This window comes from Bombina bombina, chromosome 4 (genome assembly GCF_027579735.1).
Source record: "Bombina bombina isolate aBomBom1 chromosome 4, aBomBom1.pri, whole genome shotgun sequence".
NCBI classification, from domain to species: domain Eukaryota; kingdom Metazoa; phylum Chordata; class Amphibia; order Anura; family Bombinatoridae; genus Bombina; species Bombina bombina.
The window spans coordinates 887243484-887315572 of NC_069502.1; positions in this window are offsets into that span (position 1 = coordinate 887243484).

A 72089-nucleotide genomic window follows, 5' to 3' on the forward strand; every position below is an offset into this window, starting at 1 on the left:
GGCAGTGTGTCTGTGTGTGAATCAGTGTGTCTGTGTGTGAATCAGCGTGAATATGGCAGTGTGTCTGTGTGTGAATTAGTGTGGGTATGGCAGTGTGTCTGTGTGTGAATCAGCGTGGGTTTGGCAGTGTGTCTGTGTGTGAATCAGTGTGTGTATGGCAGTGTGTCTGTGTGTGAATCAGTGTGTGTATGACAGTGTGTATGTGTGTGAATCAGCGTGAATATAGCAGTGTGTCTGTGTGTGAATCCGTGTGTGTGTGGCAGTGGGTCTGTGTGTGAATCAGTGTGGGTATGGCAGTGTGTCTGTGTGTGAATCAGCGTGGGTATGGCAGTGTGTCTGTGTGTGAATCAACGTGGGTTTAGCAGTGTGTCTGTGTGAATCAACGTGGGTTTAGCAGTGTGTCTGTGTGAATCAACGGGGGTTTGGCAGTGTGTCTGTGTGAATCAACATGGGTTTGGCAGTGTCTGTGTGTGAATCAGCGTGGGTATAGCAGTGTGTCTGTGTGTGAATCAGTGGGGGTTTAGCAGTGTGTCTGTGTATGAATCAGCGTGGGTTTGGCAGTGTGTCTGAGTGTGAATCAGCGTGGGTATAGCAGTGTGTCTGTGTGTGTCAGTGTGGGTATGACAGTGCGTCCGTGTGTGAATCAGCGTGGGTTTGGCAATGTGTCTGTGTGGGTATAGCAGTGTGTCTGTGTGTGAATCAGTGTGGTTATGGCAGAGTGCCTGTGTTAATGAGCGTGGGTATGGCAGTGTGTTTGTGTGTGAATCATTGTGGGTATGGCAGTGTGTCTGTGTGTGAATCAGTGTGGGTTTGGCAGTGTGATTGTGTGTGAATCCGCATGGGTTTGGCAGTGTGTCTGTGTGTGAATCAGCGTGGGTTTAGCAGTGTGTCTGTGTGTGAGTCGGTGTGGGTATGGCAGTGTGTCTGTGTGTGAATAAGTGTGGGTATGGCAGTGTGTCTGTGTGTGAATCAGTGTGGGTATGACCGTGTGTCTGTGTCACTTGTTAATTTACAATATATAGTTCTTATTAAAAAATATTAAAGGAAAAAATGGTCTTTTAATACGGCAATTAAAAACATGGTAGAGGAGGGGTATATGAGGTGGGCGGGGCAATGGAGATGGGCGGATACTGGGATGGGAGGGGCAATAGGAGGTAGGTAGGTGGAGCAAAGAGGAGATGGGGAGCCCTGCCACACTTTTGCCCAGATGCCCTGGTTGGTCTCAGTCCGCCCCTGGATAAACTCTCCCTGCAAGCTCAGCCAATTCAATTAGGTTGAGGTTTTACGTAGCAGAGGAAGCTATTTCATATGCAAAATATATATAAAGGAGCCATTTCCCATAGATTTTAAAATCTGCAGCGGGTATAACCAGTGGTAAATGTAAACACATCAAGGAGACCAATTGAACAGCACAATGCCCTTTAGGTATATTTAAAATGGCATAAAAATGTTCTTTGTACAAAGTTTTGAAAAAGTGTGAAAATAAAACCTAAGAAACCAGTTTTGTGGTTTATGAAGTCCTGTATGATCTGTCACAATGACTTTCCCAGAGCTTTTAACTTTGATTAATATTTCCAGCGTTAATGTTGATATCATTTGAGTACAAGGGTTAACCATGGACCTGTAACTGACATGTAATACGAGCGTGAGTTTTCACTTTATGTTTGCTTTTCACACTTGACTTGTAATATAGGTTCTAGGTGTCTGTGTGTGAATCAGCGTGAATATGGCAGTGTGTCTGTGTGTGAATCAGTGTATGTATGGCAGTGTGTCTGTGTGTGAATCAGTGTGGGTATGGCAGTGTATCTGTGTGTGAATCAGTGTGTGTATGATAGTGTGTCTGTGTGTGAATCAGCGTGAATATGGCAGTGTGTCTGTGTGTGAATCAGTGTGTGTATAACAGTGTGTCTGTGTGTGAATCAGCGTCAATATGGCAGTGTGTCTGTGTGTGAATCAGTGTGTGTGTGGCAGTGTGTCTGTGTGTGAATCAGTGTGAATATGGCAGTGTGTCTGTGTGTGAATCAGTGTGGGTATGGCAGTGTGTCTGTGTGTGAATCAGCGTGAATATGGCAGTGTGTCTGTGTGTGAATCAGTGTGTGTATGGCAGTGTGTCTGTGTGTGAATCAGTGTGGGTATGGCAGTGTGTCTGTGTGTGAATCAGCGTGAATATGGCAGTGTGTCTGTGTGTGAATTAGTGTGGGTATGGCAGTGTGTCTGTGTGTGAATCAGCGTGGGTTTGGCAGTGTGTCTGTGTGTGAATCAGTTTGTGTATGGCAGTGTGTCTGTGTGTGAATCAGCGTGAATATGGCAGTGTGTCTGTGTGTGAATCAGTGTGTGTATGGCAGTGTGTCTGTGTGTGAATCAGTGTGGGTATGGCAGTGTGTCTGTGTGTGAATCAGCGTGAATATGGCAGTGTGTCTGTGTGTGAATTAGTGTGGGTATGGCAGTGTGTCTGTGTGTGAATCAGCGTGGGTTTGGCAGTGTGTCTGTGTGTGAATCAGTTTGTGTATGGCAGTGTGTCTGTGTGTGAATCAGTGTGTGTATGACAGTGTGTATGTGTGTGAATCAGCGTGAATATAGCAGTGTGTCTGTGTGTGAATCCGTGTGTGTGTGGCAGTGGGTCTGTGTGTGAATCAGTGTGGGTATGGCAGTGTGTCTGTGTGTGAATCAGCGTGGGTATGACAGTGTGTCTGTGTGAATCAGCGTGGGTTTGGCAGTGTGTCTGTGTGAATCAACGTGGGTTTGGCAGTGTGTCTGTGTGAATCAACGTGGGCTTGGCAGTGTGTCTGTGTGTGAATCAGCGTGGGTATGGCAGTGTGTCTGTGTGTGAATCAGCGTGGGTTTGGCAGTGTGTCTGAGTGTGAATCAGCGTGGGTATAGCAGTGTGTCTGTGTGTGTCAGTGTGGGTATGACAGTGCGTCCGTGTGTGAATCAGCGTGGGTTTGGCAGTGTGTCTGTGTGGGTATAGCAGTGTGTCTGTGTGTGAATCAGTGTGGTTATGGCAGTGTGCCTGTGTTAATGAGCGTGGGTATGGCAGTGTGTTTGTGTGTGAATCATCGTGGGTATGGCAGTGTGTCTGTGTGTGAATCAGTGTGGGTTTGGCAGTGTGATTGTGTGTGAATCCGCGTGGGTTTGGCAGTGTGTCTGTGTGTGAGTCAGTGTGGGTATGGCAGTGTGTTTGTGTGTGAATCAGCGTGGGTATGGCAGTGTGATTGTGTGTGAATCAGCGTGGGTTTAGCAGTGTGTCTGTGTCACTTGTTAATTTACAATATATAGTTCTTATTAAAAAATATTAAAGGAAAAAATGGTCTTTTAATATGGCAATTAAAAACATGGTAGAGGAGGGGTATATGAGGTGGGTGGGACAATGGAGATGGGCGGATACAGGGAGGGGAGGGGCAATAGGAGGTAGGTAGGTGGAGCAAAGAGGAGATGGGGAGCCCTGCCACACTTTTGCCCAGATGCCCTGGTTGGTCTCAGTCTGCCCCTGGATAAACTCTCCCTGCAAGCTCAGCCAATTCAATTAGGTTGAGGTTTTACGTAGCAGAGGAAGCTATTTCATATGCAAAATATATATAAAGGAGCCATTTCCCATAGATTTTAAAATCTGCAGCAGGTATAACCAGTGGTAAATGTAAACACATCAAGGAGACCAATTTAACAGCACAATGCCCTTTAAGTATATTTAAAATGGCATAAAAATGTTCTTTGTACAAAGTTTTGAAAAAGTGTGAAAATAAAACCTAAGAAACCAGTTTTGTAGTTTATGAAGTCCTGTAAGATCCGTCACAATGACTTTCACAGAGCTTTTAACTTTGATTAATATATCCAGCGTTAATGTTGATATCATTTGAGTACAAGGGTTAACCATGGACCTGTAACTGACCTGTAATGCGAGCGTGAGTTTTCACTTTATGTTTGTTAGTGAAAGTATAGGGAACGTTTGTTATCGCAAGTTCACAATGATTCTTTTTCACACTTGACTTGTAATATAGGTTCTAGCATTAAAAATTTTGCAATTTGCAACCTAGCGATCACATTTGTGTTTCTCACGGTAACGATTGCGCTCCAGTTGTAATCTAAGCCATATATCTACATCCATTTATAATCTTATTTTCCACAAACCAAGAGCACTATGCCGTAGTCAAAAACAGCTCAGTCTTTTGTAAATCTTACAGGAAGAACACAGATCCCAGACCCTAAATATTTGGGGGTCGATCCGATAAAAATCGTCGCCCGCAAAAGCCGGCGACGCCAATATTTGCGCGGGTTTGGTATCCTATATACGGCGTAACCTAGAAGTTACGCGCGTATATTTCTGCCGTCGCCCGTAGTTTTTTGGGCTATAGGCAGGTATACCAAACCCGCGCAGTTTGGTATCCAATATGCAGCGTAAGGACTTACGTGGCGAAAATGGAGAAAACTTACTCCATTTTCACCTCGCCACAAAAAGCAGCCGTAAGAAGCCTTACGCTGACTATTGGAGCCCCGTAACTCCCTAAACTGGCTGCTAAAATAAACCTAACGCATGCGCAATGTCTATCTACCTGTCAACCGCGACCCCCCCCGAAATCCCTAATAAAGTTATTAACCCCTAAACCGCCGCTCACGGACCCCGCCGCCATCTACATAAACTAACCCCCTACTGTGAGCCCCTAAAACCGCCGCCATCTACCTTATCTATCCCCTAATCTGACCCCTTACACCGCCGCCACCTATATAAAAATTATTAACCCCTAACCTAATCCCCCTATACCGCCGCCAGCTATATTAATATTATTAACCCCTAATGTAAGCCCCTTACACCGCCGCCATCTCTATTAAAATGATTAACCCCTAATTTAATCTACCTACCCCGCCGCCAGCTATATTATCTATATTAACCCTAAGTATATTATAGTTAATATAGGTATTACATTATATATATTAACTATATTAACCCTAATTATATTAAACTAAAATATTCCTATTTAAATCTAAATACTTACCTATAACATAAACCCTAAGATAGCTACAATATAATTAATAATTACATTGTAGCTATGTTAGGGTTAATATTTATTTTACAGGTAAATTGTTAATTATTTTAACTAGGTATAATAGCTATTAAATAGTTATTAACTATTTAATATCTACCTAGTTAAAATAATTACCCAATTACCTGTAAAATAAATCCTAACCTAAGTTACAAATACACCTACACTATCAATAAATTAAATAAACTACAAACATCTATCTAAAAATACAATTAAATTAACTAAACTAAATTACAAAAAAAAACAAACACTAAATTACAAAAAATAAAAAAAGATTACAAGATTTTTAAGCTAATTACACCTATTCTAAGCCCCCTAATAAAATAATAAACCCCCAAAATAAAAAAAATTCCCTGCCCTATTCTAAATTAAACAAATTTCAAAGCTCTTTACCTTACCAGCCCTTAAAAGGACCTTTTGTGGGGCATGCCCCAAATAATTCAGCTCTTTTGCATACAAATACAATACCCCCCCCCATTACAACCCACCACCCACATACCCCTATTCTAAAACCACCCAAACCCCCCTTAAAAAAGCCTAACACTACCCCCCTGAAGATCTCCCTACCTTGTCTTCACCACACCGGGCCGAACTCCTGATCCGATCCGGGCGATGTCTTCCTCCAAGCGGCAAAGAAGAATTCTTCCTCCGGCGATGTCTTCCTCCAAGCGGCAAAGAAGAATTCTTCCTCCGGCGACGTCTTCCTCCAAGCGGCAGCAAAGTCTTCATTCTTCCGGTGGCATCTTCAATCTTCTTTCTTCGCTCCGCCGCTGCGGAGCATCCATCCCGGCCGACTACTGAACTTGGAATGAGGTACCTTTAAATGACGTCATCCAAGATGGCGTCCGCCGAATTCCGATTGGCTGATAGGATTCTATCAGCCAATCGGAATTAAGTTAAAAAAAACAGCCAATAGAATGCGAGCTCAATCTGATTGGCTGATTGGATCAGCCAATCGGATTGAACTTGAATCTGATTGGCTGATTCAATCAGCCAATCAGATTTTTTTAACTTAATTCCGATTGGCTGATAGAATCCTATCAGCCAATCGGAATTCGGCGGACGCCATCTTGGATGACGTCATTTAAAGGTACCTCATTCCAAGTTCAGTAGTCGGCCGGGATGGATGCTCCGCGGCGGCGGAGCGAAGAAAGAAGATTGAAGATGCCACCGGAAGAATGAAGACTTTGCTGCCGCTTGGAGGAAGACGTCGCCGGAGGAAGAATTCTTCTTTGCCGCTTGGAGGAAGACATCGCCGGAGGAAGAATTCTTCTTTGCCGCTTGGAGGAAGACATCGCCCGGATCGGATCAGGAGTTCGGCCCGGTGTGGTGAAGACAAGGTAGGGAGATCTTCAGGGGGGTAGTGTTAGGCTTTTTTAAGGGGGGTTTGGGTGGTTTTAGAATAGGGGTATGTGGGTGGTGGGTTGTAATGGGGGGGGTATTGTATTTGTATGCAAAAGAGCTGAATTCTTTGGGGCATGCCCCACAAAAGGCCCTTTTAAGGGCTGGTAAGGTAAAGAGCTTTGAAATTTGTTTAATTTAGAATAGGGCAGGGAATTTTTTTTATTTTGGGGGTTTATTATTTTATTAGGGGGCTTAGAATAGGTGTAATTAGCTTAAAAATCTTGTAATCTTTTTTTATTTTTTGTAATTTAGTGGGGGGGTTTTTTTGTAATTTAGTTTAGTTAATTTAATTGTATTTTTAGATAGATGTTTGTAGTTTATTTAATTTATTGATAGTGTAGGTGTATTTGTAACTTAGGTTAGGATTTATTTTACAGGTAATTGGGTAATTATTTTAACTAGGTAGATATTAAATAGTTAATAACTATTTAATAGCTATTATACCTAGTTAAAATAATTAACAATTTACCTGTAAAATAAATATTAACCCTAACATAGCTACAATGTAATTATTAATTATATTGTAGCTATCTTAGGGTTTATGTTATAGGTAAGTATTTAGATTTAAATAGGAATATTTTAGTTTATAAATGAATTAGATTAATTTAATATAAATTTAGTTAGGGGTGTTAGGGTTAGATAGAGTTAATATAGTTAATATAAATACTATAGTAACTATATTAACTATATTAACCCTAATATAATTAGGGTTAATATAGTAAATATATATAATGTAATACCTATATTAACTATAATATACTTAGGGTTAACATAGATAATATAGCTGGCGGCGGGGTAGGTAGATTAAATTAGGGGTTAATCATTTTAATAGAGATGGCGGCGGTGTAAGGGGCTTACATTGGGGGTTAATAATTTTAATATAGATGGCGGCGGTGTTAGGGGCTCACTTTAGGGGGTTATAGATATAATATAGCTGGCGGCGGGGTACGGGAGCGGCGGTTTATGGGTTAATAACTTTATTAGGTTGCGGCGGGGTACGGGAGCGGCGGTTTAGGGGTTAATAGCTTTTTTATTGTTAGGATAGTGAGGGGGGATAGCGGATAGAGGGATAGACGTGTCGGGCTATGTTAGGGAGGCGTTTTAGACGTGTCGGGCTATGTTAGGGAGGCGTGTTAGACAGTGCGGGTGTTTTAGACTTTAGTCAGGTTTTATAGGCGCCGGCAGTTTCTAACGTGGCGCAAGTCACTGGCGACGCCAGAAATTTGTAATTACGCAGATTTCTGGACATCGCTGGTTTGTCAGACTTACGGCACGTTAGCATCTGACGGCGACTTATATGGGATAGCTCGAGTTGCGAGCTAAAACTGCGGGCGACGCCGGTTCCCTCGCTTGCGCCGCAAACTGCGATCTATATCGGATCGCGCCCTTGATGTATTAGTAACATTATATAGAAAGTGCGTTATTTTGAAGGAACAGGGGCCCAATCTTCTGCAGACTGCATTGTTAAAACAGTCCTAATATACATAAATCAAATGACCAAAGAAGCAGGATATTTAAAGGGGCAGGAAACACCAACATTTTATTTTGTGGTTTAAATAAAACATACAATTTTAAACAACTTTCTAATTTACTTCTATTATCGAATTTGCTTCATCCCCTCGTTATCCTTTGCTGAAGGAACAGCCTTGCACTACTGGCACTTAGATGAGCACATCTAGTTAGCCAATCACAAGAGACAAACTTGTGCAGGCACCAATCAGCAGCTAGCTCCCACTAGTGTAGGATATGTGCATATTCTTTTTCAACAAGGGATACCAAGAGAACGAAGCAAATTTGAAAATAGAAGTGAATTTAAAAGTGTCTTTAAAATGACATGCTCTATCTGAATCATGCAAGTTTAAGTTTGACTTTCCTGTCCCTTTAAAAATAAAATCAAAGCAGTAATTGGACATAACTAACTCAAATCAAATTCATTTCATCCTTTAACATAATTAAAATTCCAGTACTGTGATGAAAAATCCATCGCTCCTTCACTTGAAAAGTTTTAGTTAAAATACCATAATTTCAGACAAAGGCTCTCATCAATGTCTGTTGTTAGAACTGACAATCCTGTCACAAGATGGCAGAAAACGGTCCAATGCTCTATTACAGTGATTGCAATTTTCATGACATCTGCCTGATTTATTTTCAAATACATAAAAATACACAATGACATCTAAAGCCAGAATCTTCATAGCAGAAACCTTATGATGGTCTAGAAGCAAATGCTTTCTATTTAAAATATCTTTTCTTCTGTTCTTTATTTTTTTTCTCCATATTTGAAATGGTATCATTTCATTTTATTTTTCTACCGTGAACTGTGAAATAATGGTAGAGATTGTTATTAAGATGTATATTAAATATATACATATGAATTCAGAATATCTTATATTCATTAGTCATAGTTTAAGTTAAACAATCTGTAGAATTCAGAGATGCATTTCTCTGGCTGCAGGCAATGACTCTAAGAATAAAATCATTGCCTGTCCAAAATTTCCTTCACAGTCTTTTTGTTGATTATTTGCTTCATTGGTCCTACCCCATCAGATGGGATCTGTCAAAATTTCAATCCTCCTCCGAGTTTTAGATGCAAGTATGTTCTTTGTGCATTAGGTTTTTGGAAGATATCTAAAAATACACTATCAGGCTGCCAGGTAGATTACTTCTGAATAATCATATAGACATCACAATTCATTTTCATTGTTTTACATCAGATTTTAGTACTATGCATATCTTTCTAAAATTGTATTCTGAAGGTCAACAATATGAGCATTGTATGTGTCCAATTCATGATTTACATTAGCGGCCCTCCTAGGCAAAGATTATTTTAGGTTCCATGAAGATTATTTATAGTGCTTAGTTATCATATTTACTAGCATTTTAAATCATTCCTAATCCACAAACGTATCAATGCTTAATAAATTATATGGTATGGTTTAAAGGGACAGTCAAGTCCAAAATAAACTTTCATGATTCAAAGAGGGCGTGTAATTTTAAACAACTTTTCGCTTTACTTTTATCACCAATTTTGCTTTGTTCTCTTAGTATTCTTAGTTGAAAGCTAAACCTAGGTAGGATCATATGCTAATTTCTTAGACCTTGAAGGACACCTTTTTATCTGAATGCATTTTGACAGTTTTTCACCACTAGAGGACGTTAGTTCATGTGTGTCATATAGATAACATTGAGCTCACGCATGTGTAGTTACCTAGGAGTCAGCACTGATTGGCTAAAATGCAAGTCTGTCAAAAGAACTGAAATAAGGGGGCAGTTTGCAGAGTCTTAGATACAAGGTAATCACAGAGGTAAAAAGTGTATTAATACAACTAAGTTGGGTATGCAAAACTGGGGAATGGGTAATAAAGGGATTATCTATATTTTAAAACAACAAAAATTCTGGTGTTGAATGTCCCTTTAAGATTAGACGATCATAAAATTCTAGAGAATGGAATTTAGAATAAAAAAATTTACCGCTTGATCTATCGAAAATACTACACAGAGATAGAAGGCACTCCCTAGGCCAGTGACAGCTAACCTTGGCACCCTTGATGTTTTGGAACTACATATCCCATGATGCTCAACAAGACTGCAGAGTGCCTAAGCATCATGGGAAATGTAGTTTAAAAACATTTGGGGCATTTGCTTACTGTACTTAATAATAAATACATTTACATACATATTAGGCAACTATATGAAAACAATCACTTTTGTCATAGATTAAATAATCATTAAATTGGAAGAAAATATTGGTTTCATCTCCCTCTTAATGGAAACATGAAACTTAAAGGGACAAGTTTCTTTCATTATTCAGATAGAGAATAGAATTTACTCATATAATCAAATGAGCTTTGTTCTCATGTTATTCTTTGTTGAGGATATACCTAGGTAGGTAGCGTGCACATGCTTGAAACAATACATTACAGGAAATAGTGCTGCCATCTAGTGCTCTTGCTAATGTATAACATTGCAAAACTGCTGCTATATAGTGCTGCAGACACGTCCACACTGCAGTGCTCACATCCTTGCTTATCAAAAAAGGATAACAAGAAAATGAGGAAAATTTGATAAGTACATTGCAAAGTTGTTTAAAATTGTATGCTCTATCTGAATCACGAGAGAAACATTTTGGGTATTATGTCCCTTTAAATTTTGTATTCTCTCCCAATATGAAAGTGCCCTTTATTTGTTTCAACAGTCAACCCTAGCGTTTCAAAAACGTTATGGTTGACTTTCACTTTAATGGTTTAATGACAATGGAAAGATATTAAAATGAATAAAACATTTTATAAAATGTAAGTTCTAATTGCATCATCTGTGAAGAGTGTGAGGAACTCAGAATGCTTTACTGAATAATACGTAAAAGAACAGTTGGTAGTTTAAATTGAAGAACACAGAAACAGCAAGTTTGAACATAGGACCAAGGCTGAATACTAAAGTCTTATTCAAGTTACAGAATACTTTAGTAGGTTACAGTAGCCAAGTCCAGTGGGTACTGATACTTGAATTGGGCATAAAAAAAAACAATGGTATAGAGGGTGAGACTATTGCAGGGTACCAGGTAGGTACAGTAGGCACAGCTGGTTTAAGGAAAGCTGTCACTGGTATAGTAGACACAGGATACTTAGCAGGCACAGGATACACAATGGCTACTGTTGGTGAGACTGTCACAAGATACCAGGTACAGCTTTAAGAACAAGATGAGCATGTGCAGGTACTGTGAGGTTAGGGAAATTCCAGAATCAGACCCAAATGCTAGAATGAACTTAAGTAACACACTAGCACACTGAGTATAAACCAGGACCTGACCCCACGACAGCTTCAGAGGAAAGTAAAGTTAATTCAATAGAAACTGGAGTTACTCACAGGTTTCAAGGATGGTACTTGTAAGTATTATAGCAGGCATAGCAGGGTCAGGAATTGGCAAAGTCAGACAGGCAGAGATTGGCAACTGAAATCAGGCAGGCAAGGGTTAACCAAAAGAGTAGTCAAGCAGGCAAGGTTTGGCAATGAATATTCAGGCAGGTAGGGGTTAACCAATAGAGTAATCAAGCAGGCAAGGTCTGGCAACGTATATTCAGGCAGGTAGGGGTTATCCAATAGAGTAGTCAAGCAAGCAAGGTCTGGCAACGTGTATTCAGGCAGGTAGGGGTTATCCAATAGAGTAGTCAAGCAAGCAAGGTCTGGCAACGTATATTCAGGCAGTTAGGGGTTAACCAATAGAGTAGTCAAGCAAGCAAGGTCTGGCAATGTATATTCAGGCAGGTAGGGGTTATCCAATAAAGTAGTCAAGCAAGCAAGGTCTGGCAACGCATTTTCAGGCAGTTAGGGGTTAACCAATAGAGTAATCAAGCAGGCAAGGTCTGGCAACGTGTATTCAAGCAGGTAGGGGTTAACCAATAGAGTAGTCACGCAGGCAAGGTCTGGCAACGTGTATTCAAGCAGGTAGGGGTTAACCAATAGAGTAGTCAAGCAGGCAAGGTCTGGCAATGTGTATTCAGGCAGGATTGATACTAGCAATAACTTAGCAGATGATAGGTAACAAGTATCAGGCAGAAAGTATTAAACTTATCTTCAGGCTTGGAGGGACTGAACAGAGACGTTGTCAGACAGGCAAAAGTTTGATAACAGGAAATCCAGAAAGAATGTACTCAACAGCCACAACAGGTAAAACAAACGGGCACCAGTGGAGAAGAGACGCCGGAATAAGAACCCGGCCTGACGTCAGCAGAGTGGGACGGCTTCAGTGAGGTAAGATGTTGCTAGGCAACGCAGCATAGTGCAACAGCGCAGAAGAAGACAGAGAACAGCTGAGCGAGTGTGATCAGCTGAGCGGATCGTGACAGGTACAAGGTAAGTATGCTTGGCTTACCTTGTAGACACAGGATACTTAGCAGGCACAGGATACACAGTGGCTACTGCTGGTGAGACTGTCACAGGATACTAGGTACAGATGAGCAAATGCAGGTACAAGGTAAGTTTGCTTGGCTTACAAGAACCAGGAGAGCATATGCAGATACAAGGTAGGTATGCTTGGTCTCTGCAACAAGGTGAGCATACACAGGTATCAGAGAAGTATTATTTGGCTTTCAGGAACCAGGAGAGCATATTCAGGTACAAAGTAGGTAAACAGGTTTCAGGATCAAGGTAAGCAACAATAACTCAGCCCAGAGTGATGGGCTGAGTTACCTTTTATAGGAACTCCCACTCTATTGGCTCCAGGTGGGAGTTCCGGTAATTAGGACTTAGCCTAATGTAGTCGATACAGGGTCTGAAGTTCTACAATATCAAAAGAAGACAAAAGAAGGCGCCACCATAGTGCAGAATCAGTGATATCAATAACAGCCCGCACTCAAATATAATGTACTTACAAGATGTAAGGCACTTGATAAGTGCTACAAATGCCTTCTGAGCTCTTATAGTCGCTCAGCAAACTATTCCTTGTACTCCCCAGACTCCTCTGTGTCCTGTGAACAGCGCTCACTATGTTCTGTTTGCTCAATACCACAGATGGGTCTCAAAGTAGGGAATTTAAACTGTTCGATTCAACAGTATATATATATAGGATGGTCACAATATAATCTAAATTTCAGATTAATATGAATGTAGAGATATAAAAATATAAATATAAAATTCTGTGGAAAGTCTATTATAAGTAAAAAGACTTTATTTAAAAGTAATAAACCAAAAGTGGTTTATTACTTTTAAATAAAGTATTTTTGCTTATAATAGACTTTCCACGGAATTTTATATTTTTAAATGACAGTTGTGCTGGAGAATGAATGACATTGAACTGCAACTGTTTGGTATGAAGGACTCCCACAGTCATGGTTAGGGGTACTGATTCGAAATGGATTAAACCTGAATCAATAAAGGCCTGAGTATGGACAGAATTCGGAAGAAAGGAGAGGGTAACAGGTACCAGGATTCGAGAAGATCGAGGGGATTTAGTAGTTACCACACTTAGAGGTACCCCAGTTTTATCCTCTAAGCATTGGCTTTTCCCGGCAGGATATCACAGTTCTTTAACTGGTGTGAGTTAGAACCACAGTAGAAACACAGTCTCAATCACCTTCTTCTCTGTCTTTCAGATTCTGTTGGTTTGAGGGAGGAGAGATCCATGGGTTCCTCTACTAAGGTAACTGGAGGTGCTGAAGGGGTAGAGGATGGTCTAGAGACTGGATGAGTAGGAGTACGAGAGGGAAGGATTCTACAAGTTCTTTATCTCTCAGCTTTTCTCTCCTGAAAGCGAGAATCCAGACTAATACAAAGTGCTATGAATTCGTCCAGGGAAGTAGGGTCATCACAAAAGGTAAGCTCATCCTTGATGCGTTCATGAAAACCTCTCCTAAAGGCCACCTTGAGAGTACTGCCATCCCAACTGGTCTCGAGTACCAAAGTGCGAAACTCGATGGCGTATTGTGCCACAGTTCTATTACCCTGGTGGAGATCCAAGAGAGAGTACTCTGCAGCAGCAGCGCGGCCGAAGGTCCCAAATACAGAAGATAATGCAGAAGTGAAGGCATCAGCATCGTTCAGGAGTTGAGTGCTCTGTTCCAAAAGAGGAGAGACTCAGGCTAGGGCCTTGTCTTTCAGCAAGGAAATGATAAAAGTGACCTTTGACTGATGAGACTGGAAGATGTGGGGGTCATTGCGAAAGTGCAGCCTGCACTGGTTGAGGAAAACCCTACAGTTGGTAGTACCATTATACTTGTCAGGTAATGGTATCCGGGGTATACTTCCAGAAGCAGGGGAAGGAGCTGCGGCACTAGCAGCGGGTACTGGCTGTGTAACAACAGGAGCAGCGTTCTTTTCTGCAACCAGTGAGGAGAGCGAAGCGGTTATAGCCTGTAGTTTTGAATCCACACTCTGCAAATGTGCGGTGTGTGTTCCCAGCGTCAGACCCTGATGAGTAACTGCATTTGCTACCTCATTTGGGTCCATGGCCCAAGTATAACGTAATGCTCATGGGATATTCCACTATCAGACCAAACTTGGCCACTAGTCTTCTTATCCCGGTGTCAAGTGGAATAATAGGAAATAACCCAAAGCAGAGAGAGAGTTTGTAAAATGAGGTAAGCAGTACTCACAGCAGGCAGGGCAGTACTCAGTGGCAACAGGAAAGTAATTCATAAGTATGGCAGTTCAGGGGTAAACCAATAGAAGGACCAGGAACAAGCAGGAGTCAGCAACAAAAGGATATCCAGCAGTATAGCAGTTCAGGGGTAAACCAATAGAATGGTCAGACTGGCAGAGTTCAGCAACAAAGTAGCAATTCAGTAGTTCAGGGGTTAAGCAAGCAGAGTAGTCAAACAAGCAGAGTTCAGTATCAGTATAGCAATCCAATAGTTCAGGGGTTAAGGCAAGCAGAATAGTCAAACAAGCAGAGTTCAGTATCAGTATAGCAATCCAGAAGTTCAGGGGTTAAAGCAAGCAGAGTAGTCAAACAAGCAGAGTTCAGTATCAGTATAGCAATCCAGTAGTTCAGAGGTTAAGGCAAGCAGAGTAGTCAAACAGGCAGAGTTATCAACAGTGTATCAATATAGCAATCCAGTAAACAGAAATACAGCACCCAGGAGAACACAAAGTAACACCTATACTTGGGCACAGGTGAGAGAGACTGAGGCACTTACATAGGGAAGACAGGGCAGGCAGTGATGATGACATCACCATGCTGCAGTTACACTGCTGCATCCCTAGCAACAGGAGGACTGCCTGCACCCGGAGCAGCGTGACATTACCCTCAGTGTTCACCAAGATCAGTAGTGGGGTCGGTGGTGAGCTCAGGGTCTTCAGGTAAGAACCTGACATCATCACATTTTTATTTCAATTACCCTGTCCTCTTAAGCACCACTGTTTAGAATTGTGGGTTTGAAAAGTGGACAAATTCATGCTTTATAGAGGTCAGAGGGGTGAGGGTATTAGAAGGTGCAATGAACATCCTGTTTTTAGTTTATGGCATCAGGAGGTGTAACATATAATGTTATTCTTTATATAGGCAACACTGAATGTTGGAAAATGGGTGGGCCATACTTAGGGAGGTGAATAAGGGTGTTGGGCTGAGAGACTCCACAAATTTGTCTTGCCCAGGGTCCTAAAAATGCTAAGGGTGGCCCTGACCTCCAGTCAGGAACCAACTCAGAATCAGAAAGCTTTATAGTCAAGTATGCTTGCACATGCAAGGATTGTTTGTTGGTGAATTAAGTTTTGTGTACACATATTACAATACAACAACAAGACACATAATGATACAAATAAAGAATAAAATTGTTATGTTTTATATGTCAAAATGATATGGAACATTCTAGAATTATAAGATCAACATGTCATGTTCATCAGTTCAGGACTGTCGATGCAAATCATGAACTTTTCTACTTTCGCGGTATTACGAGCCAATAAAGGACCAATGTTATTTCATACAATGTTCTTCATTCACAGCTGTAATGTGTTATTGTTATTTCTGGTGCATATTCCAATAAAACTAATTTAAAAAAAGAATAAAATATAAGTATATATAAAGACACATTTAGAATAAGATAGAATAAACATATTTAAAGAAATGCTAAGTACACCTGTGATGTGCAAAGCTTAATGCAATGTGCTGAAGAGGAATGATATGTATAGATAATGAATATATAGGAATTAATTTACATACAATATAAGATTATATTATTTTACACAGTGGGAATATTGTACTAAACAGTGGAAGTATTGCACTAAGAGAGACATTGTAAGGCAGTTTAATTGTATTTGAGGGAGATGGCCTGTGGGGAAAAAGCTGTTCCTGTGCCTAGATGTTCTGTTGCTTAGTGTTCTAAAGCTCCAACTGGAGGGCAACATTTCAAAGAAGTTGTGGTCAAGCCGTGTGGCGTCCATAATGAATGAACCTGACCTTTTCCTCATTCTGGAAGAATACAAGTCCTGCAGTCCGGACTGTCTGTTGTAGTCTTCTGATCTCCAATTTGGTAGCTGAACCAAACCAGACACTGAAGTGTACAGAACAGACTCAATGACGGCTGAGTAGAACTGGGTCAGCAGCTGCTGTAGTTGGTGAAGGAAGTACAATCTCTGCTTGGCTTTTTTTAACAATTGAGTCTATGTTGGTCTCCCTCTTCTGATCCTGTGTGAACGTAGAGCTCAGAAACCCGAAGGACTCCATGGTGGCTACAGTACTGTGTAGGATGGTGAGAGGGGAAGTGCTGGGGTGTGCCTCCTAAAGTCCACTATCATCTCCACTGTTTTGAGCAGTGTGTTTCTGTTATTTAGAAACTGTGTTCATCCCATCAAACTCATACATCCCATTAAAATAGTAAGTAGCTATTGGTGATATTAAACTTTTTTTTAATTCTTGCACATACATACTGTTACTTGTAAATACATTTTGTTATTATATAATTTATGTATGTGTCCATATCTCTTAAAACAAGTTAGTTTAACCTCCTGTTTACTAGTACAATTGAATTACTGAGTCGCGAAATTATGTGGGCTTAAAAAGTGTGTCACCAACATGAAAAGTTTGGAAAGCTCTGGTTTAGACAGTATGAGATCTGGGATGATGACGTTGAAAGCAGAACTGAAGTCCACAACCAAGATCCTTGCATGTGTCTCTGGTCTGTCAAGATGCTGCAGGATGAAATACTGTCTCGTGTTGACTGCATCATCCTCTGGCCTGTTTGCTCGATAAGCAAACTAAAGGGGGTCTAAAAGGGGTTCAGTGATAACCTTCAGGTAGGCCAACTCTCAAATGACTTAATGACCACAGACATCAAAGCAATAGGTCTGTAGTCATTCAGTCCTGTGATCTTAGGTTTCTTTGGGAAGGGGATGATGGTGGAGTGTTTGAAGCAGAATGAGACTTCACAACACTCCAGGGATCTGTTGAAGATTTGAGTGATGATGGGTGAAAGCTAGTTTGCACCTACATTCAGACAAGCGGGTGAGACATGGTCTAGTTTTCTTTAGCAGGGGGTTGCAGGAGGTGTAGATGGTTGTGTTGGGAGAAGGTCAGAGCAGGTGTGGGGTGTGAGAATAATCTTTAAAAATCTACAATAGAACTCATTAAGTTCATCAACCAGTTGTTGATTCCCAACAGGTTGAGTGGATGATGTCTTGTAGCTGGTGATGTCTTTTAAGGTCTTTCCAGGGTCAGGGTCGTTGGATGAAAAATGTTTTTCCAGTTTCCCAGCTTTTCAGATTAGTTTCTCTTAGCTACTCTTATCTCTTTTGTCAGTTTGTTTTTTTGCCTGATTATACAATATTTTGACCCCAGTTTCGTAAGCATCCTCTTTGGTCAGAAGAAGCTGTAAGGTGCTGTCTGTATTCAGGCAGTACATGGGTGAGGTTTGCTCTGTTAAAGTCCCTGAGAATAATAATATGTGAGTCTGGATGTTGTTGCTCTGTGTCTGTATTTCAATCTGCCAGCTGTTGTAGCGCCACACTCGTGCTGGCTTGAGGAGGGATGTAAACAGTCACCAGAATAAACTAGGAAAACTCTTGAGAATAGAAAGGCTTGCAGTTGATGAAGATCACTTCTACATTACGGCAGCACATCTTCTTCAATGTAGTTATATATATGCACCAACCTTTGTTGACCGTCACCCCTTGTTTTCCCTGATGACTTAGTGATGTGATCCGCTCTCAATGTCTGGAAACCAGGTAGATGTAACACGCTGTCCAAAATGGATTAATTAAGCCAGGTTTCCGTAAAGCATAAAGCAAAAAAGCTGAAAAAGTCCCTGTTTGTTTGAGTGAACAGATGAATTTCGTCTGTTTTGTTGGTGATGGAGTGGAGATTTGGCAGGTAAATACTAAGCAGTGGGGACCTAAAGCTGTAATGTTGGAGCTTGACGAGCTTGGACACCCACTTCCAGCATTTGCGTCTCTTGGATCATTTGTTCAAGACCTTCAACTAAAATGTCCATTAAAATGTCTGAATGGTGAAAAATTGGCAAAAGATTGACAGATATGCATTGCCTAATTTGACAGATATGCATTGCCTAATGTTCAGCAGTTCGTCCCAGGTAAAAGTTATTGGGAAAAAAGACAGGGCAAACAAACAATAATAACAATAACACAGGACAGCATCATCTTGTGGGGAAAAAAAATCTACAAACGAAAAACCAAAGAAGGAATAGCACTAAAACAGCATAAACTTTAAAAAGCAGGTTAATGTGAATATTATTAAAACAAACTAGCAACAAAGATAATTTTTTTTTTTTTTTTTACAAATTGACGTGTTTATTTTGACAAATTTTAGCACATTAAAAATATATATATAATTATAGGTACTATCTAAAAACCATCACTCATTGTACTTAATATCATAGGTCATTCAAACAGGCTGGTGCAACAAGAACAGCAGACATCCTTATTGTATATCTTGTATATGTATATATATATACAGTATATATATATATATATATATATATATATATACACACACAGTAAATATATATATATATATATATATATATATATAAGATCAAAACCTAGATAATTACATTTTTATACTACTGTTGGTTTCAATAAGCAAAGCTGGCTACTTCAATTTGCGGAAGTAAAGCTAAAGCCATTATTTCAAATATATCTAATACTCTGTGTCTGGTACAATAAATAATTGTGAACACTTTAATTGAAAAAATAAAAATTAAAATCTGTGCAGTTTTCCTTTATAGGCTTATTAGAAATGGGATCTGTAAACAAATAAATTAAAATTAAAAAAAATAAAAACAAGTTAAATGGTGCTCCGAATGTTAGTTTACACAAAATGTACTTAGCCGCAGAAGCCATTACAATTCATAATTTTAAAAGTACCGTCAGATAGAGAGGTAGTATATTTAAGGTAGGGAAATAATAATTTCAGGCAAATAGTTATTTTTGCTTTAAACAGTTTTGCACGTTTCTTTCAGGTTTTTTTAGCTTTCAAAGCCATTTGCCTAGGAAACAGGGGCCCAGGCAACCTGGGAAAGTGGCCCCTGCTCACCAATAACCACCCAGGCATTCCCTGAAAGTGGCCCTCCTCACTAATAGCTAGCTGCCTAGGAACCCTCAAGTAAAGTTGCCCCTGCTCACCAATAGCCGCCCAGGCATTCCCTGCAAGTAGCCCTGCTTACCAATAGATTGCTGCCTAGGAACCTTCAAGTAAAATGGCCCCTGCTCACCAATATGCGCTCACACACCCAGGGAAAATGGCCCCTGCTCACCAAAAGGTCCTCAGGTACTCCTGGTTGGTGGTCCCTGCTTGCTAATAGGCAGTCACAGTGGCTCCTGCTCACCAACAGACACCCAGGTACCCCAGGTAAGTGGCCCCTACTCACCAACAGACACCCAGGTACTCCAGGAAAATGGTCCCAGCTTGCCAATATGCACCTAGGTACCCCAGGAAAGTGGCTACTTCTCATCAATAGCTGCCCAGGCACCTAGAAAATGTGGTCCCTGCTTGCTAATAGGTAACCAGGCTCTCCAGGAAAGTGGCCCCAAGGAACCCTCAAGAAAAGTGACTACTGCTCACAAATACACGACCAGGCACTTCAGTAAAGTGGCTCCTGCTCACAATACACCTCCAGGCACTCTGATAAAGTGATCCCTGCTCACCAATGCATGCTCAGGCATCCTTGTAAAGTGGCCCCTGCTCGGCAATAGGAGCCTAAGCCCATATATATAACAAACTAAACAGTTCACCTTGTTCCAACCTAAACTAAATGTGTGCACACACTTTTTCCTCAGTCTAAAGTTCAACAATAATAGTTTTCTAAGATGTTGGATTTATTAATCATGGAATTGGGGTTTGTAATTATATTTGATATTATAAGATTGTCAAAATTTACACAATTGTAATAGAAATGAGTATTCTGCTATTAATAATTTGAACAGTTATTTTAAATATTACATATCACTTTTCAATGTCAAATTACCAAATGCTCTATAGCACAATGGTATGCAGAAGGGCTGCACATAGAGAATAATGACTTAAAGTGACAGTAAACCTCAAAAATAATATTATATAATTCTGCACATAGTGCACAATTATATAACATTATATTAGCGCAAACTTTATAAAACATAATATTCCCTTTGAATTTTTTAAAACAACGGCTGTTTTTCAGACCCGCTCTCTGTGCTCTTCTGAGCGGGTCTGTTTTTTTCACACAGCGCATCGGGCCAGCTGTACAGGGAGTGCAGAATTATTAGGCAAGTTGTATTTTTGAGGATTAATTTTATTATTGAACAACAACCATGTTCTCAATGAACCCAAAAAACTCATTAATATCAAAGCTGAATAGTTTTGGAAGTAGTTTTTAGTTTGTTTTTAGTTATAGCTATTTTAGGGGGATATCTGTGTGTGCAGGTGACTATTACTGTGCATAATTATTAGACAACTTAACAAAAAACAAATATATACCCATTTCAATTATTTATTTTTACCAGTGAAACCAATATAACATCTCAACATTCACAAATATACATTTCTGACATTCAATTACAAAACAAAAACAAATCAGTGACCAATATAGCCACCTTTCTTTGCAAGGACACTCAAAAGCCTGCCATCCATGGATTCTGTCAGTGTTTTGATCTGTTCACCATCAACATTGCGTGCAGCAGCAACCACAGCCTCCCAGACACTGTTCAGAGAGGTGTACTGTTTTCCCTCTTTGTAAATCTCACATTTGATGATGGGCCACAGGTTCTCAATGGGGTTCAGATCAGGTGAACAAGGAGGCCATGTAATTCGATTTTCTTCTTTTATACCCTTTCTTGCCAGCCACGCTGTGGAGTACTTGGATGCGTGTGATGGAGCATTGTTCTGCATGAAAATCATGTTTTTCTTGAAGGATGCAGACTTCTTCCTGTACCACTGCTTGAAGAAGGTGTTTTCCAGAAACTGGCAGTAGGACTGGGAGTTGAGCTTGACTCCATCCTCAACCCGAAAAGGCCCCACAAGCTCATCTTTGATGATACCAGCCCAAACCAGTACTCCACCTCCACCTTGTTGGCATCTGAGTCGGACTGGAGCTCTCTGCCCTTTACCAATCCAGCCACGGGCCCATCCATCTGGCCCATCAAGACTCACTCTCATTTCATCAGTCCATAAAACCTTAGAAAAATCAGTCTTGAGATATTTCTTGGCCCAGTCTTGACATTTCAGCTTGTGTGTCTTGTTCAGTGGTGGTCGTCTTTCAGCCTTTTTTACCTTGGCCATGTCTCTGAGTATTGCACAACTTGTGCTTTTGGGCACTCCAGTGATGTTGCAGCTCTGAAATATGGCCAAACTGGTGGCAAGTGGCATCTTGGCAGCTGCACACTTGACTTTTCTCAGTTCATGGGCAGTTATTTTGCGCCTTGGGTTTCCACACGCTTCTTGCGACCCTGTTGACTATTTTGAATGAAACGCTTGATTGTTCGATGATCACGCTTCAGAAGCTTTGCAATTTTAAGAGTGCTGCATCCCTCTGCAAGATATCTCACTATTTTTGACTTTTCTGAGCCTGTCAAGTCCTTCTTTTGACCCATTTTGCCAAAGGAAAGGAAGTTGCCTAATAATTATGCACACCTGATATAGGTTGTTGATGTCATTAGACCACACCCCTTCTCATTACAGAGATGCACATCACCTAATATGCTTAATTGGTAGTAGGCTTTCGAGCCTATACAGCTTGGAGTAAGACAACATGCATAAAGAGGATGATGTGGTCAAAATACTCATTTGCCTAATAATTCTGCACTCCCTGTATAGTCACAGCCCGGCCCGACAGCGCCATAACACTAAGTGCAGCTCGCTCCTGCTCTGTCTGACAGCAGGAGCGAGCTGCACTTAGTGTTATGGCGCAGTCGGGCCGGGCTGTGACTATACAGCTGGCCCGATGCGCTGTGTGAAAAAAACAGACCCGCTAAGAAGAGCACAGAGAGCGGGTCTGAAAAACAGCCATTGTTTTAAAAAATTCAAAGGGAATATTATGTTTTATAAAGTTTGCGTTAATATAATGTTATATAATTCTGCACTATGTGCAGAATTATATAACATTATTTTTCAGGTTTACTGACACTTTGGGGCATATGTGTCAAGCTCCGTATGGAGCTTGATGCCCCGTGTTTCTCGCCAGAAACAGCAGTTATGAAGCAGCGGTCACAAAGAGCGCTGCTCCATAACCTGTCCGCCTGCTCTGAGCAGGCGGACAGACATCACAACAATACAACCCGATCGAGTACGATCGGGTTGATTGACACCCCCCTGCTGGCGGCCTATTGGCCGCGAGTCTGCATGGGGCGGCATTGCACCAGCAGCTCTTGTGAGCTGCTGGTGCAATGATGAATACGTCGAGCGTATTGCTCGCCGTATTCAGCGAAGTCTGGTGGACCTGATACGCACTGGCGGATCAGGTCCGCCAGACTTTCATAACTAGAGGCCTTTAAATCAACAGTTTGGAACACACATTGTAGTTTTGGTTTTTATGATAGTAGCTTGTATTGTTATCTAAAATTCATATTTTCATATGGTAACGAGGATAATGTTATACTTTTGTATTTTGAAATATTACTAAGAATGTATGTATATATATTGCCTATTTGATTTGTCATACCTTTTTATATATGTTCACCCTATATGTAAGATTATTGAATAACTCCAAAATGATTAGATAATCAAAGGGCTAAGTGACTGGACAGTTCAAGAAACCAATCAGAAGCCTGCAGTCTTTTCAAACTGAAGACTCAACAAACATGGAAAAGTGCTCAAGGATCATTCAATCATTGCCTAGAGAGAACAGAGTACACAATGCAGCAGTGCAGCCAGTATGGCCAGACAAATACTTGGTTGCATTGGAAGAGGTATTAGTAGCAGAAATAGCAAGGTTCTTATGCCACTTTCCAGATCATTAGATAGGCCATATCTAGCATATTGTGTACAGTTTTAGAGATTTTGGGCTCCATGTACGAAGCAGTGAAAGCTGCTCCGGAGCCCTTGCGGGGCAGGTTCGCATATGCAAGCCTGTTTCCAGCAATGTAAGAAGCAGCGGGCATTAGACTGCTGCTTCTTACACCCTACGCCACCTCTGAGGTGGCAAGGAAAAATCACAGAGAGCTCGCTTGTTCTCGGTGATTGACAGTCACTTCAGTCGTGCGATTGGTCGAATGAAAGGGCGGGCATTACACACTCCAAAGAGTGTGTAATGATACATACGGGCAAGCGGATCAACAGATTCACTGCCCGTGTGTAGCGAAGGTGGGCGGGCAGCTTTGCGAGTTGAGAAGCTGTCCGCCTGCCGGCTAGTACATGGAGCCCAATATCTTCAGAAAGATATTAATATGTGAGGAAGCATTTTTTTACAGAAAGGGTGGTGGGTTCATGGAAAAACTTCCAATTGAGGTGGTAAACACAAAGACTGTAAAGGAATTAAAAAATGGCTGGGACATACATAAGGCTATTCTAAGAAAAATGTAATATGGGTAGACTTGATAGGCCTTTTTGGTTCTTATCTACCTTCAAATTCTATTTTTCTATGTTCACACCGTAACGGACACGCCTTTCCATTCAGGCTACTTGTCTCCCATACAAACTTTGTCATATGCCGGTGCAAGATTTAAGCGCCCACCTACGCTCTACTTCAAAAAGGGTTTCCAACAGCAATCCGCACTCAGCTGTAGATGAATTTAAAAAAGTACACCAATGTGCATATAAACATTTCCATTCCTTATTGGTTCATATTAAAAACAGTGCATTTTTATTAATTTGTCTACAGCCGAGTGCAGATTGCTGTTGGAAACCCTTTTCAAAATGAAGGATGGATATTCTCTGAATTTTTGATAAAACCATAGTTAAAAAGACATTAATCACTTTGAGATGGTAATATAAAATGATAAATCAAATATGTAAAAAATCTACAATATACTTTCATTATTTATTTTGTCCCTTTCCCTGTAATTCCTTTCTGAAACTGGGAGCTTTTCAGTTCCTGTTAGTATTGGTGCAAAACACTGTTATATTCCATACAGCCACTGGCTGCACACTCTAGTTGTAGGGGCCTATTTATCAAAGCGTCAACTGAAAATACACTGGAATTCCGTATCGTATTTGTCGCAAGATTGATCCGCCATAGTTATCAAAGCGTCAAGATTGGGAAATGTTGAAATTTGTAACGTAAACTATGATCCCACGTTCTCAATCCATCGCAGATCGATGCGAGTTGAAAACCGTGGTATTCGAGCGGAATTGTATTCATTCACACTCCTAATCGACACTATTTGATGCTCTCACAAAGTTATCAAAAATTCTATATTTACGTTTGCATCTATTCCGACTCAGCATACCTATTTTTCAATCCGCCACCCTTGAAGTCGCGGATGTCAGAACTCTATGGGAGTCTGAAAACACAGAAAGCTTATGTTCGATGCTGCAAGAGAATGAAGCATATGACATAATAAAAGTAAATTTGAAACTTTATTAAATTTGTATACCCTTTCTAAATAAAACAGTATTACTGCTCCACATTTGGTGCACTAGTAGATATAGGGATAAAAATGAAAAATACATTACTACTTATGGGTTATGCTACAACTTTGTTTTTCATTACAAAGCAAGGGGACATTATTTCTACAAATTTGGGGCAAAGTTTTGCCGCAAACTTGTTGCACTAATAGATATAGAGATAAAAATGAAATAAATAAACAACATAATATAGATAACTTCCTTTTTATTTTTTGGAAAAATCTATGTGCACCATGTTTAAGCCATGTAATACAAGTCACACTCTTCGCGCCATATTTGACTCAACACTTTTCGCACCAATGACGCAAACTCCTAAACAACCCACACACTAGTGAATTTTTCAACCACTTTTGATTGGAATATGCATAATCACATGATTTATAACATCAGTCAATCTGATTCAAATACACATTATAAACTATCACTAACGAATCAAATTGCTCAATACTTGTGTCATTGATCACTCATCAGAACTTGTAAGTGCCATTTGTTACATTGTGTATTATACTTTGAAAGTATGTATATGTGAAATTAGTATTAAAGATAAACATTGATGCTGAAATTAGGACACCCAGTGTAATATTATAGACAAGGATTTAAAAATTTGAATTGATGTTTGATTCAATATAATTTTAAGCTGATAGCTCAAAGGGATAGCCCACCTAACATTAAACTGTCATGATTCAGATACAGCAGAAAATAAAATCACCTCTTTACTGCCATGCTATTTTCAGTGTATTTCTTCCTTCTCTTGAATTTCTTTTTCAGTAAGAAATGTCATCTTATATGCCAGCCCATTTTATAACACCTGTGAAGGGGTGGATTTTAAAAATAGATTGCAATCAGGAGAGGTTAGACAGGTGCAGAGAGAAACCTGGCCCAGCTCTTAAAGGGACAGGAAACCCCAAAATATTCTTTCATGATTTGGATAGAACATACAATTTTAAACAACTTTCAAATTTACTTCTATTATTAAATTTGCTTCATTCTCTTGCTATCCTTTGCTGAAGGAACAGCATTGCACTACTGGCAGCTAGCTGAACACATCTCTTTAGCCAATCACAAATGTGTGCAGGCACCAATTAGCAGCTAGCTCCCACTAGTGTAGGATATGTGCATATTTTATATATACATATAGTGGTATAAATAAACACAGAGATATGAAAGACAAGATTGTTTAGAACAAAAAAAAGGAAATTAGGGACATGTAAATATGTTTGCAAAAGATATCTGACATAACACACATATATGTGCAAGGATATATGTACAAATTCTAGCATTAATAATAATTTAAAAAAATAAATAAGAAATATGACCTCTAGAAATACAAATACACATTAATTTATGTGAAAGTATCATATAAAAAATAAATATAAAAATAACTTTCTATGAGATATTGTTTGTTGAGGTATAAATCTATCTATTTATTGGACATTAACAGATGGAAAAAAAAAGGATTAGCTTTAGAGAAATGTGCTTGTGCATGGACAGTAATGAAATGGTATAAATAAAGTTGGGAAAAACCCGAATAACCTCAACATCGATGACTGTTAGTTAACACCAGTCCGATGCTCTTCGCACCATACTTGACGCGCGTGTTTTTGATGGCTTTTTTGATAAATAAGGAGATCGTATTCAGGTTCGCAACAGTGATGTTTGGCGATGTCTGGCGAGCGTATTGACGCCGGCGAATGCAACATAGTTGACGCTTTGATAAATAGGCCCCGTAGTGTTAGTAAATCCAGATGGTTTAGAAATATATCTGACACAGAGTTTATTTATACAGCAACTCCCACACTTTATTTCCTGGTTCACCACTCTGACAACACTGTTCCCGCCCCTGCTTCTTTGCAACAATTGAGTACATTTCTAAATCAGAGCACAAACTAGGAAGAAAACATTATATATTATAGCATAACAACAAATACCATACTTGTCTTATTTTAAACTGTCTGTAATAGGCCACAGCAGAGAAGGTAACCTAAGTTACAACATGGCAACTCCCATTGTTTTATGGACACAAGGGGGTAGATTTACCAAGCAGCGGATGCTGCAATCTACCCCCAATGTTTTCGGCTTAACTCATTCACCACCTCTGAGGTGGCGGACTGCAATCAACCTTGATTCGATCAAGATGATTGACACCCCCCGTGCAGGGGCGGCATTGCTCAAGCATTTCACCAGAAATGCTTGTGCAATGCTAAATGCCAACAGCGTATGCTGTCTGCATTTAGCAATGCCAGGCGAACATGATTCGCTGCAGCGAATCATGTCCGCCCGGCATTTCATAAATCGGCCCCTAAAACTTTACACTTATTTTTTCAATATTTAAACAGCTAATAAAACATAAAAAAATACATCTACATGCTATTCTCAGACTAATCTTTTTTCTATCTAGCATTTATTTCGCGTTTAATGTCCCTTTAAGGTAAAACATATACATTGGAGTGAACCTGTGATATACCTTTAAGGTATCTCCCTTCATGCACCTTGCTCCTTTAAAAGGGAGCCTCCTACAATCAATCTTTGCCTGATTATTGAGAAGTTCTGCAGCCTGGAGGCTGTTTCCTTTGCTACTTTTCAGGTCGCAACTATACCTAACAATTTATTCGATTGGAAGTTTTCCCTAAAGTTGGTTTGCCAACAAGTGAAACTTTTTCAGCTACCTCTGAGTTGCATATCCAGCATCTATTTACCTGTGATTACCGCTCTGTACTAAAATCCTCTACAGGTCTCCCTCTGCAGCTCCTGTCAGTTTTACACTCATCGCGGTACCTCCGCAGCTTTCCGACGCCGGATCCCCAAACCGGAAGTGAGTCACACATTCACCGCAAGCCTTCCACTCCTGCAACAGGCAAGCTCTCTCTCCTTACTCGCAGGTAAACTTTTGTCTGTTACAACTTCTGGATATTGCTTTTATCGGTTGGCTCTCTTGTTGTCATAATTAATCAAGTTGACTTTGACTAAGTTACATTTCTACACGCATGGTATGTGATTTACATCAACCTCTGCAAATCATTCTTTAATAAATACTGTTGACAAGTTACAAATCTGGACAACCCTACGGTTGTATTAAGCTATCTGTGTGAGTGACTCTGTATATATTTTATTGGGTGAATGTGTGTGAAGCAAACTGGACTACTGAATCATATGCTACAGATGATAAAAAGACTCTTCCTCTAAACTTTGCTTAAACTGACTACTGATTCTGGGCTATCAGAGTTAGAGTTCTAACCTTACTCTACTGGCTATTAATTGCTCACTGTTACCATTTCTGTTCAAACAAAGTCTGTGTTTGCAGAAATAGATATACAAAAGAGCTACAAATACTCAATTTCTGGGTTCTGAGTGAGTGGATTCATTACATAATAATCAGGCCTTAAACAGATCCTGTTAAATTACTAAAACATGGATCCCACAGAAGTAAAAAATGAATTCACTAATGTGTACCAGAAATTGGATTATTTAGCCCATGCTATACAAGAAGTCCAGGCTGAGAATACAGCCATAAAAGCAATGTTAAAAGATTTCATAACACCTAAACAAGTGGATATACCTGAACCCCAAGTACATACGCCAACACCTTTTTCTGGAAAACGGTCTGAGTATCGTGATTTCAAAAACGCATGCAACTTGCTATTTTCTTTGAAACCACGCACCTACCATTCAGACAGGATTAAAGTTTGCACCACAATTTCATACCTGTTAGGAGAACCACGTACCTGGGCTAACAGATTCTTTGAGCAAAACAACCCCATCCTAGATTCATTAAATGATTTTTTTTCAGCAATGACAAGTCTGTATGAGGACTCAAACAGCCAAATACAAGCTGAGACAAAACTACGGTCATTAAAACAAGGCAAAAGGACTGTAGAGGAATACACAATAGATTTCCAGATGTGGGCCTCTGACTCATTGTGGAATGAGGTAAGCTTGCGTAACCAGTTTCGCCTAGGTTTGTCCGAATCTCTAAAAGATGAACTCTCACGACTGGAACTCCCTGAAACACTCACTGGCTTAATCAAGCTAAGCACCACATTAGATAGACGTCTGAGGGAAAGAAAAGCTGAAAAAAGCATGTATGACCCCTCTATCAGACGCACCTATCCATCATCGGTCTCCCAAGAAAGAAACCTGACCTCCAGCACCCCAATGGAGATTGGGGCAATCAAAGGTCCTCTGACTCAAGAGGAGAAAACAAGAAGGAAATTAGGAAATTTATGTCTTTACTGCGCTCACAAGGAGCACACAGTTGTAACCTGCCCACTCCTATCAAAACAGAAGAAGGGTAAGAAAAAGAATATAATATCATTATATAACTTATCTACTGCTACCCAGCTCACTGTCTCTCTCTCTTTACAGTGGGACCGTCTCCACATCCAGAGTGACGCGTTAGTAGATTCTGGTGCTTCAGGGATATATATTGATGTTACATTTGTTAAAAAGAATAAAATACCCACAGTGTGTAAACAGCAACCAGTTTTTGTGAAGTTAATAGATGGTACTTTGATTCTGAAAGGCCCTATCACACACCACACTATACCTCTGCTTACAACCACAAAAAATGGTCACACTGAATACCTTACGTATGATATCATTCCTATTGATAGACACTCCATTATTTTAGGATACATGTGGTTAAAGACACATAATCCAAGCATTGATTGGTTAAAGGATGAGATAAGTTTAACATCTAGATATTGCACAAATACGTGTTATCCACACTGTTCTATATCTTCTATTGAGAATGGTGTACCAGCAGCATATTCTGATTTGGTAGATGTATTCGATTTGAAAGAGGCTGAATCATTGCCGCCACACCGTGAATTTGACTGCCCCATCGAATTAATACCAGGGTCTCAAATACCCTATGGCAAAATATATCCTCTGTCCCAGGACGAGTTAACCCATTTACGCACATACCTAGATGACAACCTTAAAAAAGGTTTTATATCACATTCAACTTCACCCGCAGCTGCTGGTATTTTTTTTGTTAAAAATAAAGATCTAAGTCTAAGACCCATAATAGATTATAGAGCCTTAAACGCGATAACAGTAAAAAACCGTTACCCATTGCCTTTAATACCAGAATTATTGGAAAGACTCACCAATGCCACCATATATACCAAATTGGATTTGAAGGGGGCATATAATTTGATTCGGATCAGGAGTGGAGACGAATGGAAGACAGCTTTTCGCACACGATACGGGTTATTTCAGTACAATGTTATGCCTTTCGGGTTCAGTAACGCTCCAGCTACTTTCCAACACTTTATTAATGAGATATTCCGAGATTTAACTGACATATGTGTTGTAATTTATCTAGATGATATTTTAATCTATTCCACAAATTTACAAGATCATGAAAAACATGTACGATGGGTTCTCACCCGATTACGACAACATAGATTATTTGCCAAACTGGAAAAATGCAACTTCCATGTTAAACAGATTAAATTCCTTGGTTATATTCTATCTCCTCAAAAAATCCAAATGGACCCTGAAAAGATAAACACAATCCAGGAATGGACCATACCACGTACTGTTCGAGCGCTACAGAGGTTTTTGGGTTTATCGAACTTTTACAGAAAATTCATCAAAGATTTTTCTACTATTGTAAGACCATTAACCCAACTCACAAGGAAATCCCATAGATATCATTGGAACGAAGAAGCTCAAAATGCTTTTAACAATCTAAAGCACTGTTTCTCCACTGCTCCAGTGCTGACGCTGCCAGACTATCAATCTCAATTCATACTAGAGGTTGATGCCTCCAACACTGGCATAGGAGCAGTCCTATCACAAAAAAGCAAGGAAAACCAAGAAACACATCCCGTGGCTTTTTACTCCAGAACTTTGCTCCCAGCCGAAACAAATTATAGCATTGGTGACAAAGAGCTTTTAGCAATTAAAAGTTCATTAGAGCATTGGAGGCATCTATTAGAAGGGTCAAAAGAACCTTTTCTGATCTTTACTGACCACAAAAACCTCGAGTATTTAAGGAAAAGTAAAACTCTCTCTGCACGTCAAGTCAGATGGTCTCTGTTTTTAGATCGCTTTAATTTTTTGATTACTTACAGACCAGGACATTCTAACACAAAAGCTGATGCCCTCTCTAGAATGTTCGATCCTACGAACATCTCTGAGACCCTCAATCCTATCATACCGGAAGAGAAATTTATAAGCTCACTTTCTAACTTAGAAAAAGACATTCTTCTTGAAACTCAAAAGGAAAATGATTGCCCCCCAACTTGTGAGAGAGATTCCACATCAGGGTTAATGTACCATAATAATAGAATATATGTACCTAAGGCTCTTAGGATGGTGATATTAAAACATTACCATGACAATGTCTTGTCAGGGCACAAAGGTGTACAAAAGACCACCAACTTGATCAAACGATACTTCTGGTGGCCACAGCTAAAACAAGATGTTATACATCATCTGAAGAATTGTGATATCTGTGCAAGAAATAAAGTGGCTCACAAAAAACCTATTGGTTTATTAACTACTTTACCAATACCAGATATGCCATGGTCCACCATATCAATGGATTTTATTGTAGATCTTCCAGTCTCACGAAAGTACACCACCATTCTAGTGGTTGTAGATCACTTAACAAAACTGGGTCACTTTATTCCACTAACAAGTTTACCCACAGCCATTATTACTGCAAAGGTCTTTTAAGATAATATAGTCAAACTACACGGATTACCAACTACAGTGATCACAGATCGAGGTACTCAGTTCACCTCAGCGTTCTGGAGGTCTCTGTGCAAAGTGTTACAAATAGATACACGTTATACCACAGCTTTTCATCCTCAGTCAAATGGGTTGACTGAACGTTTGAATCAGACATTAGAGCAATTCCTACGTTGTTATCTGAGTCATCTTCAGGATGATTGGGTTGATTACCTCCCAATGGCAGAGTTCTCATACAACAACTCAATCTCTTCCTCAACCAAAGTAACACCATTCTTCGCCACGTACGGCTTCCATCCAACCACTATCACAATATCCCATACCACAGTGAATTGTCCAGGAGCAACAGATTTCGGTAATTCCTTACAGGATAGACTTCAGTTGCTTAAAACTCATTTGCAGGAAGCTCAAGAACATCAAAAGAAGTATTATGACCTGCATCATTCCCCTAGTCCCACCTATGACATAGGTGACTTAGTTCTGCTGTCCACAAAGTATCTAAAACTTCATGTGCCTTGTAAAAAGTTGGCCAATCAATTTATTGGTCCTTTCCCGATTGAGGCAATAGTGAACCCGAACGCAGTTCGGTTGACTTTGCCTAAAGATCTCACTGTTCATCCAACATTTCATGTCTCTCTAATTAAGCCTTACGTAGGGGACCCCTTACTACGACTGGCAGATCCTCCTCCACCGATTTATCACCAGGATCAGTTGGAATATGAAGTGGAGTCCATCCTTGATTCCCGGATACGTCGCGGACATGTACAGTACTTGATACAATGGAAAGGCTATGGTCCTGAAAGCAACTCGTGGGAATCGTATGAGGATGTTCACGCTCCTGATCTGCTCTCCGCCTTTCATCGGCGGTATCCTGGGAAGCCCTATCTCCGCGCCCCTGTTGACTGCCCTTAAGGTGGGGGATATGTGATATACCTTTAAGGTATCTCCCTTCATGCACCTTGCTCCTTTAAAAGGGAGCCTCCTACAATCAATCTTTGCCTGATTATTGAGAAGTTCTGCAGCCTTGAGGCTGTTTCCTTTGCTACTTTTCAGGTCGCAACTATACCTAACAATTTATTCGATTGGAAGTTTTCCCTAAAGTTGGTTTGCCAACAAGTGATACTTTTCAGCTACCTCTGAGTTGCATATCCAGCATCTATTTACCTGTGATTACCGCTGTGTACTAAAATCCTCTACAGGTCTCCCTCTGCAGCTCCTGTCAGTTTTACACTCATCGCGGTACCTCCGCAGCTTTCCGACGCCGGATCCCCAAACCGGAAGTGAGTCACACATTCACTGCAAGCCTTCCACTCCTGCAACAGGCAAGCTCTCTCTCCTTACTCGCAGGTAAACTTTTGTCTGTTACAACTTCTGGATATTGCTTGTATTGGTTGGCTCTCTTGTTGTCATAATTAACCAAGTTGACTTTGACTAAGTTACATTTCTACACGCATGGTATGTGATTTACATCAACCTCTGCAAATCATTCTTTAGTAAATACTGTTGACAAGTTACAAATCTGGACAACCCTACGGTTGTATTAAGCTATTTGTGTGAGTGACTCTGTATATATTTTATTGGGTGAATGTGTGTGAAGCAAACTGGATTACTGAATCATATGCTACAGATGATAAAAAGACTCTTCCTCTAAACTTTGCTTAAACTGACTACTGATTCTGGGCTATCAGAGTTAGAGTTCTAACCTTACTCTACTGGCTATTAATTGCTCACTGTTACCATTTCTGTTCAAACAAAGTCTGTGTTTGCAGAAATAGATATACAAAAGAGCTACAAATACTCAATTTCTGGGTTCTGAGTGAGTGGATTCATTACAGAACCTGCTGCTGGTCACAAAGAAGAGTTAAATATACCAGACTCACTGAACCACGTTTACAAAGTGACTCTTAGAGGCCTATTTATCAAATGTCTGTTGGACCTGATCCGACAGTTCGGATCAGGTCCGACAGACATCGCTGAATGCCAAGAGCAATACGCTCTCCGTATTAAGCATTGCACCCGCAGCTCTTGTAAGCTGCTGGTGCAATGCTGCCCCCTGCAGACTCACGGCCAGCAGGGGGGTGTCAATCAACCCGATCGTACTCGATCGGGTTGAATTTTGGCGATCTCTGTCCGCCTCATCAGAGCAGATGGACAGGTTATGGAGCAACGATCTTTTGACCCATACGGAGCTTGATAAATGGGCCTCTTAAACTGGAGTTTGGACAGTAGTAGCTTTTATTCTGATTGAATTGTTTTTAGCCATTTTAATAAAGATTTCCAGTTTTTGCCAGGGGTTTACTAATTTGGGCTTTTGTCTTAGAGCTATAGTAGCTCTATACTAAGCAAATACTAACTTAGATGAAGTTTATTTCTGTTGGCCAGTACAGCATTGCACTATATTTTTTTCACCAGTTTGAGGTACACTTTGCAACAGATACATCGGAGGCATCATTGGAATTGTTACAGCTGTTCCTAATTTACTTTCCTCCAAACTTTGGCTCTTTGGAAGTTTCTTCCTTTCTTCAGTGCACAGTGATTTTTATTCACGTTATTTGGACTTTTATTTGCTTTTCATTGTGACTATTTCACCGTTTGTGATAATTTTATTTTTAATGTACCTCCCGTAACTTGAAGACATGTAAAGGGACTGTCTAGTCAAAACTAAACTTTCATGATTCAGGTAGGGCATGCAATTTTAAACAACTTTCCACTTAGTTTTTATCATCAAATTTGCTTTTGTATCCTTGGTATTCTTTGTTAAAAGCTAAACCTAGGTATGCTCATGTGCTAATTTCTAAGGCCTTGAAATCCACCTCTCATCTCAGTGCCTTTTTACATGTTCACAGCTAGATAGTGCTAGTTCATGTGTGTGCCATATACACTTATACACTCCTGTGGAGTTATTTATGAGTCAGCACTGATTGGCTAAAAGGCAAATCTGTCAAAAGAACTAAGATAAGGGGGCAGTCTGATGAGGCATAGACACAAGGTACAAAGCATATTAATATAACAGTGTTGGTTATGCAAAACTGGGGAATGGGTGATAAAGGGATTATCTATCTTTAAAAAAAATAATAATAATGAAAGAAAACAGCCCCTTTAAGTAATAAAATAAAAAATGTGAATACTGACAGGGTTTGCCAGGGGGCTACAATACCATATGAGTCATGCTTGAACATGAGTCACACATGCATAACACTAGTACTAAACTACAGTGACAAGCAAAGGAGACATTTAAAAATGTATAACATATTTTATTAGATCCTTTAGTGTAATACTAAATACGTGGAGTTGTGTGAAAATGTGTTTTATAGTCTTCTGCAACAGACAATTGAAATTGAGTGTAACTAGGTTATTAATCATAATAATCAAATTAATCACTTAATTGGTCCAAAACACTGGCAATATGCAAAGTCTTTCAAGAGAATGCGGATCACATTTTCAAAAAATTGTTGCTTAGATTTTTGTCATGTGACATTGTATAAAACATTGCCATTCACTTTTTTTTAATTCAATACAGAAAGAGGATAAGGATCAGTAGTCAATATATAAAGATAGGGATTTCAGCACACTCAAAAAATCAAGTACACTCCCAAACCAAATGGAAATTTTATATTATATATTAATTATAAGGTTGCACGTGTGAAACTCAGCAGGGACAGAGAATAATACTTATTGCCCAGCATGTGTTTCAAAGCACAAATAATTTATTTAGACACATATTAATAGATATGTGCGATTCGTTTCGGATCGATTCGGAAATTCGGAAAATTTGGCAAATTCGGCGATTCGAATCGAACCAAATTTCCGAATTAAAATACTGCAGAATTACCGAATAAATCCGAATCATGGATTACACTAGTATTGTACAGTATAAGTCTAATCCCACCTAACACTTACCGAAATTCCGAACCGTACCGAACCGAACCGAATCCAGACGAATTTAGTGCATAATACTAGTCTAATCCCACCTAACACTTACCAAATTTCCGAACCGAACCGAATCGAACCGAATCCAGCCAAATTTATTCGAATCCGAATGAATTCGAAACAAAGCCGAACCGAATTTATTCGAATCCGAATGAATCCGAAACAAATCCGAACCGAATTGATTCAAATTTTTCCGAATTCGAAATTCAAAAAAATCTGAATCGATCCGAACCGAACCGAATTTTTTCGCCATGCACATGTCTACATATTAACAATAAAAAGAAAAAAAGTGAGACATTACCAAAATAAATTAATTTCATGTTTTCAATGAGAGATGTCTCTTTGGGATTAATTCAAAATAAGGAGCTTGAAATGTGTTTTAAAGTTTCGAAAAAGAGGAAACCTACATCACCTCCATCAGAGGGCAACCCCACAAACAATATGAGGGATGTGTTGTCATGAATAATAAATGAGGAACTATGTAGTGACCTTAAAAACGAAGCATATATGATTAATTCAAACAGAACCTTTAATCCACAGTAAAGAACTTGATTTCTCAAGAGGAAGTTTACAACACCTCCATCAGGGGGCAACCCCACAAATATCAATAGGGATAAGTTGCCATGACGTTCAATTGAGGATCTATGTCATTACCTCTTAAAAAACAGAACCGTTTGTAGTAAAGTAAACACATATACAACAAGAATAAATATGACACGGATATATTTAAACAATAACTAAACACCACACCTTGTTCAGAGGACAACCCCAATAATAAAGGGTATAGTTGTCATGATATCAGTTAAGGATCTATGTGATAGTTAAAAGGTATAACATAGCAAAAGGAAATGAAAATATTGACTGTAGTGTAACAGCAACACCATGATTGTGTACAAGGATAATATTCTCAACAAAGGAACATGCTATTGTAAAATTTGTTGCAATCCTTCAAAAAGAAAGAGTTTTTCCTTTAAATAATGCTCCAGATAGCTTGAAAGGGCCCTTCGTGATCCGGAACAGAAGGAAGTTATCTTTTAAGTTGGTTTTTATACCCTTACACTCACAGTCTTCTGATGTAACAAACATATATATCCGTGAATCCAAATTTCTCCTCGCACATCAAGGTGTAATGTGGTCGTCAAATGGCTCAAACGGCAAAAGGAGCAAACAAACAAACAAGCTCTGTGAGGTTAATGAGCGAGTCCCAAAGATAGGCGTCTCATCAGAGAAACCAGCTGCCACCTACGCGCATTTCATCCCCTTGACTGACAGCGACTTCCTCAGGGCTGACGTCATAGAAGAATCCTAAGCTTTTTATAGGCTAAACAGAACACGCTTCCAAGAAAGGAAATGAAATTATTTGCCACAAAATAAATACAAGTTAATATTTAACACAAATAGATACAAAATATGCTAAATATGCAATTTTATAATAGCCATGATAGCGCATTGAAACACATGCAAATAGTTATTTTATTTTTGTCAAGGAAAAGCCCACTAAACAAGAGCGCCTCATTAAAACTCAGAAATGCAGACACAAATATTTTAAGTTTATATGTAGAGCTATGTGCTAAATATAAAAAAAATAAAAAAAATATATAAATCAAACTAGTTAAAACTAAGTGCAAAATAAGTTGATTTCAATTTGAAACAAGAAAATAGTTCTTTTTAGAGGGCGGAATCGAACCAGGAGTATCAGAGTTTACCTACTTAAAAATGTTATATAAAGCTAGGCCTCAGTCCACTCACCCACTAGGGAAAACCACATATGGTGCAAAACAAACACCAGGAATATATCCCTAATCAAATGGAGGATCTAAGAAAACCGCATAGACCATTGAGTAATAATACAGACTCATATATATTTCGATCATGTATGGAACTAAGTACTTGATCTCAAGAATATAAAGTGAGTTTTTACAAGTTCTAAAATAAATGCATTTAACTTTGTTACAAGAAAAATTAAATTTATAAGGACAGAATCAAACCTGAAAAAAATCGGGATATACCTAACTCAAATCATTATATATAGTTTGGTCTCAGTGCACTCACCCACTCGGGAGAACCACATGTAGTAATAAATTCACTAAAATTCTATCTCTAATAAAATTAAATTAAAAAATAGCACATAGCTCAAATTCGTAATAGCAAAATATATAATAAATTCAAAAAAATAAAAAGTATATATAAGGAACGAATTATGAAGTGAAAAAGTTCCTATCTCTACAAAAAAGGAGCAAATTCTAATTTTTCATTAAGGCCAACTGGAGCACATGCCCGTAAGTGATAAATCCAGCCTATTTTTTGAAGGAGGCATTTATCCTGATCACCCCCTCTTTTATGTGTCAGGCCTACATCAATACCAATGACTTTAAGTAAATCAGAGTTAGAGTCATGACAAGCCTTAAAATGTCGTGCGACACTACTGGTCATTTTTAATTTTTTACATCATCTCTATGTTCTCTTACTCTGTCAAGGAGTTGTCTCTTCGTTTTTCCCACGTAATACATCGGACATGGGCAAAAAAGAAGATAGACCACTCCAAAAGTCTGACAATTTATCAAGTGGTTGATACAGAAAGTTTTACCCCCAGTAGAAAAATTATTAATTCTAACAATAAAGCTACATGACACACATTTTCCACAGGGGAAACTACCTTTTTGTGATTGGTGCATTGTGAGCCAGTTTTGTTTCAGAGTTTGTCAGGGTGCCAGGAATCAGACTGAGACAAGAAGTGCAAAAATAATCACACCTTTATTAATAGCAAAAAATAATAAAAAGTCCACAAGTCAAATAACAAGCCAGGAATCAAAACCAGAACTGGTAGTTAGACAAGCCAAGTCAGGAGCCAAAGTGAATAGTCAGACGAGCCGGAACCAGGAACAAGGAGAACAGCAGAGTCAGGAACAAGTATAGGAATACAAAAACAAGTCGGGCATCACTTAGAAAGAGGTAAAGTGACAAAAAATGATGGATACGGGTGTTGTTCCTTAAAAATATATAGTTCTTCTTTATTGAGTGAGACAGATAAAAACAAATTAGGGCTCACTGCCCCAGCGGTACATAAAAGGGTTCTAGTGAAGATACAAACGAGCAGACATGTTTCGTGTGGGGCTACCACACTTGCTCACTGCTTACCAGTATCTTCACTATGAGCTCTATTTAAAGAGACAGTAAATTAATTAATTAATTAGTTGTGCATAAACCTCATACACTTTAAATTAAATTACTTAACCCTTATTTTTACCTACCAAAAGAATGTCGCTACAATTAATGTGTACTAAGGTGACAGGCAGCTAAATGTATAATACCATTATATTGCAGTTAGCCATATTTTCTATTCAAATTTTAAGACAGATTCATGTAAGTATATGAATACCAGAATTACACATATGAACATGGATAAAAACTGCAAAAATCATAGTGTGGGGTTACAATTGAGTTTACTACCTTGCCTACTCTGAATATAAGTAATTTATTATATACATATATGTCCCAAGGTTTCACCTAAAGGCACATATTTAATAAATATCTCTATATGAACAGATGGATAGATGCAGAGCAATTATAATATCATAGAAAGACAATGTTGACAATTCCTCTGAAATAAGTATATATCACATCAGATAAATAAATTAACGTCACTTTCCATATTTATTCCCCATGGGTGTCTGGTGTTCAGGTAGAATATCCATTTAGCTTCATTGTAGTTTAAACGGTATTCCCTGTCCCCTCCTCTCTTATTAACTGGTACCTGATCAATGGCCTGCACAGAGAGCAATGAAGCATCTCCTGCATGCATACTCTTAAAATGCCTAGCAACAGGGGTGAATACCTCCGGGTCCTCTATATCTCTGACATGTTCAAGGACTCTATCTTTCAAAAAACGTTTGGTTTTACCAACGTACTGGATTTGGCACCCCCTACAGGTCAATAAATATACTACATGTGTTGATTTACAATTCAAATTAAACCTGATTTCATAGGATTTGTTTGTTACGGTAGAAAGAAAATGCGTCCCCTCATTCACAAAACTGCACGCCTTACAGCGTGTGGCCCTACATTTATAAAAACCTAATCTTTTAGGTAGCCATGTTGTAATCTTTTTGCTCCTTAGGTCTGAAGGAGCTACTAAATTCCCCAATGTCTTTCCTTTTTTGGCTACACATTTTAGGCCTCCTGAAGCCAGACCTTCCAGGCATGGTTCACCACTCAAAATAGGGAGATTTCTTTTAATAATGTTGCAAATTTTGTTAAATTCCAGGCTATATGGAGTACTAAAAATAATTTTATTCCCCATATTTGTTGATGTCTTTTTTGTGTTTTTATACTGTAAAAGTTCATCTCTCTGTAGTTTGTCTACCTCTTTTTTAACACTACCAAGTAGTTTCTCCGGATAGCCTCTACTCTGTAATCTCTGATCGAGTATGTCACATTGCTCTTTATAAGTCCTATCATCCGAGCAGATTCGCTTTGTTCGAATGTATTGTCCCTTCGGGATTGCCTTTTTCACATGCCCCGGATGGCAGGACTTATAATTTAGGATTGTGTTCCCCCCTGATGGTTTCCTGAATACACTGGAATGAACATAACCAGTATCGTCCTCAACTTTTAACTCTACATCCAGGAATTTAATTGTAGTGTCATGCTGTTCTGCAGTAAATTTTAGCCCCACTGAGTTAGTGTTAAGGCTATCTATAAAACTCTGAGCAGATTCTGCATTTCCATCCCACACCACCAGGAGGTCATCGATGTACCGACCGAAATAAACTATATTAGATTTAAAGGGGTTGCTATCTCCATAGACGTGGGACAACTCCCACCAACCCATAAAGAGGTTGGCATAGGAGGGGGCAAATTTAGCCCCCATAGCTGTCCCACGTCTCTGGAGGTAGCAACAACCCTCAAAAAGAAAAAAATTATGTGTCAGCAAGAATTCTATTGCTGTTATCAAGAAATGTTTTAAATCAATCCCATAATTAGAAAAATTCTCCAAAAAATAAGAAATAGCGGTTAACCCCTGATGGTGTGGGATTGAGGTATACAGAGAGACGACATCAATTGTCATAAATCTATATCCCTTTTTCCAAGTTAAATTTTTAACAGTGTTTAGAACCTGGGTCGAATCTCTAATGTAACTCATGAGTTCCAATACCAAAGGTTGCAGGTAGGAATCCACTAGTTCAGAGAGGGGCTCCAAAAGGGAACCCACCCCCGAAATAATGGGCCTACCTGGAGGGTGAGTGCTATCCTTGTGAAGTTTGGGTAAGAAGTAAAAAATGGGGGTATATGGCTTAGGAGGAAGGAGAGTATCAAACAATATTTCTTTAAAGGCTCCCACTTGTTTGCCTAATTCAAGTATGTCTTTCAGTTTTCCTTGGAATTTTTTGGTTGGATTGAAGCTAAGTTTTGAATATACTGTTTCATCCCTTAATTGTCGGTTTGCCTCTGCTACATAGTATTCTCTGTCCATGATTACAACATTTCCACCTTTGTCCGAATTTTTTATAACAATATCTGGATTGGATTTTAGATTGTTTATTGCCCTGCTCTGCTCAATGGTGAGATTATGTGTGAAATGTCTCTTGGATTTCTCTCCTTCCTGTATTTGTTCTGATAATAATTTTAATTGACGTTCCACCGTGCGCTGGAATATGTCAATAGACTTACTCCTACTCTGCACCGGATAGTAGTTACTTTGTTTCATACTAGGCTTAAAATCTGGGGTTATGGCAGTGGACTCACCCTTTTCACTTTCATTTAATAGAGTTGTGAGTTCAAGTACCAGACATTGTTCACCAAAACTGAGTGTCCCCGTCTCCATTTTTTTCACAGGTGCAACCGATACAATTTCTTCCTGTGCAGCACCATCCACCGAGCCTTCAAAATGTTTTTTCAGAGTAATTTTTCTTACAAATTTATTGACATCGTGGATGGTGCTGAACAGGTTGAAATGTGCAGTAGGGACAAATCCCAAACCCAGACCTAACACTTCTATCTCTGTTCTGGATAGATCATACTGTGAGAGATTGACTACATTCCTTACACATATTTCCTCGTGTAGGTGTGTGTCTGATAGTGTATCTTGTTTTTGTTTGTTTTTTCTCCTCCCTCTGCACCCCCTTCTTGTTTTTTTCTTTTTGACCTGCTCCCCATACGCCAATCGTTTTTTGGCTGTGTGCTACCCTCCACCTGTGGTGTATCCAAAACCGACAGATTATTCACTACTTCTATTTCTTCATTGGACTCATGATCTGAGGTATCAACATCATACTCCGTCTCTTCGAAGTGTACTTTTTTATTTTGTTTAGGAAAAACTCCAGACTTGGTATCTGATTTACCACTTCTTTGAGACAGTTTAGCATGATGTTGTCCTTTTCCCCCTTGTATCTGCCATCTATACACTTTATTAAAATCATAATCCCTCTTATCACGTGACAATTTTTGTTTTTTAAAATCCCATAATTCCTTGGAAAAACGTGTCATATTGTCTTCAAATTTTTTATCATAAGATTTAAAGTCTTTGTCTGTTTGAAATGCTTTAAGGTCATTTTGTACAGTCTTTATATGACTAATGCATTCAAGTCTCTGCTGCTTTTTAAACTCTACCAATAGATCCATTAAGGCAAAAGAGCAAGCATCCAGGATCTTATTCCATTTACTGATAAAGTCAGCGTCATTTACCAAGAAAGAGGGAAATTTTCTAATTCTTAGGCCTCTTGGTATCCTCTTCTGTCTCTTATAAAGTAAGAAAGTTCTTATGTCTAGGTCTAGTTTTATATCCCTCCTTCTTAGCTCGTCCATTTGAAAAAACAAGCTATCTAGTGTGTTGTCACAGTCCTGCAAACTCTCATCTTCATCTAGTTCATATACTTGTAGTGAAGCTTCCAGGTCCTTAAACACAAAGCCTTGTGGTGATTCTGCCATTACGCCAAAGTAAACTCTCACATCAAAAAGTAGCGTAAAAAGTTTTTTTATATACTGTACTCACTCAAATATAATCAGGAACAAACACCCTCTTGTATATATAGTCCGTCAAACAACGTTATGCTGTACTAGAGGAAATTCTTCAGTTCCGCACAATTGTGAGCGCTTAATTTAACCCCACAGCATACAAACAAAGCCCCCTCAGCGAGCCGCCATAATGAAAACGTACTCAGAGCACAGCAATACAATCCACATTCATCGTGGCGCTTACCAGCCTCCAGGAGAGCTGTCTTCGGGGTAGCGTTTCTTCAGCGGAACACTGATCCTTCCTCTCTGCGTAATCCTTTTGCTCACTTCCCAGGAGCCTCAGGCCTTCAGACGTCAACGTCACGACGTCACATGTAACAGGTATAGGAATACAAAAACAAGCCGGGCATCACTTAGAAAGAGGTAAAGTGACAAAAAATGATGGATACGGGTGTTGTTCCTTAAAAATATATAGTTCTTCTTTATTGAGTGAGACAGATAAAAACAAATTAGGGCTCACTGCCCCAGCGGTACATAAAAGGGTTCTAGTGAAGATACAAACGAGCAGACATGTTTCTTGTGGGGCTACCACACTTGCTCACTGCTTACCAGTATCTTCACTATGAGCTCTATTTAAAGAGACAGTAAATTAATTAATTAATTAGTTGTGCATAAACCTCATACACTTTAAATTAAATTACTTAACCCTTATTTTTACCTACCAAAAGAATGTCGCTACAATTAATGTGTACTAAGGTGACAGGCAGCTAAATGTATAATACCATTATATTGCAGTTAGCCATATTTTCTATTCAAATTTTAAGACAGATTCATGTAAGTATATGAATACCAGAATTACACATATGAACATGGATAAAAACTGCAAAAATCATAGTGTGGGGTTACAATTGAGTTTACTACCTTGCCTACTCTGAATATAAGTAATTTATTATATACATATATGTCCCAAGGTTTCACCTAAAGGCACATATTTAATAAATATCTCTATATGAACAGATGGATAGATGCAGAACAATTATAATATCATAGAAAGACAATGTTGACAATTCCTCTGAAATAAGTATATATCACATCAGATAAATAAATTAACGTCACTTTCCATATTTATTCCCCATGGGTGTCTGGTGTTCAGGTAGAATATCCATTTAGCTTCATTGTAGTTTAAACGGTATTCCCTGTCCCCTCCTCTCTTATTAACTGGTACCTGATCAATGGCCTGCACAGAGAGCAATGAAGCATCTCCTGCATGCATACTCTTAAAATGCCTAGCAACAGGGGTGAATACCTCCGGGTCCTCTATATCTCTGACATGTTCAAGGACTCTATCTTTCAAAAAACGTTTGGTTTTACCAACGTACTGGATTTGGCACCCCCTACAGGTCAATAAATATACTACATGTGTTGATTTACAATTCAAATTAAACCTGATTTCATAGGATTTGTTTGTTACGGTAGAAAGAAAATGCGTCCCCTCATTCACAAAACTGCACGCCTTACAGCGTGTGGCCCTACATTTATAAAAACCTAATCTTTTAGGTAGCCATGTTGTAATCTTTTTGCTCCTTAGGTCTGAAGGAGCTACTAAATTCCCCAATGTCTTTCCTTTTTTGGCTACACATTTTAGGCCTCCTGAAGCCAGACCTTCCAGGCATGGTTCACCACTCAAAATAGGGAGATTTCTTTTAATAATGTTGCAAATTTTGTTAAATTCCAGGCTATATGGAGTACTAAAAATAATTTTATTCCCCATATTTGTTGATGTCTTTTTTGTGTTTTTATACTGTAAAAGTTCATCTCTCTGTAGTTTGTCTACCTCTTTTTTAACACTACCAAGTAGTTTCTCCGGATAGCCTCTACTCTGTAATCTCTGATCGAGTATGTCACATTGCTCTTTATAAGTCCTATCATCCGAGCAGATTCGCTTTGTTCGAATGTATTGTCCCTTCGGGATTGCCTTTTTCACATGCCCCGGATGGCAGGACTTATAATTTAGGATTGTGTTCCCCCCTGATGGTTTCCTGAATACACTGGAATGAACATAACCAGTATCGTCCTCAACTTTTAACTCTACATCCAGGAATTTAATTGTAGTGTCATGCTGTTCTGCAGTAAATTTTAGCCCCACTGAGTTAGTGTTAAGGCTATCTATAAAACTCTGAGCAGATTCTGCATTTCCATCCCACACCACCAGGAGGTCATCGATGTACCGACCGAAATAAACTATATTAGATTTAAAGGGGTTGCTATCTCCATAGACGTGGGACAACTCCCACCAACCCATAAAGAGGTTGGCATAGGAGGGGGCAAATTTAGCCCCCATAGCTGTCCCACGTCTCTGGAGGTAGCAACAACCCTCAAAAAGAAAAAAATTATGTGTCAGCAAGAATTCTATTGCTGTTATCAAGAAATGTTTTAAATCAATCCCATAATTAGAAAAATTCTCCAAAAAATAAGAAATAGCGGTTAACCCCTGATGGTGTGGGATTGAGGTATACAGAGAGACGACATCAATTGTCATAAATCTATATCCCTTTTTCCAAGTTAAATTTTTAACAGTGTTTAGAACCTGGGTCGAATCTCTAATGTAACTCATGAGTTCCAATACCAAAGGTTGCAGGTAGGAATCCACTAGTTCAGAGAGGGGCTCCAAAAGGGAACCCACCCCCGAAATAATGGGCCTACCTGGAGGGTGAGTGCTATCCTTGTGAAGTTTGGGTAAGAAGTAAAAAATGGGGGTATATGGCTTAGGAGGAAGGAGAGTATCAAACAATATTTCTTTAAAGGCTCCCACTTGTTTGCCTAATTCAAGTATGTCTTTCAGTTTTCCTTGGAATTTTTTGGTTGGATTGAAGCTAAGTTTTGAATATACTGTTTCATCCCTTAATTGTCGGTTTGCCTCTGCTACATAGTATTCTCTGTCCATGATTACAACATTTCCACCTTTGTCCGAATTTTTTATAACAATATCTGGATTGGATTTTAGATTGTTTATTGCCCTGCTCTGCTCAATGGTGAGATTATGTGTGAAATGTCTCTTGGATTTCTCTCCTTCCTGTATTTGTTCTGATAATAATTTTAATTGACGTTCCACCGTGCGCTGGAATATGTCAATAGACTTACTCCTACTCTGCACCGGATAGTAGTTACTTTGTTTCATACTAGGCTTAAAATCTGGGGTTATGGCAGTGGACTCACCCTTTTCACTTTCATTTAATAGAGTTGTGAGTTCAAGTACCAGACATTGTTCACCAAAACTGAGTGTCCCCGTCTCCATTTTTTTCACAGGTGTAACCGATACAATTTCTTCCTGTGCAGCACCATCCACCGAGCCTTCAAAATGTTTTTTCAGAGTAATTTTTCTTACAAATTTATTGACATCGTGGATGGTGCTGAACAGGTTGAAATGTGCAGTAGGGACAAATCCCAAACCCAGACCTAACACTTCTATCTCTGTTCTGGATAGATCATACTGTGAGAGATTGACTACATTCCTTACACATATTTCCTCGTGTAGGTGCGTGTCTGATAGTGTATCTTGTTTTTGTTTGTTTTTTCTCCTCCCTCTGCACCCCCTTCTTGTTTTTTTCTTTTTGACCTGCTCCCCATACGCCAATCGTTTTTTGGCTGTGTGCTACCCTCCACCTGTGGTGTATCCAAAACCGACAGATTATTCACTACTTCTATTTCTTCATTGGACTCATGATCTGAGGTATCAACATCATACTCCGTCTCTTCGAAGTGTACTTTTTTATTTTGTTTAGGAAAAACTCCAGACTTGGTATCTGATTTACCACTTCTTTGAGACAGTTTAGCATGATGTTGTCCTTTTCCCCCTTGTATCTGCCATCTATACACTTTATTAAAATCATAATCCCTCTTATCACGTGACAATTTTTGTTTTTTAAAATCCCATAATTCCTTGGAAAAACGTGTCATATTGTCTTCAAATTTTTTATCATAAGATTTAAAGTCTTTGTCTGTTTGAAATGCTTTAAGGTCATTTTGTACAGTCTTTATATGACTAATGCATTCAAGTCTCTGCTGCTTTTTAAACTCTACCAATAGATCCATTAAGGCAAAAGAGCAAGCATCCAGGATCTTATTCCATTTACTGATAAAGTCAGCGTCATTTACCAAGAAAGAGGGAAATTTTCTAATTCTTAGGCCTCTTGGTATCCTCTTCTGTCTCTTATAAAGTAAGAAAGTTCTTATGTCTAGGTCTAGTTTTATATCCCTCCTTCTTAGCTCGTCCATTTGAAAAAACAAGCTATCTAGTGTGTTGTCACAGTCCTGCAAACTCTCATCTTCATCTAGTTCATATACTTGTAGTGAAGCTTCCAGGTCCTTAAACACAAAGCCTTGTGGTGATTCTGCCATTACGCCAAAGTAAACTCTCACATCAAAAAGTAGCGTAAAAAGTTTTTTTATATACTGTACTCACTCAAATATAATCAGGAACAAACACCCTCTTGTATATATAGTCCGTCAAACAACGTTATGCTGTACTAGAGGAAATTCTTCAGTTCCGCACAATTGTGAGCGCTTAATTTAAAAAGGATTACGCAGAGAGGAAGGATCAGTGTTCCGCTGAAGAAACGCTACCCCGAAGACAGCTCTCCTGGAGGCTGGTAAGCGCCACGATGAATGTGGATTGTATTGCTAGAGTCAGGAACAAGCCAGGGATCAGGAACCAGGAGGGACGTCAGACAGCCAGGTAAAACACAGGAGTTCTCACAAACAGGTCTGAGACAACGCAAGGGCAAAGCATACTGAACAGAGGCCCTTTAAATAATAAGTGATGACATCACAATTCTGAGACTGCATCCTGTCTCACACGAGTGATGTATACCAGTCTGGCCATAAAAGGAAGTGCAGGAAATGAGCAGCATCACACAGTATGCACCAGAGTCAGGAAGAGAGGTGAGTAAAATGGCTGCCAGCAGCACATAGCAAACAGATCAGGGAAAAAACCCTGACAGAGTTTTAATAAAATGGCTTCTTTTCAAACAATCTTTTATACTAAAAGCTTTTATAGCTGTCAAAAGAGGGCGCTCCCCCACTTTTCCTGCAATTCTTTTATCAGCCAGTAAAAAATAATGCCAATTTGTAGTCAAAATGTGGCGAATTTTGTTCCAGTGACAATTGTCCTGAGTTATAAATCTTACATTAGAATTTTGTTCCACTTCTTTTTCACTCTTTGAAAAAAGAATATGCCTTTTCATTCTTCTCACTCTATTAAGAGAGCTTTTTACCACTTTTTTAGAGTATCCTCTAGAAAAAAAATCTCTCATTTTATTAGCATGGAAATCAAAACTGGAGTTAGTAGAACAGTTTCTACTTAAACGCAAAAACTGTCCATAAGGGATACCTTTTTTCAAAGAGTGAGGATGATTACTCTGTGCTTGAAGAAGGCTATTAGTCACCGTGGGTTTTCGATAATTTTCTGTTTGCAAATATCTCCCTTGTTTTTTAATCAAAATGTCAAGGAAGGGAAGCATGGAAGGATTAGCTTCATAGGTCAACAAAATATTGTAATCATTGTTGTTCAAAACTTTGACAAAAGCCTCCAAACTCAACATATCACCCTTCCATAACATAAAGATATCATCCACATAGAGCAGCCATAATTGGACCGATCTTTCAACAATGTCATTATGTGTACCAAAGACTTCAGACAATTCCCAAATAAAGACAGGCATAGGTGGGGGCACAAGTGGCCCCCATTGCTGTGCCACGTGTTTGTCTAAAATACTTTCCATCAAAACAAAAAACTTTATTCTCAAGTACAAACCTCAAAATGGAAATCACAAAATCAGTATGTTTTCTGAAAGATGGACCACGAGTATCAAGAAAAGATCTACTGGCTGCCAGACCAACCTCATGCGGGATCGATGAATATAACCCCTCAACGTCTAAGGAAACCAAAATAACATCATCATCCACAATTAAGTTATCAAGCTTCTGTAAAAGATCAGTAGTGTCTCTGACATAAGTGGATAATGTAGGGAGAAATGGTTTAAGAAAAAAATCAACAAAATTCCCTACATTTTCGGTCACACAACCTATGCCAGAGACAACAGGACGGCCCGGAGGTTTATTTTTGTCCTTATGCAATTTTGGCAAACAATAAAAAGTGGGCAAAACAGGATTGTGCTGAAACAAATAATCAAACTCTTTTTTGGTAATTAAACCTTCATATTTTGCATCATTTAGCAAGAAAAGTAACTTTGTGTGAGTTTCATCTAAAGGATTACATCTGAGACGTGAATATTGTTCTTTATTATTTAATTGTCTCATCACTTCTTTTAGATAGAAATCTTCATCCAGCAACACTAAATTGCCTCTCTTGTCTGCTGCTTTAATAACAACATTGGGAACCTTCTTTAATTCCCACAAAGCCTGTTTTTCCGCCTTAGTCAAATTGTCATCTACAATGCCAAATAGGCCAATCTGTTCTATATCCTTTTCTACAGCATTAATAAAGAACTGTACTGCAGGAACAAGAGAAAGTGCTGGCATAAATTTAGATTTCGGCCTAAAGGTAGTTTTTGGTTATTCCACCTCTGGAGTATCAGTCAAAATAATATCAGATACTTGCATAGAGGTACCAGGCTCATTTTAGTCCAAAAGGCTTACTAGATTAGCTACTGCTAGATCATCTTTGGACATATCATCCTGGGTAAAAGTTTCTCTCCCTTCCATAATGGAAGACAAAACTAATTTTCTTCCAAACATATGTAAATCTTTGACTAATGTAAATGTATCTAAACTATTAGTAGGACAAAACAATAACCCTTTTTTTCAAAAGGCTGACATGAAATAAATTTAATTTAAAAGAAGATAAATTTACAATTTGCATTTCATCAGAACTCTCACCACTATGTTTAGCTAGTAGTCCATCTGAATGCCTCGTCTCATCTTCCACCTCCACTGAGGAGGAGGATCTTGATTCTGTTGTCCCCTCCCTTGTCTCTGTGGTTTTGATTGAAACTGTATATCCTTGTTTTTTATATTTTGATCTTTTCCTCCCCCCTCTGCGTCTTTTTCTGTACATACCACATTTTTTGAAAACCTATTATCACCTTCACTGTCAGAAGCATCTGTACCAGAGTCATATGACCCTTTATTTAAAAAGTAAGAATACACCTTATATTTCTTATAGTCGTACTGGTCACCACTCAACTTTCTACATTTTCTAGTTTTAATCTCTGTTCTTAGTTATAAAACATGCTCTTTCACTTCATCATTTAATTTACTAAATTTCGAATCTGATTCGAAAGAGTTCACTAACTTTACTGATTCTTCCACTTCTAGTTTAATTTTTTCTTATCTCCTTTTATCCTATTTCATAATCATATCCATCAGTCACAAAGAGCATGAGGATAATTTCTTATTCCAGTCTCCCATAAAATCTTCACCCTCTTCATCGTCATCTCTAAGATTCGTACCAGGGTCTAATCTCAATCTAAGACCACTGGGAAGGATTTCTAATTGTACATAGTTCTCAAGACTAGAAGTCTCTGCTCTTAGTCTAATCTGTTTTGAAAGTAAACTCTTATACCTTTTAAAAGCTGAAAAAATATTGTTAGTAGTTTCTCCCTTGTCTGCATCAACTGAATTTGATGAGAGACTCTCACTCAGTTCGGCCTCCCATTGTTCATCATTAAGAACAAATGCCATGTTAGCAAAAGGTCCTAAAGTACATCCAATATACTCTACGAGAAAACACACGTGCAAACTACCAGCAAATACAAAGAGACTGGATAATCCAATTACAACAGTTTAACCTTTAAAAAAAGAGAAAAAAAGAGAAAAAACCCTTATACCAGTATCACTCTATAAATTGATATGAAACACTACATTTAAGGGAACTGCATCTTTAATTTTTTTAAAAATGGTGCTATGTTGACCATAAATAGCACATTTAAAGGGGAAGTATACACCAATTTTCATTTAACTGCTTGTAAAAGACACTACTATAAAAAATAATATGCACAGATACTGATATAAAAATCCAGTGTAAAACATTTTAAAAAGTTACTTAGAAGCTCCCAATTTAACACTGTTAATGAGATAAGCCTGGGACACCCACTGAAAGGGGCTGATAGCAAACCTCCCCTCTCCCCTGCGTGACAAACAAGGCTAACCAATCCTGCACCAGTCACTTGTTTGACACAGAAAGGGTTAACAGACCCTTTCCACTTAAACTAATCTGTCACAGTCCAGTCACTCCAGGCAAGCCTGTAACTTTATTCAGTAGGTACAAGGGTTAACAACACTCTCTAGTCTGTCCTAGACTTAGAAAATGCCCCAAACTCCCCTTTAATGCCACCCACACTTAACTATCTCTAAGCTGCCACCACTTAAGGTTTATTATATGGTGAAATCTTAAGGACAAGGCAAGTAAAGAGGAAAGTCCGGTTCCTTAAAAAGTCTTAAATTTTATTGGACAACTTTAAAACATCCAAATGGAATATACAGCAACAAATAAGGATACCAAGAAGCTTACGAATTTTGGCTTGTATCCATAGTCATAGCCTGACTGGTTATGTCTGACATACACTATTTAAAATAACAGCTCGTTGCTAATAGGTTAAAACAAAACACACCTCTCAAAGTATCACCTGTACACTAATTAAGATACTCAAGCACCTAGAACAGCTAACTATACTATCTTGACAATAAGCACAAAAGTGTAAAGATGTAAAGAAGGGAATCAAAATCACAACCTAGCTAAAAGTATGCAAAATATTACGTTATATAGTGAAAGGAATAATTAGGTTCATCACAAGGGAATTTTGGTAATATATCGTATAACATAAGAGAGCAAACATGAAGTATACATATCTTTATAAAACTCGAGCATTCATAAGTAATGTAACTTGGAGCAGAGTATGAGACAAAATGTACAAAACAATTTGACATCAACTCGACACATTGATAGTAAAAAGCATGCACCAAGAATATATAATGTAATATCTTAATGGGACAGTCTACACCAGAATTTTTATTGTTTTAAAAGATAGATAATCCCTTTATTACCCATTCCCTAGTTTTGCATAACCAACACAGTTATATAAATACACTTTTTACCTCTGTGATTACCTTGTCTAAGCCTCTGCAAACTGCCCCCTTATTTTAGTTCATTTGACAGACATGCATTTTAGCCAATCAGTGCTGGCTCATAGGAACTCCACATGCGTGAGCAGAGTGTTATCTATATGACACACATGAACTAACACCCTCTAGTGGTGAAAAACTGACAAAATGCCCTGAGAGAAGAGGCGGCCTTCACAGGCTTAGAAATTAGCATATGAACCTCCTAGGTTTAGCTTTTAACTAAGAATACCAAAAGAACAAAGAAAAATTGGTGATAAAAGTAAATTGAAAAATTGTTTAAAATTGCATGCCCTATCTGAATCACGAAAGTTTATTTTGGACTAGACTGTCCCTTTAATTGTCAAAAAAGTAGTAGGGCTACCCACAATCATTGGGTATAGAAAGTATAGAATACATGTATTCCTCTTATTCATTTCACTCTGCAAGTCAGCTATTTCTTTTCTGATATTAAGAGGAATTTTATTTTTTTATTGTACCAACAACAACATTAGCCTGGAGGAACATTCAGAGAGGACATTGTTCCAAGATAACACCAAGTATTTTTCATCAGGGTTAACTTCAAACATTGGAAATTTATAAACACGCAGGCCCCTGGGAATCATGCCTCCTTCCATATACCGTTCAAAAGTCCAGACATCCCACTGGACTTTGTCTTCTTTCAAAAGTAAATGTTCCATGTTGTCAAACAAAGAGCTAAGATTAAACAGCACAATGTCTTAAGAAAAGATCCTTTCACAATCCGTAATATTAGATACCCTAGCTGTAGCGGGCATGAGAGAGTAAAATTTAGACTGTGTGTATCTCCCATATCTGTGGGAATTTCTGGTGTATGAGCTAGTACGGATACCTGTATCACCAGCAGATACCAAAGTAGACAATAATTAAAATAAAAGTACAGTACCAGCTGAATAAGAGCTCCCTAAGTGCATAAATATATCTTTACAACAATCATCCAATAGGACAAAATCACCCCTCTAGTCCAATTGTCAGAGGAAAATAAAGATAATAACTCAGTCTTCCATGCACCCAGAGATATACTCCTTCCTTCCCTGCAAAGACAGTAGAGCTGGATACCTTTGCCTTTTTAGATCGCCTGGGTCACACCGGACAGCAGCATCCTCACCTCCCGTGGCATCTTCCATCGGCGTATCCCTCTGCTCTCATCGGTCCTCTATGAATTACGTCATCAGGGGTAGAAAGGGGTACAGAGATCGCTAAGTGGAAATCCAATCACGGAACAGCAGCAGCAAAGCTGAAGGAAACCTGGACTCGCTGATGCAATAACAGGCAAGTAAAGAGGAAAGTCCGGTTCCTTAAAAAGTCTTAAATTTTATTGGACAACTTTAAAAGATCCAAATGGAGTACACAGCAACAAATACGGATACAGAGAAGCGTTCACCAGATGGCTTACACGTTTTGGCTTGTAGCCGGAGTCATAGTCTGACTGGTTATGTCTAACACACACTATTTAAAATAACAGCTCATTCTAATAGGTTAAAACAAAACACACCTCTCAAAGTATCACCTGTACTCTAATTAACATACTCAAGCACCTAGAACAGCTAACTATACTATCTTGACAATAAGCACATATATGCAAAAGTGTAAAGATGTAAAAAAGTGAATCAAAATCACAACCTAGCTAAAAGAATGGAAAATATTATGATATATGGTGAAAGGAATAATTAGGTTCATCACAAGGGAATATTGGTATGTAAGGACTCACATTACTGTTGCTTTAAATCTTCACTTTCTCCTTATTGGATGCCTCCCCTTATTTAACTTTGGCGCACTTGTCACACAGTGCTTAATATTTTGGAAGTGTACTCTTCGTTACTGCTTAAGCCTTGGATTTACAAATAATCAAGAGATTTGTTTTCATCTTTGACGATATTCATAAGGATACATTCTTCTCTCTACGCTACTTACAGTCTCACTTGCTGTGTGAATATTGTAACAAGTTATCGTAACATTTACCAGCTCCTCATTGGATATCAGGTTTTCACTGACTACCGAAGCTGCCTTACCTTGTATGCTCCCACAGACGCCGCAGACAAGGATTCAACTTACGCTGACGTCACTTCCGGTAGCTACCGAAGACGGCTGTCAGCGTTCACACGGAGAGGACTATCGGCTCACAAAGCTTCAGGATTAGCTCATCAGGTAAACATACCTTATACTGATATTCCGCTCATATAGAGACTGTTACAAGACAGCAGGAGATTTGTATATAGCTCTTATGTTTCTCACATGCTCACTTTTATGGATTCTGCCTGATTTGAACTGTGGCCATATTTAAATCGCAGTCTCAGCAGTACAGCTATCTTGGCTCAACTTACTCACGCTTATGCTGTGCTATTACATCTAAGAATTGTATATGTAATACAAATTTCTTATCTGGTCTACTTTTACTAAAACATCACTAACTAATAGGAGTTCATTCCCACTAAATGGACTACTTAAACTTGGTGAAACAAAACCACTCTTTTATTAGTAAGCTGCAGTTGTGTTCCAGTTAATCTTTTCACAGTATTACCTGACAGTCACTTTCTCACTTGAATTGTTTGTGACAGGATCTTACATAATACTAAGCCCTCAGAAATGGAACCAGCAGACATTTCACAAGTTGTGTACAACCTTTCCCAAAAGGTTGATCAATTAGCACAAAGATTACATGAAGTGGAAATTGAAAACAGAGCTTTAAAATCTGTAATCAGAGATTCCATTGCTGTAAAGTCTAATCAGTTAGAGATGACTTTGGAACCACAAGTTCCCCTACCTGATGTATTCTCTGGTAACAGAAAAAATTACAGACATTTTAAAAATGCATGCCAGTTAATCTTCACTATGAAACCGCGAACATATCCCACTGAAAGACTTAAAGTATTAACAGCCATTTCACTTTTAAGAGGAGAACCTCGAAATTGGGCTGACAACTTACTGGAAACTGATGATCCCATACTTGGATCCCTAGATTCTTTTTTTACAGCTATGGATGAAATGTTCCAAGATTCAGATGTGCAATTAACAGCAGAGACATCTATGAGGTCTCTTAAACAAGGGAAACGTCCCGTGGAGGACTACATCAGCGAATTCAAACAGCTAGCCAATGATTCTCTTTGGAATCCAATTGCCTTGCGCAATCAATTCAGATTGGGACTTTCTGAATCCCTCAAAGACGAGTTTGCTAGAGTAGAGATACCCAAAACCTTGGAAGGAGTTATGAAACTGGCAATTCAGATAGACCGGAGGCTCAGAGAGAGAAAGGCTGAGAGATCTTGGACAGAAACTAAACCTAAACCTTTGCTCCCTTCCTCTACTCCGATGTTTCATTCATCCCCTAAACCAACAGCTGAAGCCATGGAGATTGGAGTTATAAAGGGACCACTTAGTCCAGAAGAGAAGTTACGCAGGAAGGTGAAAAACCTGTGTATGTACTGCGCAAGTCCAGGACATGTTGTACAAGACTGCCCTATTCTTCTTAAAAACAAACGAAGTAAGTTGCAACTACATATCTCTTCTTTGCAAAATGTATCCCGTCCATCCTATTGTTTAATCAATCTCTCGTTACAGTGGGACCAAAGCCAGGTGATGACTGATGCCTTTGTCGATTCGGGGGCATGTGGGAACTTCATTGATCAAGAGTATTGTTTAAGGAATAACATTCCCCTTGTGTGTAAAAAAATTCCTGTACCCATCAGAGTAATAGATGGTTCCACTATCAGTTCTGGTCCTATCAGCAAACAGACTGTTCCCCTTACTGTGAATATATCAGGTCATATTGAGTTATTGGTATTCGATGTATTACCATCCCCTCACTTCAATGTTATTTTGGGTTTAAAATGGTTACATGTGCATAACCCTTCTATTAATTGGTTACCTTTCCGAATAAATTTTCTTTCACCTTATTGCAAAACAACTTGTCTACGTGAATCCTTTTTATTACAAACTACAATACCCCCGACTGATATTCCTATGGAATACAAAGATTTTAGCGATGTCTTTAGTAAGACTGAATCCGAAAATCTTCCTCCCCATCGGGTATACGATTGCCCTATTCAATTACATCCCGGTGCTAATATACCCGTAGGCCACTTGTACCCTCTAAGCCAACCTGAATTAGAACATCTTAAAGGGTATCTAGAAGAGAATTTAAAAAAAGGCTTCATTCGTCCCTCAACCTCCCCAGCTGGGGCGGGTATGTTTTTTGTACGCAATAAAGACGAGTCACTGAGGCCCATAATAGATTACCGTGAATTAAACAAACTCACGATAAAAAATCGCTACCCTTTACCTTTGATCCCAGAAATGATTGCGAGGCTGTCCGAAGCTACCATCTTTACTAAACTGGACTTAAGAGGCGCCTACAATCTTATTAGAATAAAAGAAGGTCACGAATGGTTAACAGCATTCCGTACTAGATACGGTCTTTTCGAGTACCTCGTAATGCCGTTTGGTCTTTGCAACGCGCCCGCCACATTTCAACACTTCATAAATGATGTGTTCAGGGATCTACTAGATGTTTGCGTTGTTGTCTATTTAGACGACATTCTAATTTATTCAAAAAACAAAACAGAAAATGTGAAACATGTCAGATGGATTCTCTCCCGACTCAGAACTCACAAATTATATGCAAAACCAGAGAAATGCATGTTCCACACTGATAAAGTCTCTTTCCTAGGTTATAACATCTCACCTAAAGGTATTCAAATGCAACCCGAAAAAGTCGATGCAGTCACTAACTGGCCAGTGCCAAAAACCAAGAAACAACTACAACGCTTCCTTGGGTTCTCGAATTACTATAGAAAGTTTATTAAGAACTTTTAAAAAATTGTGAAACCACTCACTTGTCTTACAGGAGATAAAACTCCTTACCGTTGTTCCTCCGCTGCAAATGAAGCTTTTCTTTATCTTAAAGAAAGATTCACTACTGCCCCCATATTACAATTTCCTAATCCCTCGTAACCCATATACTCTAGAAGTTGATTCCTCGGATTTCGCTATCGGGGCAATCCTCTCTCAGCAAAAATCATTAAACGATCCTCTACACCCAGTATCTTTCTATTCCAAGGTTATGACTCCAGCAGAACGAAATTACTCCATCGGAGATAAAGAATTACTTGCAATCAGATCATCTTTGGAACATTGGAGGCACCTTCTGGAAGGAACAAGGGTACCCATTACTATACTGACTGACCACAAAAACCTGCAATATTTGCAGAACAATAAGACATTATCCGCAAGACAAGTGAGATGGAGTCTCTACTTTGATAGGTTTAATTTCCAAATCATATACAGACCCGCTGCTAAAAATGGGAAGGCTGATGCTTTGTCTCACCAGAATGAAAAACCTCAACCTGAAGATTTTCGAAGGTCTATCATATCGCCTGAACGGTTCATTGGTCTCACTAAACCTCTTGTTACACAATTACAGGCCTATACTGAGAATCAGCAAGACCCACCACATCCTAGTCTCCAGAAGATTGAAGGTATTTATTATCATGGTGAAAAGGTATTTATACCTCCCTCTCTTAGGTCAGATATGATAAAAACACATCATGACTCACCTCTTGCCGGACATCCAGGCGTAAACAGAACATTCGAACAATTGACCAGACACTTCTGGTGGCCAAAAATGAAGTCGGACATAATTTACTACATACAATCCTGTATCATTTGCACCACATGTAAGTCAGAAAGAAGACCACCATATGGACTTTTAATGCCCTTACCTGTACCCAAAATGCCTTGGCAACATGTTTCTATGGACTTCATAGTTGATCTTCCTTTGTCCAATAACCAGAACACCATTTTTGTTGTGGTTGATATTTTCACAAAAATGGCACACTTTATACCATTCCATAAGCTTCCCACCGCAAGTGAAACAGCACATCTATTTCTTGAAAAAATTGTAAAATTACATGGCATACCACCCATTCTGACCACTGACAGGGGAAGTCAATTCACCTCCCGGTTTTGGTCAAAGTTATGTGAAACAGCTCAGATTGATCACAGATTTACCACTGCTTTCCATCCGCAAACGAACGGACAAGCAGAAAGGATCAACGAATGGCTGGATCAGTTTATCAGATGTTATTGTGCTTATCACCAGAATGATTGGATGAAATATTTAGCCATGGCAGAATTCTCTTACAACAATTCTAGAAATTCTTCTACAAAAATGACTCCGTTCTTTGCGAATTATGCATATCATCCACGTATCAGTTTCTCACCTGAGAAAGCCTCTGAGTCCCCACCAGTGGAGGAGTTCCTCAACTCCCTTCAAGAGAACTTCACTTTCATTCAACAAAATATACTAAACTCCCAAGCTGTACAGAAAAGGTATTATGATCTACGTAGACGCGAACCTCCTAATTACGTTGTAGGAGATTTGGTTTGGCACTCCACAAAAAACCTGAAACTACAGATTCCATCTAAAAAACTTGCCAGTCTCTTTATTGGACCTTTTCCAGTACTCCGTATCATTAATAAGAATGCTATTAAGTTACAATTACCTAGTACCATTAAGATTCACCCCACCATACATGTCTCTCTACTTAAACCTTACAAAAAGAGTAGAGATAACAGGATTTTGTTGCCTCCTACCCATCCAGTTCTTGGTGATGAGGAATATGAAGTTGATTCTATTTTGGATTCCGGAATTAGTAAAGGAACACTTCAATATTTGGTAAGATGGAAACATTATTCTGCAGAAGAAGATTCCTGGAAACCAGTTTCCAACTTAAATGCTCCCAGGTTGGTTGCCACTTTTCATCGTAGACACCCAGATCGACCTCGTCCTGCAGCTGTGGAACAGCTCCCTTGAGTGGGGGGTCATGTAAGGACTCACATTACTGTTGCTTTAAATCTTCACTTTCTCCTTATTGGATGCCTCCCCTTATTTAACTTTGGCGCACTTGTCACACAGTGCTTAGTATTTTGGAAGTGTACTCTTCGTTACTGCTTAAGCCTTGGATTTACAAATAATCAAGAGATTTGTTTTGATCTTTGACGATATTCATAAGGATACATTCTTCTCTCTACGCTACTTACAGTCTCACTTGCTGTGTGAATATTGTAACAAGTTATCGTAACATTTACCAGCTCCTCATTGGATATCAGGTTTTCACTGACTACCGAAGCTGCCTTACCTTGTATGCTCCCACAGACGCCGCAGACAAGGATTCAACTTACGCTGACGTCACTTCCGGTAGCTACCGAAGACGGCTGTCAGCGTTCACACGGAGAGGACTATCGGCTCACAAAGCTTCAGGATTAGCTCATCAGGTAAACATACCTTATACTGATATTCCACTCATATAGAGACTGTTACAAGACAGCAGGAGATTTGTATATAGCTCTTATGTTTCTCACATGCTCACTTTTATGGATTCTGCCTGATTTGAACTGTGGCCATATTTAAATCGCAGTCTCAGCAGTACAGCTATCTTGGCTCAACTTACTCACGCTTATGCTGTGCTATTACATCTAAGAATTGTATATGTAATACAAATTTCTTATCTGGTCTACTTTTACTAAAACATCACTAACTAATAGGAGTTCATTCCCACTAAATGGACTACTTAAACTTGGTGAAACAAAACCACTCTTTTATTAGTAAGCTGCAGTTGTGTTCCAGTTAATCTTTTCACAGTATTACCTGACAGTCACTTTCTCACTTGAATTGTTTGTGACAGGATCTTACATGGTAACATATCATATAACATAAGAGAGCAAACATGAAGTATGCATATCTTTATAAAACTCGAGCATTCATAAGTAATGTAACTTGGAGCAGAGTATGAGACAAAACATACAAAACAATTTAACATCAGCTCTATACATTGATAGTAAAAGGCATGCACCAAGAATATTTAATGTAATATCTTAAATGACAAAAAGTATCAAAAAGTATTAACCTCTCAGTATTGTATTCACAAGTAGTAGGGCTACCCCACAATCATCGGGTATAGAAAATATAGAATACATAGAGTATCATGAAAAGCAGAACAAGTTACAAAATGGCATGCCAAAACCACATCATCTTAAGGGGAATCATCTATTATACCCAAAAATTGATTATGTTATAGGAGGAGTTTAGCCCTAAAGGTACTCTAGTCTTCAATTTTAGTATCCAATAAACCTCACTTTTGGCCAGCAATTGATCCAGGTCACCTCCCTTTTTTGGTCTCAGGACTTTCTCTATAATGCATAATTTTAAGGTGTCCAATTTGCTGTTATGTTTTTGAGCAAATTGTTGAACCAATGGGGTAGATGACCTGCCAATAGTAAAGGTTGACATATGTTCTCAAATGCGTGATTTCATGTCTCTTGAAGTGAGACCTACGTATTGGACCTCACGTTCGTCACACAAAATAAAATATATGACATATGTAGCAGTACAGTTGAGACAAGTCTCAATATTGAATGACTCTCTTGTGACACAAGATATAAAAGTATTAGTGCAGATTACAAAGTCACAGGGTTTGCATTTCCTCCCACACTTGAACATTCCTGCACAAGTCAACCATGAGTTGCTGGGTTTGTTAGTATCTTTTAGTTCAGTAGGTGACAGTATGGAGCCCAGAGTACGGCACTTCTTGTAGAAAAACCTTTAATCACAATAGATGTGAGTTTATCTTCTGCTTCCAAAAGTGGAAAGTGTTTTCGCAATATTTTGCATATTTCAGGGTATTGGGTACTATACCAAGTAACAAATGTTACCCCCTCAAACTTAGATTTCTCCCTTTTGGTCCCAGAATCTTCCAAATCTTAAGGAAAACCCAGACTAGCAAATTAAATCCCAGAATACAATTTACCAAAAATAATCTAAGTATCACAGTATTAAAGGGATACTGAACCCACATTTTTCTTTAATGATTCAGATAGAGCATGCAATTTTAAGCAACTTTGTAATTTACTCCTATTATTAATTTTCTTCGTTCTCTTGGTATCTTTATTTGAAAAGCAGGAATGAATGCTTACGAGCCGGCCCATCTTTTGTTCAGCACCTGGGTAGAGCTTGCTGATTGGTGCCTAAATGCAGCCACCAATCAACAAGCACTATCCAGGGTGCTGAACCAAAAATAGGCCATCCCGTAAGCTTACATTCCTGCTTCTTCAAATAAAAGATACAAAGAGAACAAAGAAAAATTGATAATAGGATTAAATTAGAAAGTTGCATGCTCTATCGGAATCATGAAAGAGAAAATGTGGGTTCAGTATCCCTTTAATACTACCAGTCTCTTTCAGTAACGTGGTTCAAATATTAGACAAAGGCAAAAGCTTAATAAAAGAATTATTTATTTTGCAAAAGATGCATTATTAATAAAAAATATGTTAACAAAGAGAATTAATGAAGATAGGAAGCAAAACATCCAAATTAAGCTCCAGCGTAAAAATAGAAAATGTATTCAGGAAACATTAAAACCAACGGCATGCAAGCCAGGTAGGTGCAATGTTAGACATAGACATCCCAGTCTAATGCGTTTCAGCTCCCTGAAGCCATACTCATAGACTTATGGGAAGCTTTGTAAATACTTAAAATATATACAGATTTATCTTAATTCATTCATTCAAAAACAATTGTCTCTAACAAGCACCTGTATTTGTTTAACTCTTCATGGGCAAAATGCCTCCAGTTTTCATAAAGTTGTTAAACCTGTTCCTGTATAACATATGTTTGTAATGCCTAACTATTATCATACTAAAATTTGATATTATGCATCTCAATACTTATAAGTGTGCATTTGCACCACCTATATATATCATATTTTTGTTTATATTTATAATTTATTATCAATAAGAACTACCATCTTTGTGAATCATTATGTAGTTAAATGTTTGTAAATGTGATGCATAAGTGCCTGTACTATCTTATTAAATATAAAGTACAAAAATGTGTAGACCTGTTCTTTACCATATTGTGTGTTAAACTCTCTATCAGCTTACTAGGCCCTTATATTTGTCATAATCCAATGTATTATCTCAAACCCTCCATTGTATCTATATCTAACTTGGGGTTAATTTTATTTAAATGATTGTATCCCATAGTATGTTATCTACTGTATTATTATTCACAGTTTAGATGATAAGATTGAAATTATGACTGTCTGGTAGAAATATAATATATGACAGTTATATATCTCATTAGAAACCAACATTATTGCCAATAGTTCACTAGATCAAATCTAGAATTAAAGCCCTGTGGTATTCTGGTTTTCAGACACCATATCCAGTAAACCTCTCGTTTACTTAGGATTTTGTCTACATCACCCCCTCTAACAGAGAGGGAGACTTTCTCCACAACTGTCCATCTCAAGGAATCCGTATTGCATGTGTGTTTGTCTATGAAATGTTTAGCTATTGGTAATAGCTTATCCTCTCTTTTTTTTCTATTTGCTTCTGTGTCTACAGTAATGCTTGACAAATGTTCCCTTATGCGTGATCTTACTTCTCGCTGGATTTTTCCAATGTATTGTAAACGGCATGAAGTACACTCAATTAAATATACTGCTCCTTTTGTCCTACAGCTGACACAACTATTGATATTGTAACTTTCTCCTGTACTGGTACATGAAAATGAACTACCCACTACAGCATGTTTATATGCCTTACAGTCCTTAAATCCACATTTGTGTAATACCTTTATTTCTAGCCATGATGATTGCTTTTTTCGTGCGTTGGGTACTGAAGGGGAAACAATGTTCTCCAGTGTTCTCCCTCTCCTATAAGTAAATCTCACATGTTTCTGTGGGACCAAACCAAAACAATCTTCAGCTGCCAACATCGGGAGATGTTTTTTTAACAATCTCACACACTTCATTATATTGATAGGAAAATATTGGGTGATAAATTGTATATCTCTGGTATCCTTTGTTTTGTCTCTGGGATTTGTTATTTTCTTATCTTCTAACAATGTATCTCTATTGATCTGGGCAACTGAGAGCTGGGCATCTTTGATAACTCTGTTATTGTATCCCTTTTCTCTAAGATCCCTGTCCAAGTGTAATGCTTCCTCTTTGTATATATCCGGGTCAGTACAATATCTCTTGATTCTAAGATATTGTCCCTTAACTATTGCCTTAAATGTTTGTACCGGGTGATTGCTCTTAGCATGTAACAATGAGTACATTACCATCAATGTGAGATCCAAATAGTTTATACTGGAAGTGTGAAACTCATTAGTAAAAGAGATCACATGATCTGTGGTTTTAATATAGTTTAGAAACTGATTGAGGGCTGACATATCTCCTTCCCACACAATAAGCAAATCATCAATATATATTTTATATAAAGATATATGCTGTTTGAAGGGGTTTTAAAAAGCAAACAGTTTTAAAAATAAAAAGGAGAAATAACAGACCTAAACTTTCCTAGCTTAGATGTCTGTGCCAGGGAGATTGGCCAGAAAAGATGGTCACTCACACTGTAACAGCTTTCCATGTAGAATGAACCACTTGTATTGCTAGACGCAACATTTTATACCTGTTTCTCTGATATCAAATTGCTTGAGCCAACCTCTTTACAGAGGGCCCTTGGAAGTTAGGGGTGTAAGTATCCCCCCAGAAGACCTATTATAGCTGGCATTGATGGACCTTTGGAGGGTATAGGTGAGTATATTGACCACTTTCTAAAACCATTCATCAAATACCTTACCTTATTTGTACAAGACACGCTGGATCTACTCAAAAAGATCAATGACTTGACAATTGAGGAAGACACCATTTTGGCAACAATGGTCATCAGTATCCCCCATGCAAAAGGGATACAAGCAATTAGGTATTATTTGCAACAAAGGGGAACATCTTTCCAGCAACATAGGTATCTGTGACCTTCTTGAATTCGCCCTAACTAACAATTTCTTTGTATTCAATGACAGATACTTCCTCCAGATTAGGGACACAAAATCGTCCCCTCATATGCTTGCCTCTATCTTGGTTTCTGGGAACACATCTATGTACAGGACTCCACCACAGCAGTGACACATATATCTGTAAGGCTACGCTATATAGATGATGTATTCCTGATGTGGCGGAGTGAATCTCATCATTTGTATGAATTTGTTAAATCACTGGACAATGAAGAGTTTAATTTAAAATTTACTCTAACTTCTGATGAAAGAGAGATCAATTTTTTGGATCTATCTATGATTAAAACAACAGAGGGATTACGGACAAAAATTTACTGCAAACCGACATCAACTAACAGTTTGCTGAGAGTGGAAAGCTTTCATCCTAAACACTAAATTAGAGGGATCCCAGTCTCAAAATTCTTGCAAGCACGCAGAAATTGCACAACTGACTATGACTTTGTAATGAATCCCAAAATCTGTCATAGAGATTTAAAGATTGAGGCTACCAGAAGAAACTTATTAGTAATGCTTATCAACGCATAAGTGGGAGGTCCCAACAGGATAGCCTCTTTAGACTTACATCACAATCTAATAAAAAACAAAGACAGGGTAACAAACAATATATAGTGAGATATATTACACAATACAATGAGGGTTGGGAGGACATACGCAACACTATGGAATTATATTGCCATATTTTACACACAAACGTCAAATTAAGTTCTATTTTGACAGTACAGCCACACATGACAACACGCAGGGCACCAAACCTGCATGACAGTCTAGTACACAGTCACTTTGTCAGTACCCCAAACCCCCAAAACTGGTTACATAGAATGAATATGGAACCATGCTGCTATCCATGTAAACAATGTAAGGCTTGTAACCATATTGAAACAATTAGATTTTCAGACAGAACAGGAAAAGTGTATAAAATGAGTAAAATAACGTCTAGAACTGAGGGTTTAGTGTATTTAGCAAAATGCAGCTGTTCCCTTTATTACGTAGGTAAAACTATGAGAGCACTAGGTGATAGGGTTCTTGAACACCTCAGAGATATTGAAAATGAGGAAAAAACCTCCAGCATAGCGAGACATTTCAAACTCTGTCATAATTCCTCTACACAAGATTTTAAGGTAATTGGAATTGACCGAGCACGTCTAGGCATCAGGGGCCTTATAGAACATTCCTTCAACGTGAAAGTAGATGGATTTTTAACTTGGATACTCTAGCTCCTGATGGACTTAATGAGCAAATCAATCTAGGTCACTTCCTTCCACATGTACAGTATATTTCAACAAAGAGTTAATTTATATCGTTAATCTCTCATGCTCTCTTTTGTCAAAATCTAATATAATATTTATGTATATTGTATTAACATTATACAGCCATGACACCACTGCTGCTATAGTGTGATTTATATGTAACCCAAAATGCATCTAAGTATATAACCAATGCAATGAAACTAGCAACAATGAAAATTGTAAATAGTCACTTTTCCTTAAACGATGAGGGGAACCTATATTCACTGGCTAAAGTTTCCGGAGGATGTTACACACGTAATTCCCTTAAAACAGGAACTGTTATCTGCAAGTTATATATGCCTGGATGAAGCCTATTACAGGTGAAACGTACGTTGGCTTTTCTCAGCTTTAAGGACACTGACGACACACAGGAGTCTCCTGAAGAATTAATCCTAATACCTATTCAGTGCCGAAGGGAAGTATGTGTCTTTTGTCACGTGACCGGTTTTGGTCTTAAGTAGTAGTGGATATTTCAATCACTTCAGTGCCTGTTTATTTCCTGCATCGGATGGATTTTCTTCAAGCAAATCGGATGAATTACTTTTAAAGATCTCACTTCAAGAACTGTGGCCACACAACTTTGGATAAGTGCACTATTCTTGTGGTAAAGGAACTATCTTGGATTTTACAGTATACCTGGATAAGTATCACGCATTGAAGTGTAATACTATGAGTATCTACCTATCTAGAGCTCTATCTGATGTACTAGTGTTCTTAATGTTTTTTATATATTGTCACATGTTTGTTTATTCACTTCTGCTGATTTAATTTATCACAAGTTGATAGTGTCTATATTCACTTTTATAAGGGGTATCTCCCTTTCATCTAGAATACGAGTTATGCGCGCTATAGGGAAATTAACGAACGCAACAAAAGTTGCATTATTTAACCCCCTATAGAGCTGCCATTACAAGTTTTTAAAAACCTGGCTTGAGCGTGCGATGTGGTGCTTTTAAGTTCCATACCGTACAAAATACAAGCGCTGTGTTGACGTGCTTGTACACGCTTTCCCCATAGACATCAATGGGAAGAGCAGGTCAGAAAATAGTCTAAAACCTGCGATTGTGGAAAGAAAATCTCCGTAAGGCAGCCCCATTGATGTCTATGGGGGAAAAAAACAACGTTTAAACCTAACACCCTAACATAAACCCTGAGTCTAAACACCCCTAATCTGCAGCCCTTGACATCACCGACACCTACATAATGTTATTAACCCCTAATATCCCGCTCCTGATATCGCCGCCACTATACTAAAGTTATTAACCCCTATTCCCCTGCACCCCAACATTGCCCACACTATAATAAATCTATTAACCCCTATTTCGCAACTCCCCATCGCAGCAACTAAATAAAGCTTTAACCCCTAAACCTCTGGCCTCCCACATCACTACCACTAAATAAACCTATTAACCCTAAACTGCCAGCCCCCACATCGCAAAAATCTAAATTAAACTATTAACCCCTAAACCTATCCCTAAACCTAACCCTAACACCCCCTAACTTTAACATAATTACAATAGAGCTAAATTAAACTTACAATTATTAACTATCGGCCAGATTACAAGTTTTGCGTTATGAGCTGTGCGGTGCTAACGAACAGTTTTTTCTCACCGCTCACTTACCTGCAGCGCTGGTATTACAGGTTTTTACAAACCCGGCGTTAAAAAGGCAAGAAGTGAGAGTAGAGCAAAATTGAGCTCCATACCGCACTTCAATATCAGCGCTGCTTAAGTCAGCGGTGAACTGGTCGTACGTGCTTGTGCACGATTTCCCCATAGACATCAATGGGGAGAGCTGGCTGAGAAAAAGTCTAACACCTGCCAAAAAGCAGCGTAAAACTCAGTAACGCAGCCCCATTGATTTCTATGGGGAAACACATTTTATGTTTACACCTAACGCCCTAACATGAACCCCGAGTCTAAACACCCCGAATCTTACACTTATTAACCCCTAATCTGTCGCCCCCAACATCGCCGACACCTACATTATACTTATTAACCCCTAATCTGCCGCTCCGGACACTGCCGCCACCTACATTATACTTATTTACCCCTAATCTGCTGCCCCCAACATCGCCAACACCTACATTATATTAATTAAACCCTAATCTGCTGCCCCTAACATTGCCGCAAACTACCTACATTTATTAACCCCTAATCTGCCGCCCCAAAGTCGCCACCACTATATTAAATGTATTAACCCCTAAATCTAAGTCTAACCCTAACCCTAACACCCCCTAACTTAAATATAATTTAAATAAATCTAAATAAAATTACCATCATTAACTAAATTATTCCTATTTAAAACTAAATACTTACCTATAAAATAAACCCTAAGATAGCTACAATATAATTAACTAGTCCTAAAGCCCGTTCACACAGGACATTTATTGCAGTACAGCTGTCCCACCCCTTGCGCTCTCTCCCTCCCCCTCTCTTTTGCTCTCTCTCCCTCCCCCCTCTCTTTTGCTCTCTCTCTCCCCCTCTATTTTGAGCTCTCTCTCTCCCCCCTCTCTTTTGAGCTTTCTCCTCCCTCTCTTTTGCGCTCTCTCTCTCCCCCCTCTCTTTTGCACTCTCTCTCTCCCCCCTCTCTTTTGCACTCTCTCTCTCCCCCTCTCTTTTGCGCTCTCTCTCCCCCTCTCTTTTGCGCTCTCTCCCCATCTCTTTTGCGCTCTCTCGCCCATCTCTTTTGCGCTCTCTCCCCCATCTCTCTCCCCCTCTCTTTGGCGCTCTATCTCCCCCTCTTTTGCGCTCTCTCTGTCCCCCCTCTTTTGCGCTCTCTCTCCCCCCCTCTCTTTTGCGCTCTCTCTCCCCCCTCTCTTTTGCGCTCTCTCTCCCCTTCTCTTTTGCGCTCTCTCCCCCTCTCTTTTGCGCTCTCTCCCCCCTCTCTTTTGCTCTCTCTCCCCCCTCTCTTTTGTGCTCTCTCTCTCTTTCTCCCCTCTCTTTTGTGCTCTCTCTCTTCCCCCTCTTTTGCTCTCTCTCCCCCCTCTCTTTTATGCTCTCTCTCTCCCCCTCTCTTTTGTGCTCTCTCCCCCCTCTCTTCACGCTCTCTCCTCCCTCTCTTTTGCTTTCTCTCTCTCTCCCCCATCTCTTTTGCGCTCTCTCTCCCCCTCTCTTTTGAGCTCTCTCTCTCCCCCATCTCTTTTGCGCTCTCTCCCCCTCTCTTTTGAGCTCTCTCTCTCCCCCTCTCTCTCTCTCCCCCCTCTCCTCTCTCTCTCCCCTCTCCTCTCTCTGCCCCTCCTCTCTCTGCCCCATCCTCTCTCTTTCCCCTCCTCTCTCTCCCCTCCTCTCTCTTTCCCCCTCTCCTCACTCTCCCCCTCTCCTCTCTCTCTCCCCCCTCTCCTCTCTCTCTCCCCTCCTCTCCTCTCTCCCCCCTCTCCTCTCCCCCCCTCTCCTCTCTCTCTCCCCCCCTCTCCTCTCTCTCCCCCCCTCTCCTCTCCCCCCTCTCCCCCCCTCTCCTCTCCCCCATCTCCTCTCTCTCTCCCTCCTCTCCTCTCTCTCTCCCCTCCTCTCCTCTCTCTCCCCTCCTCTCTCTCTCTCCCCCTCTCTATCTCTCTCCCCTCTCTATCTCGCAACTGTGCCTGGTCACGCCCCTTCACATCTGGCCACGCCCCCTTCATGGCCATTCCCGTCCGACCACACCCCCTTCACGCCAGCCACGCCCTTGCTCATGCCCGGCCACGCCCACTTCTGCCGCAGATCAGCAAGGGAGTAGGACTCAAAGGCCAGGTGTGTTTGTCCTCATGCTGTCTCTACTGCGCATGACAGCTTCGGACAAACACACTTGGCCTTTTATATAATAGGATAGTTACATTGTATCTAGCTTAGGGTTTATTTTTATTTTACAGGCAAGTTTATATTTATTTTAACTAGGTAGAATAGTTAGTAAATAGTTTAATAGTTTAACTATTTAATAACTACCTAGCTAAAATAAATACAAAGTTACCTGTAAAATAAAACCTAACCTAAGTTACAATAACACCTAACACTACACTGCAATTAAATAAATTTCCTAAATTAAATACAATTAAATAAATTAAATTAGCTAAATCACACACAAAAAATACTAAAATTACAGAAAATAAAAAACAAATTACAAGATCTTTAAACTAATTACACCTAATCTAATAGCCCTATCAAAATTTAAAAAAGCCCTCCAAAATAAAAAAAAAAACCCTAGCCTAAACTAAACTATCAATAGCCCTTAAAATTAGCTCTTTTACCTGTAAAAAAAAAATACAAACAACCCCCCCACAGTAAAACCCACCACCCACACAACCAACCTCCAAATAAAAGCCTAACTAAAAAAACCTAAGCTCCACATTGCCCTGAAAAGGGCATTTGGATGGGCATTGCCCTTAAAAGGGCATTTAGCTCCATTGCAGGCCCAAAGCCCTAATCTAAAAAATAAACCCACCCAATACACCCTTAAATAAATCCTAACACTACCCCCCGAAGATTCACTTTCCGGGAGAAGTCTTCATCCAAACGGCAAGATGTCCTCAACAAAGCCGGCAGAAGTGGTCCTCCAGACGGGCAGAAGTGGTCCTCCAGACGGGCAGAAGTCTTCATCCAGACGGCAGCTTCTATCTTCATCTTTCCGCCGCAGAGCGGGTCCATCTTCAAGACATCCGGCGCGGAGCATCCTCTTCTTCCGACAGACTAAAGACGAATGAAGATACCTTTAAATGACGTCATCCAAGATGGCGTCCCTTAGATTCCGATTGACTGATAGAATTCTATCAGCCAATCGGAGTTAAGGTAGAAAAAATCCTATTGGATCAGCCAATAGGTTTTAACTTCAATCCTATTGGCTGATCCAATCAGCCAATAGGATTGAGCTCGCAGTCTATTGGCTGTTCCAATCAGCCAATGGAATGTGAGCTCAATCCTATTGGCTGATCCAATGAAATAAAAATTTTTATTATAGTGTTTGCGATGTGGGAGGGCCTCGGTTTAGGGGTTAATAGGTAGTTTATGGGTGTTAGTGTACTTTTTTGCACTTTAGTTATGAGTTTTATGCTACAGCGTTGTAGTGTAAAACTCATAACTACTGACTTTAGAATGTTAGGGATCTTGTCGGTAGAGGGTGTACCACTCACTTTTTGGCCTCCCAGGACAGACTCGTAATACCGGCGCTATGGAAGTCCCATAGAAAAAAGGGTTTACGAAGTTTACGTGTCAGTTTGCGATAAGGCCAAACAAGTGTGCGGTTCACCTATACCTGCAAGACTCATAATAGCAGCGGGCATAAAAAAGCAGCGTTAGGACATGTTAATGCTGGTTTTACCTTAACGCACGTAATCTAGCCGTATCTATTTAAAACTAAATACAAACTTACCTGTGAAATAAAACCTAAGCTAGCTACAATATAACTAATAGTTATATTGTAGCTAGCTTAGGTTTTATTTTTATTTCACAGGTAAGTTTGTATTTATTTTAACTAGGTAGACTAGTTAGTAAATAGTTATTAACTAGTTAATAACTACCTAGTTAAAATAAATACAAACTTACATGTGAAATAAAACCTACGCTACCTTACACTAAAACCTAAAATAACTAAATATAAAAAACACTAAAATCACAAAAATTAAAAAACCTACATTTACAAAAAAAATTAAATTACCCAAAAAAAAAATTATTCCTATTCTAATACCCTTTAAAAAAAAAAAAACACTCCAAAATAAAAAAGCTTAATCTAGAATAAACTACCAAGGGCCCTTAAAAGGGCCTTTTGTAGGGCATTGCCCTAAAGTTAAACAGCTCTTTTACCTGTAAAAAAAAAATACAAACACCCACTAAAAATTACAAACCCCCACCCCCCAAACCCACAAAATAAAAAAAAATATCTAAAAAAAACCTAAGCTACCCATTGCCCTGAAAAGGACATTTGGATGGGCATTGCCCTTAAAAGGGCATTGAGCTCTTTTGCTGCCCAAAGTTCAAATCAGCCAATAGGATTTAAGCAGCTTTCATTCTATTGGATGATGAATCATCCAATAGAATGAGAGTTGCTTAAATCCTATTAGCTGATTTGAACAGCCAATAGGATTTAAGCAGCTCTCATTCTATTGGATTATTCAAATTTTTCAGTCAATAGGAATGCAAGGGACGCCATCTTGAATCGCTTACCTTGCATTGAAGATTCAGTGTATGGCAGCGACCGTATGAAAAGGATGCTGGATGTCTTCAGGATGGACCCGCTCCGCGCCGCCGGCATCAAGATAGAGGATACCGTGTGGATGAAGATTGAAGAGGCCGCCTGGATGAAGACTTCTCGCCGCTTGGATGAGGACTTCGCTGCCTGTATGAAGACTTCTCGCCACCTGGATGAAGATAGAAGAGGCCGCCTGAATGAAGACTTCTCGCCCCCTGGATGAACATCTTTCAAGCGGGACTTCAAAAACTTTAAGTGGATCGTCGGGGGTTAGTGTTAGTTTTTTTTTTAAGGGTTTTTTGGGTGGGGTTTTTTTAGATTAGGGTTTGGGCTATTCCTAAACAAGCTAAATGCCCTTTTATGGGCAATGCCAATACAAATGCCCTTTTCAGGACAATGGGTAGCTTCGGTTTTTGTTATAGTTAGGTTTTTTATTTTGGGGGGTTGGTTGGGTGGTGGGTTTTACTGTTGGGGGGGTCTTTGTATTTTTTTTTTACAGGTAAAAGAGCTGTTTAACTTAGGGCAATGCCCTACAAAATTAGGTGTAATTCTTTTTTTATTTTTGATCATTTTGTTTGTTATTTTTCATAATTTAGTGTTTGTTATTTTTTGTAATTAGTTTGTAATTTTTAGAGTAGTGTTAGGATTTTTTTTAAGGTGTATTTTAGTTTAATTTTTTTCGGTAGTTAGTGTAATTTTAGTTTAATAATTATATTAGTTTAATTGTTAGTTTAAACTTAGTTCTTTTAATTTGACAGGTACATTTTAATTTAATTTAAGATAGGGAAATTGTCATTTTAAACTAACGTTGGGGGGGGTTAGGTTTAGGAGTTAGTAGTTTATTTTAGCTTATTGTGATGTGGGGGGCTTTCGGTTTAGGGGTTAATAGTTTATATTTTAGTATATTTCATTGTGGGGGGCTTGCGGTTTAGGGGTTAATAGGTCTATTATATTGGCGGCGGTCTAGTGCTTAATAACTTTAGTATAGTAGGGGCAGACGGCAGATTAGGGGTTAATAATATTTAAATAGTGTTTGCTATGTGGGGGGCTTTCGGTTTAGGGGTTAATAGTTTATTTTAGTATATTTCATTGTGGGGGGCTTGCGGTTTAGGGGTTAATAGGTTTAT